At 46.2% G+C, this 71917-nt stretch overlaps 3 protein-coding genes across 3 annotated transcripts; 2 read left to right on the forward strand and 1 right to left on the reverse strand.

Moving 5' to 3' along the window:
- The first annotated feature begins 2485 nt into the window (after positions 1-2485).
- On the forward strand, positions 2486-10738 carry LOC127292330 (DDT domain-containing protein DDR4). Its single transcript, XM_051321699.2, has 12 exons — positions 2486-2906; positions 3026-3136; positions 3500-3586; positions 3678-3715; positions 3832-3913; positions 6957-7063; positions 7159-7330; positions 8108-8200; positions 8291-8414; positions 9255-9297; positions 9389-9583; positions 9677-10738. The coding sequence occupies exons 1-12, from the start codon at positions 2571-2573 to the stop codon at positions 10278-10280; spliced, it is 1992 nt and encodes a 663-aa protein (XP_051177659.1). The 5' UTR covers positions 2486-2570; the 3' UTR covers positions 10281-10738.
- Positions 10739-11470: 732 nt separating this feature from the next.
- Positions 11471-15296, forward strand: LOC127292331 (DEAD-box ATP-dependent RNA helicase 27). Its single transcript, XM_051321700.1, has 12 exons — positions 11471-11852; positions 12103-12288; positions 12691-12876; positions 13202-13285; positions 13396-13437; positions 13536-13625; positions 13708-14007; positions 14090-14128; positions 14214-14318; positions 14394-14462; positions 14548-14673; positions 14956-15296. The coding sequence occupies exons 1-12, from the start codon at positions 11571-11573 to the stop codon at positions 15070-15072; spliced, it is 1626 nt and encodes a 541-aa protein (XP_051177660.1). The 5' UTR covers positions 11471-11570; the 3' UTR covers positions 15073-15296.
- Positions 15297-16160: 864 nt separating this feature from the next.
- Positions 16161-18122, reverse strand: LOC127292332 (AAA-ATPase At3g28580). The gene has a single exon (XM_051321701.2). The coding sequence runs from the start codon at positions 17941-17943 to the stop codon at positions 16414-16416; it is 1530 nt and encodes a 509-aa protein (XP_051177661.1). The 5' UTR covers positions 17944-18122; the 3' UTR covers positions 16161-16413.
- Between the last annotated feature and the right edge of the window lie 53795 nt (positions 18123-71917).

The following is a 71917-nucleotide window of genomic DNA, read 5'->3' on the forward strand; positions in this document are numbered from 1 at the left end:
GTTGCATACAGTTTGGTGCAATACCATTCTTTGTCATGTGGACATTCTCTGGAAAATTAATTAAGCAACTCCGAAAGAATAATTCGGATGGATGCCATCCTAATTGCCTATTACATGCTCGCCTTGAGTACTTGGTTTCATGTCGGTTATGATGTGTGCATGAAAAAATAAAAAATAAAAATTATCGATGTGGTTTGCCCGGTACTAGGAGAATTTTGATTGAGACGAGTCATTAAGTGTAGTAAAAAAACACATGAATAATATGACATCCAGAGTGCACCATCAACAAATTATGGAAATCTATAACGTGTGCACTAATTATAGGCGTCCAAGGAAAAAAGAAGGCAACAAAGAGAAAATAGTCTTGGATCTTGGAATTTTTTCATTTCATGGATTTTCTATCGCCGGCTTCTTTTGTGCCAAATAGTTAACTCTAGGTTTCTTTCTCTTTTCCTTTTATACCTTCTGTTTCAAATCAACATATCATGTATCTGAATCATTCAGAGGTTCGAATTTTAATATAAAACAATCAAAACTACCATATATATGACGGTCCTGGTTTAATGCCACGCCATAATAACAAATATAAATGCGGCGGGCAGAGGTGGCGACGGCGTCTGAATGCAATACATTTTTTAATCTCCCGTTGCAACGCATGGGCATTTATGTGCTAGACTATACCTATACCTAATAATAAAGGGAGGATTGTTTCCGTCGTCCAACACTTTTTTGGACCGTTCTACCCTCCCACCAAATTACATATTACCACTAATGCCATATAATGAGTGAAAAAACGTTTTGATATTTTATCCGTCCATCGTTTGGGTTGGTCCGTCCGTCCGTCGTGCACAAGTTTCCTACATCTGATGCTGAACCGTGCTGAGTACAGAGTCCCGCAAAGTTCGGCTCGAAGACGATTGATCGAGCGTCCTTAGATAAATAAAAAAGTAGCTGACCATGGCATGGTATCCGCGCCAGACCCCGCAGAGTCCGGCTGGAAGCCAATCGATCTACCGTACTTAAATAGCTAACCATGGTATCGTATCTTATCCCACGTACACAAGCGTGAGATGTGAAACTTCTTTAAACTCTGCCGTCTCGCCAATCCGTCGATTCCACTACTATGACAAAGACGATGGACGAGGAGGGGTTCGGGCTGGGCGGATCGCCTTGACTGGGTGCAAGGTTCTTTACATCGAGATGTGGGAGGTTTCCTTCAGCCAGCGAGGAGCACATTGGCCGTGTGCGCTAGCGTCGCCGTGAAGGGGACGTCCACCAACCGGTGTTTGCTGCGCGCCAGCTCCACCAACTTGCTCTCCTGAGCATGCACAAGCCGATAGGAAGGACTTTTTTTTGGAGATTGATCTGAAGGACTTTAGCGCTCTCGGTTTGTTTCGAGTCGAGGGGGTACGTGCACGGCAGCGAGAGGCTGAATCGTGGAAAGCTAATGAGGTATTTGTTCAATAATTTTTTTCTCACCTGGAGCTGAGTACTGCAGTACTGGTACTGCATCGCCACCTGTGGTTGGCCACCGATCGAGAGCGTGCATCATATAGGTACAGGCAAACCTTCAGGTGAATTTGCGTATCAGATCATGCGCCTTCTCCACTAATCGTTGGTTTTATTGTACACTTACACTTATATATATACATCATTGTTACATGCAGAATTCCGCAAGCCAATTTTTGTAGTCACCTATCACCCGTCACATTTGGCATGTGTAAGATTATAGTCTGGTTTCCTGCAATAAGTTCGCACGTTTGCTTACCCTATTTCTTGCTGGTCGCTTTATTTTTTATTTTTTTTCAAGCATTTCATTGTAGGCAGATATATGTACTAAAACTCCACATTAGAAAGTTTTGTCACACAAAAGAAAATTTTGTGTTTTGATTTCAGCCTTCACATCCTCAGCCGACAGGATTTAGCACACATATAGTTAGATGTGGAGCCCACTGAAAAACAAAGAGAAAGCACCAAGATAGAGTGAAGTCTTATAATTGTTGTCATGGTGTATATCAAGACAATGTAAAGTGGAGAGGCGATGTCCTTGAAAAGGATCCCGACACCGAGAGATGTTAGAGATAGATGGAAGGACACATATAACTTTTATATTATGGTAATACTATTTAAAATCCGCCGCAACGCGCGGGCATTGTCCTAGTGTCTACTAACCAGTCATAAATTTATGGTGAGAGAAATTGTGCTAGAAGATTATCATTTAATTAAGAGAAGACACATCTTTCTTTCAGCTTTCTTTTTCGCCCACCTTATCCTAAATAGTACCGCTAAGATATCACTATTGTACATTCCATTGCCCTGGCGAATGAGTTGACCGGTCAAGCAAAACCCAGCCGAAAACCCTTGGCCAGAAAATGCGTCAGCGCTCTGTTTGTTCTGTTCCCCTTTCGCCCGCCCGGCTCGCTCGCGGATCCGTTACCTTCCGCCCAGCGCGAAATCTCTTTTCTACCCTCCTCAATCGTTTCCTTCCCCCGTGACCCCCTCCTCCCCACCCCCGAGTCGCCCCCGTCCCTCGCCGCCGATCCGACCCTCCGCCGCCCACCTCGCCGGAGATGGCCGCCGCCTCGCCGCCGGGCGACCAGGCGCCTCCTCCGGACCCGTCCCCCACACCGAGGCGGACGCGCCCCCCGCGCGCGTGCAACAGCCGCCCCAAGGTGCTGCCCCCCGCGCCCGCGCCCCCGCCCTTGAAGCGCCGGCCGGGGCCGGGCCGGCCGCCGCGCAGGGACGCGTCGGAGGAGGACGCGGACGCGGACGCGGCGGAGGACGCGGCGCCGCCGCAATGCCGCGTGGTGACGCCGCTCGCGGAGGCGCCCGCGGCGCCCGCCGAGCTGCCGCGCTGGCGGCTGCGGGGCATGTGGGAGCTCGCCTCCGTCCTCAACTTCCTCCACGTGAGTCGCCGCTCCCCCCGCCCTCCACCTACCGCCCCGCTAGGGTTTTAGGGTTTACCGTTTCGAGTTCAGCCTATGGAGTGATTGTTTTGCTCTGCTTAATTCGGGGCTGCGCGCAGGTGTTCTGGCCCTTGCTCAACGTCGCGGCGGAGTTCACGGCGGAGGAGCTGGAGAACGCCATCGTGGCGCCCAACCGCGTATTGGAGGACCTGCATATCCCGCTGTTGAGGGTGAGCTTATACCTGCTTCCTCCTAAAATGTGTCTTCAGTTGAATGCTAGCATAATGGCCAACGACATTCTAGTTACTGGTTTCTGCAGACAGATTAGACACTTCCGCTCATCGCCAGTGTTTAGTTGATGCAAATGCACATTCTCCTGTTGTTTTCCAGGAGTAAAATGAGCAATGCAATTTCGGGGGTTTTGTGTCAATAGTCACGCGTTTAGTATCAGTATGTATCCTCCATATAGAAAGGCAAAATTAGAACTAAAATACTCATGTCGGGAACACCACCGCAATGCCACACGTTCCTCGTACTTAAGCTTGCCAAACAGTATGCATGACATCTGAATGCTTCCTATCTGCATTTTGCAGTCAATCCCCCCCGTAGCTCGAATGGGCATGGCGGACGGAAAATGGGTGACCGTGCTATGTAGGAAACTCAAGGACTGGTGGCATCTGGTATGTGATCTGTTCATTGCCAGGGATTCTTTTTTATACTAGGGGTATTATTGCATTTGGTTGATGATCTAAAAAAAGGCCTGATCTTCAGGTTGCGGAAGGTGATCTACCAATCGTTACCTCACAGGGGTGAGTTCTGTGTCCAAGCAATTCATCGGCTGGATGCCTTGCTGCAATTGAACTTTTTTTTTCTTGAAGCATGCTGCACTTTAATATTGGGTGACTTATTGGGTTTCCTTTCTCAGAACGGAAATTGAGATGTACAAGAAACTTGAGCCAGCGACTCGGCTGTTGATCCTGAAAGCAATATGCGACATACGCTGTGAGGTGCGTGCCCCTGTTATTCCTCTGGATCATTTTTGCAGTGATAGAGGTGGACCTCATATTGTAAAGTTATCATGTGATATAAAAGCCACATTCTAGGTTGTTTGTCTAGCATAACGGGTGAATTTTGGTGATTCATTTACATTAAATTTTAATTCGCGAAAGGTTACTTGCTCTTGGCCTCCTGCTAAACAGTTAGTCACATGTGCTGTCAAGTTACCTAGGAATGTCTCTATATGTTACTGAAATCTGCTCAATGTACTGACAAAGGTCCAGAGTTGATAATGCATATCTTTGCAGCATAGCAATAGGTCTAGGCATGCAGTTTACACTTATCTAAAACATATGATCATTTTTTTAGATAACAGTCATATAGCCCTGCTTTTCATTAAGCAGAAGGAGAGAACAGAGTTTCATTACAATATGGGGTTAGCAGCTAAAACGATATACAGCCTGAAAAGCAACGGCACCTAGAGTTCACCAGAACACCCCCCCCCCCCCCCCCCTCCCTAATTCATACAGAACAAAGTTCCACCAACTGGCTCTCAAGACAGAAAGAGGAAAACTAGGTAAAAAAGCAAGTTCTGCTTAACAAACCAATAAAAGACAGAAGAAACTTTCAGAAACTCCCACAAGCAGCAGACTCCCAGCAAGATAACTCCAAGTTGATCGAAGATAGGACACCAGCATCCACTGGCTGACAAAGGAAACTTCACACTTGATTCATTTGACGCCGATTCCTCCTGCAACGAGCTATGACCCAATCTAGCACCACCACTAATCTGTTCATCCACAGTAGTCGCCAGGATTGCAGAAAAGAGAAAATCATGAAGAAAGCATCAGTAGTCTATTTAAGAATTTTACCTTCAAAGATCAACTTGTTGCCAATGGTCCAAAGGGACCACATCACAGCAGAAGCTCCCACCCATACACAGTCAAATGTAGCCAGGGGACATTGAAAGAGAAGATGATCAACAGACTCCAGCTCATCACAGAAAGGACATCTCCCAGAAGTATTACCATGCCTAATCAGGATCTGCTCCCTAGTAGGCAAACAATCATGAATCACTTGCCACAGATTTTTTATTTTATTTTGGAAGGAACTTTGATTTTTCAAACTTTCTTGAGCATGGGATCAGAAATCCCCAAAAAGCCAGCCATCTACACATTGACTTAGTTGATTATTGCCCATTTTTTTTCAAAAGCCCATTTGACAGTATCTCTCTGATCAGATAAAAATACAGGGTCAAGCAACAAAAGCAATTGCTCCCAACACATCCTGTGTGTACTTCCAAAGTTTCTCCTGAACTTAACATCCCATGAATGAGACTCCACAATATAATTAACAAGCAACTGAAGAATCAGAATTAGCAGCTGCCCAGAACAAATAAGGGAAAGCAACGACAGGGTCACGTGACCTCAGGGAACCTGACCCACCCAAACATCATACCAAAATCTGGGGGTTGCAAGCCATTCCAGAACTGAGATCCTTCAGTATTATTCATCAGTATGGACTCTGCATGCTTCAAGTACTTATTTTTAATGAGTAGCCAGGGCACATCTTGACGGCCATAAAAAAGCTTCCATATCCATTTCAAGAGCAAGGAAATGTTCATATATCTAGTGTTAATAATGCCCAGACCACCATAACTCTTAGGTCTGCATACATTCTCCCACTTCATCATGTGGTATTTGAAGGACTGAGCACAACCCTCCCAACAGAACCTGCCTCTTACTTTATCAAGCTCACCATGTATTCCCTCACCAAGCAAATAGAAACCCATTTGGAACATAGGAAGATTTTAGCAAGGCAAGCATTAGAGAGAGTTAGCCTAGCAGCTGAAGACATCAGCTTCCCTTGCCAAGGGTCCATCTTTTTGGTGGTCTTAGCTGCTAGAGGAATGAATTGATCACTATTAAGCTTGTACTCCATAGGCAGATGCCCCAACTTGCAGTTGAATAGAGGTTAGCAACCCTTTCTTGCTCTGCCAACTCACGACCAAGGACAAACACCTCACTTTTGTGGTAGTTAATCTTCATACCTGACATGCTTTTAAAGCAGTGGAGAAGGAATTTGAGGTGAAGAATATTAGAATCAGAATGCCCCAGAAGGATGACAGTGCCATCAGCATACTGTAACAAGTTCACTCCCCCTTCAACCAACTCAGGATCCAAACCTGTAAGATGACCAGTCCTTCTAGCAGAATCAATCATTGCAGGCAGAGCTTGAACCACAAAGTCAAACATCAAAGGGGACACAGGGTCCCCGTGTCTGACTCCCCTATAAGAACGAAAGAAAGGCCCTTGCTTCCCATTGATATTGATAGCAAGGTGTCCGTTTCAATTGACCGCTTAACCCACTTGATCCATACAGGATGAAAACCTTTCTTCATCAGAACCTCTTCCAGAAACTCCCAATCTATCCTGTCGTAGGCCTTCTCAAAGTAACTTTAGAATGATGCCAGGAGCTTTTTTCACTCTCAACATATGATCAATGATGTGAGCAGTGCTCTACAATCTGCATATGTTGCAGCCACATGTGTGCTCACTTGAAGTATCCATTACTCACTTGCATATTAAGCCAGCTAATCAGCATAAGCAATTAATGATTGGCCGAATGTTCACTAACCTCTGTTTAGAACAATAACACATGTTGCCTGCTATTTCAGACATCTCTTTCTGGACAAATTTCATTTCCACATGTAAAACTGTGAGTGTCAACAGATATAGTTGCCCATTTTAAAATAAGATGCCTTTTTTTTCCATGTAGCCCTGTGCGAATAGAATGTGGGTTCTTAGCAAGTCTCAGGGAAGTTTTTGTTAAATGTCCCATTGTCCCATTTTTACAACGCTTCTCCTGAACCTGTAAATGCTCTCAATATCCCCAAAGTTTGTAAGAAACTAAACCATAATTACAAGGTTGGTAATTGTTAAGAGATGTCTACAAGTCGCTGCAAATGCGATTGTTAAGTTCTCTGGTCATGAATGCTTTATGCAGTGCTTTAAGATTGATAACTTAAACTGATCCGCTACAGTTATTTTGCAGCAAGAGGATGTTCGGAACTTCGTAGATAGTTGCTTAAAGAAGGGTTGTCAGCTCTCTGCTTTCTGCAAAAAAAGAATTGGGGGAGATTCCCATGGAATCTCATACTGGTGGGCAAAAGACAACTTCGAAAATGAATTATTAATTTAATTTTAAGCAACCTTGTTGTGGCCAAGGGCATTTGTAATCAACCATTGCACTACAGGTATGAAGAAGATCCAATGCTTGGGCATCGACTGTATCGCGAAATTAGACAAGTGGAGTATGTGAAGGAGCAAACAAGAAAATCTAAAGGAAGGGGAGTCATAAGTGTTCCAGTCGTATCCTATCAGTGGGAGACTGTCGCAACCAATTTTGCTGAATTTGAAGCAGCAGCAGTAAGTTTGAATTTTCTATTTTTTCATATGCATCTTTAGGTCTTCTGTTACTGAACGGAGTCCTGGAACTATTCCTCATTTGTCCACGCACATGCACACAGTAGAACCCACAGGACAAATTAGCGAGGATCATTTAAAATCTTCACTACTACAGATACATGATACTGGCAAGATCTTTTCTGCAAAACATGTTGAGCATGCACAGAAACAAGATTCAATAGATTTGTCAATTTATGTACATCACACTTGGGCTTGCTTATCTTAGACATCACTAGTTTTGATTCTTGGGTGACATATGTTTGGGACAAGATTAATTGTATGCTTGCATTAGATGGTTGCAGGGTTCTGACCATTACATAGTGCATTGTGAGGTGGCCATCTGACAATTCTAACTTCTAAAACACACTTGTGCACGTGGTCTTGTCCTCTTGCTCTATCTGTTACGTTGCACAAGAATTAAATGATACTATTACATGCTAATATAGATCGATCTAAGTTGATAAAAGTGTATCCTCTTTTGGGGGTTGCTGTGGACAAAATGTGTATCCTTTTTCACCCATTTCTTAAAGTGTCCACAGATTTTCCACTTCTGAGTATATCTGTAGAAAAATTACACAAACTTTAGTCAGAGGCGCATATGAAGATCTTATCCAAATAAAATTGCAAACCTTTGTCATCAAATTGCATCAAGATTTGAGCAAAGCAATTTTGATCTTTTATTCTTATGAAACTATAGAAGTTTGATGATATTAGTTACTTTCGGTCTATCTTATGTAGGAAAAGCTCTTTTCAAGTAGCAACAGGACGGAGATCTCAGTTGGAAAGAAGTTGAAGATCGATTATCTTCCAGAGATAGAAAAGATTCACAAGGTATCCAGCTAAACTTCTCAAGGAGTTAAATTTGTATACTACAGAGTAGAATAGTCAGCTATTCTCAAATTCTGGTAAACCCTCTTGCAGAGCAAGGAGAGGCTTCTAAAAAAGCAACAAAGAGAAGCCCTCCTCCTTAACAGCTACTTGACATTTGATCGATTCACATCTGGCCGCTCCCAGCGCGAAAGAAAGCGTGTCACTTATACTTTTGGTAAGCTTAAGGCTAAAGTTAAACTGTTATTAATTAGTTGTCCTCACCATGGTAGCATTTCCCCCAATAAATGCTGGTCGCTGTTACAGTTTCTTGTCCGTTTAGCCATTCCTTCACATTAGATGTTTCACTGGCATTTAGTGCTTTAGTATTGTCGTAATGGTTGAGGCATGGCAGGGCTGCACAGTTTTTTTGGGGAGAGAAGAGACTAAGAATGCGAATTAACTTGTTTATTATTTCTTGTTTAACTTCAGATATCATGTGGCAGTTCTTTAGATGGATGGAATACCCTTAACAAACACAAACCAACCTTAATCACATCCCTATCAGATAGAAACTACTAGTAATTGCTAACTTCCTAGCATATGATTCTTCTTCATTTGATTTGGTGCCTGAACTGGGGCTAGCTTCTACATAGGTTTTCTTCCGCACCTTCTTATACTGTGCACATAACAAGTGGCACTTGTCAACTTGCTAAGCTATTTGTAAATCTGTTGCCTCTCTCATGTGCAGAAGAATAGTTAAGTTCAGATGCACTTGTGTAGCTGACTAGCTGTTCTTTCTGTAATTTCGTATTCCAACACTTGATGAATACTAAATGTTACAGTAGCAAACTATCCAGTAACTTGTATAAACCTTTCTACTGAAGTTATGACACGAGTGCAATTGTTGATCAAAATCTTGTAGACTAAACGATATGTACATGCCATGTTTGTTAATATGGAGATGATATTCTGAAGTCTTATCACCCATCTACTTGCTGCATTGAGCTGTTCCCATTGGAACAGGACTAGATTTACTGTTCTCCTAATGCAAAACTTTTTTTTTCTTATCATGCAGATGATTATGACCGTTCAATAAATGAGGCCATCAAAGCAATAAAGTAGGTGGATCATCTATGTTCCATAGTGTCACTAAGGGATTTGTTAGAAACAAAAATCATAACACAGGTTTCTGCGCTCTTGTACTGACAGGAAAAGCGAGAACTCCGTTCAGGATGTTACCACTATCAACAGAAGAGTAGTGGACCCAACACGAGAAGCATTAAATAATGGTACAGTATCTGGTCCCTTGCCTGTATGTAATGGATTCAGTGGAGAATCTCCGCTGAAGTCATATAGCGACCAAGCGAACGATGATGAGGAAAAGGCTGAGCCTCTTGATCGTAGGTAACTCCTATAACTCCTGTTGTTGCGCTGACTCTCTGCCAAAAAAGCTTATTGCTATCAGCATATAAACATGTTGAGCTGATTCCGTTCTAGGCGCCGTGAAAGAAAAAGATCTCAAAGGTACCTGCTGGACTTTGTTGAGGATGTCCCGGACATCGATGCGAACTTGGACAGCGAAGACGACATCATGGGCGAAGCTGTCTATGACGAGGAGTATCTGAGAAGTCGAAAACAACCCAAGGCAAGTACTTCAGAAGACGATGGAGAGTTCCGATCGGACCAGGAGTATTCTTTGAGCAGCGAAGCTGAAGAGGGGACTCGACGGTCCAAAAGATTGCCAGCTCGCAGTCCTCAAGTGACAAGGCTGATCGCTGCGGATGAAATCCAAATAGGCATCAAGCGCAATAAGCGTTCTGCCCGGCCCCATACGAATCATCAGCAGCAGCATCTACCTGGTACCGGATCAGGAATGCCAGGTAAACCGAATGCATCAGATCCAGATGCTGGTTCTGAGGCAGCAGTAAAGGGCGTGGATATCTCAGCAAGAAGTCAAGACCAAGAGCAGCGCCTACTGCGTATAGTGAAGATGCATAACCCAGGCAGGGAGAGCAACGGGGTTGGGGGAAGATTCCTCCATCTCAACGAGCTTGCACCTGTCATCAGTGGTTTCGATGGTGCGCCAGCAGTCCAGTCTTGACGGCGAAACCTGACCATGGCACACAAATAATAGTAGCTAATAAGCATGTTCTGCAGCATATTCAGGTGCCCAGAGCTCCTCTGTTTTCTCGAGGGTACCGGCATCGGGTGGAATTGCTGACTGGGACAGAGATGGACGGGCAAACATCTGTGAGCTGGTGAAGCTGATTGCTGGTTCTTTTGGTGGAACCCATCGATCGGGAGATGGTTCGTGTGTGGCACTCGGAGGCTGCCGCGGCCATTGATGATGTGTGCCGGCCTGGTCGTTTCTTTTTTGATCTGGCAGTATGTGTGGCTCCCCTCCATGTAATCATGTACTCTATTCATTAGGAGCGACGATGTTGATGTGCGAGGACGCTGCCATGGTGCATGCGGCAATTCTGAACTGTTACATCGCTTGTAAGCTGGGGCTTTCTTCATACCTGCAATTCTCCAGGCAAAAATGTTGGAGAATATTCATTTGGTGTTCTCTGTGAATCGCCAGATTTGAGATGCTGCAAACGCACCTGCCCTTTTGTTAACAACCGTCTGGTTTTGGAGTAACAATGTGTTTTTTTCAGTGGTATACTGGTATTCGACTGTTAAATATGTGTATGGCTAGGAGGCCGTGAGTCGCCTGCAGAGACGTTATGCGAATAGTAAGGCGCAAGCGCGCACCATAGAGTGAGTTCGTTCTGCATTTTTAAACCCGATAGCATATATCATGGCTTGTTTGGTTCAAAGGAATATGATTTTCTATGGTGCCACACTATTCATCATTTGGTTCAAAGATATTGAGCAAAAGACAAAAACGCATGGGATTTCTTTTCACCTCAGTTCCAAAGGAAAAACGCAGGAACTTTACAATCCACTCGAACCTCCTTTTCAAACTCCTATGCACAAAGATGTTTCTAGCGGCATTTGGTTTGACTTTGATTTTACAATGTTTATTAGGAATCCTGTGTTTTCGTATTCTGATGAACCACACATGCACAGGCCAACTTTACACTTTTTTTTTCGTGTTTTTCAATCATGTGATTAATGTATGTATTCATATCTTTATGTTGTGTGTTTTTAAAAATCAGCCAAACATGCCCTCCATTGCTCCGAAGCTGCTCATGCGCGATTCCTCTCAATTTTTTCCCGATTCCTGCCACAATTTGAACAATTCCTGCAAAATTCTTACGAAATAAAAAAGGTGAAATAAATACTGCAGACTTCCTGTTTCCGCGCGAGAGCCGCGCCGCCAGGTACGCCTAGCAGAGAGATCAGCGAGCCCTAGAGCAGAGCTCTTCCTGCCGTCGGCACCGCAATGTCCGCTGCGGCCGCGCCCATGGGCTCCGCGGGGCGGCCAAAGAAGCGCAAGCTCCCCTACCCCACCTCACCGGAGCCGGAAGAGGAAACGGCCCACGTCAACATCGCCGTCGACGACGAGGAGAAGGAGCAGGTGGAGAGCGGCAAGGACGAGACGGGGAAGGCGAAGGAGAGGAAGGAAGGGTCGGGGATCCTCACGAGCAGGCTCTTCTCGGAGCTCCCCATCTCCGACCTCACCGCCAGGGCCATCACGGAGATGGACTACACCCGCCTCACCCATGTGCGTCCCCTGCCTCCTTCGATATTCTTTTTACCGAATGTTAACTGCACTAGTACGTGTTTCTGTGATACATTGTGATTGTGTCATGTTCGCAATGTTAACTCCATCTGATCATTACAGTTCCACAAGCATGCGTTCAGCATACTTTTGTTCAGTTTAGTTGGTATTGATGTGGTCAATGGAATTGTTGTTCAGTCAAGTATATAAATGTGCCCACATGACGCATGGAACTGTTTATGCCGCTTTGCAGATTCAAGCTCGATCGATACCGCCTCTGTTGGAAGGAAGGGATGTGATGGGGGCTGCCAAGACGGGCTCGGGGAAGACCCTCGCGTTCCTCATACCGGCGATCGAGATGCTCTATAACCTGCGGTTCTCACCACGTAATGGGACCGGAGTTGTGGTGGTTTGTCCCACAAGGGAGCTTGCCATCCAGGTATGATTGTGGTTACCTGGAGAAATCATGCTGCAAATTTTTTAACAATTCAGTTTGGGTATATGTTATGGGACTGTTAAGTTAAGAACCTGCTTTGAGTGAAAACGGGTCAAGTCTGATCTGTTAACTGAGATAAGAATTACTTTGTTGAGCCAATTGGTGTTGTGCAAATTTAGTGGTCAGAGTTGTTCACTCTGAAAACTTTCTTGACCGCTATGCTTTTTGGTGGTAAAGGAGGCTACCTTTTGTTTTCCTTTTCAGAAAAAGTGGATTAGTCTTATCTTGGAAAATTAGTATGTTATAGACTTATAGTTGAAAAGCATAATCAAACTGTTGAAAGCTTAGTAGTTCTGTATTTTTTTTTGCTCCTAATCATGTTTTTTTTTTATTTGGTTGCTCCAGACACACAATGTTGCCCAGAAATTAATGAAGTACCACTCACAAACTCTTGGATATGTAATTGGTGGCAACAGCCGGAGAGGTGAAGCTGATCAGCTTGTGAAGGGTGTCAACTTATTAGTTGCTACACCAGGAAGACTTTTGGATCATCTGCAGAACACCAAGGGTTTCATATATAAGAGCCTAAAGGTAAGGAATGCGTGTGTTTGATTTCTTCCTATCAAAGGATGAAGGAGGTTTTGTTTGCGGAAACAATATGGATATGTTAGATCGTCATCAAATTAAAGAACCAATGAGCAAATTTCATACTAGTGGTATAGTGTATACGTGGAGCCATACTTGATTCATAATATAGAACTATGGTTAAGATTACTCTGTGGCTTGGATCATACAATATATTTGTAAGACATCATTTTCTTGATTGTTATCTTTAGCTCATCAAAATTTATGTATTTGTTCATGATCTCCTTCCTCTTAATTTATCTGTAGAACATACCTCATTCTGTTTTTGTAGTGCCTTATAATTGATGAAGCTGATCGCATACTCGAGCAAAACTTCGAGGAAGATATGAAGCAGATATTTAGGCACCTTCCTCGGGTATATGGTCATCTGCCTATCTTGAATTCTCACTTGATATGCATACATTAGTTTGTATTTTTTTATTAGTGGAATTAACATTTTTTTCAAATTATTCTGCGTGATAACAGAGTAGGCAGACTGTTCTGTTTTCTGCTACACAAACTTCAGAGGTTGGTGCATTTGTTATTCAGCCTGTTTCAACTTTTAAGTCCATCTGTTCCGTTTCTCTCTCTGAGTGAATCTGCTATTTTTTCGGTGCACTCCACAGGTTGTAGATTTTGCCAAGCTCTCATTTGAGAAAAACGAAGAACAAAAAGGAACCCCTGTTTATATCTCAGTTCATGATGTTAAATCAAAAGTAAGGAACTGTTTTGACAAGCTGTTTTACCCTCTCTTTATTAATAATTTCTGCAAGAAAAATGAGGATGATGCCCCTACAGGCTACTGTTGCAGGTTTACAGCAGGGCTACTGTGTTATTCCAAGCAACGACAAGTTTCCGATTCTATATTCTTTCCTAAAAAAGAAAAAGTCTAAGAAGGTCATGGTGTTCTTTTCGTCATGTAGCTCAGTCAACTTCCACGCGGAGCTTCTAAATTTTCTCCATATAGAGTGTTCTGAGATCCATGGGAAACAAAAGCAGCAGAAACGAACTACAACATTCTTTAACTTTTGCAAGGCAGAAAGTGGCATTTTATTATGCACTAATGTTGCTGCACGCGGTCTTGATATTCCCGATGTGGTGAGATTTTTACTAGTGATTTGTCTTAAGCTAGACCAATTTCTTTCCCTTGCTAACATGAGGTGTTTTTGCACTTGTTTAGGATTATATTGTGCAATATGACCCCCCGGATGAACCAAAGGTGGTGATCTGGACTGTACCAGTTAATTTTCTATTTTTCTCGGGGTTTCTTTTACAGCACTGAGCAATTCGAATTTGATTTTCAGGAATACATTCACAGAGTTGGCCGTACTGCACGTGGTGAGAAGGGCAAAGGAAGTGCTTTATTGTTCTTACTGCCACAAGAATTAAAGTTTCTTATTTACCTGAAGGTAATAATTCTATGCACACATAACTGTGTGTTTTCTGAAGGTAAAGAGATTTTACATATTTAGTGGTGTCTGCAGGAAGCCAATATTTCTCCCACAGAATACGTGCTAAATAAAAAGCAAGTGCCAAACTTGCAGCCATACCTTGTAAGCGTGTCTTTCAGTATTATTATGTTTGTTCCCGTCATGCATTTTAATAAGTGTAAAGTTCTTAACTGAATTTGTTGGGCAGGAGAAAATCGTTGGTGAGAATGACATCCTCAAACAGTCAGCTAAAGAAGCCTATAGATCCTACATTTTGGCATACAACTCACACTCCATGAAAGACATTTTCAATGTTCATGGGCTTGATTTAAAGGTAAAACGCTTTTGGAAGGCTCTCTATGCATTTGGTTCCTGTGCAGGACTCGCACATTCTTATCCGCTCCATAAATTGTTTTTTGCTTGGCACCACATTCACGTTTCACAGTGAATTTACTGTCTGGTGGCATATTCGTCTACTCCGCATTAGAGTGTGTTCCATATATTTTTCTCGCTGTTTTGCTCGAAAAGGAACCAGATTTATTGTGCCCAGATTGGACTCTGAGACTGCACAGAAAAATAAAAATGCTCTTATGTATAGTTTCCTACTATCTGGCAGGGCGTAGCAGCATCATTCTGTCTCAGCAACCCTCCAAAACTGAACCTCAACCTGGCGAGCAGCGCCTCTAAACACAGGAAGAAGATGAGAAAAATCGATCTTGGGAGGAGGCGGTGATGTTTAAAGGTAGTGCTCCGTAATATCGTAGAGAGGGTCCCATTTCTAGTGGTTTAAGAGGTTTCTCCACATGGCGGTATGTTGATATCAGAGCTTTCGCAGTCACCCTGCTCTACAGAATTTTGATACTACATAACTTACCAAGGAACAAATGTGTTGTCCATTTTCCTGTTGGATGGATTTACATACTACCAACTCTATAAGCTTGATTATTGAGGTGTGAATAGGCCAGATATTTTTTTCCTTTTTCAAGAAACTCATTTTGCTTTCATAAATCTTAATCACCTAAAACTGGTCGTCAGTTAGAAATTGTAACATTTAAAATATGCAATTTCAGCAAAAGAAACCTACTGCAGGTTATAAGTGGAGATATGGTCGGATGGTGATCTAAAGACTATTTCTTCTATTGTTGATTGTTGAAAGGGATGTATTTGAAACCCCTTGCTCCGTGCTGGTAGCATGTTGCAATCACCTAGCCGTGGTAACGCTGATTACAAACCCGACTGTGATGGAAACAGAGCATCACTATATTCGTTTGTTGTCCGATTCATTTTTTTTTCGACAAAGTTGTTGTCTGATGGACTGTACGGTTACTCTGCTCTCCAAAGTAAGTCAATATACTCCTGCAGAAACTAAACACACTTCGAACCCCTTATCGAAATTCCCCAACAAGAGAACTAAGGCATAGCCTAGTGGTCGGACACGCAGTGGCACTCCCGGCCGGTCAGGGTTCGATTCTTGTCTAAAGATGAATTTTGATTGCCTCACCACTCTTCTATCAAAAAAACCATGGGCTCTCTCCATGAGATATCATCAAATTCCCCAACAAGCATCCCCAGTTGGTGCACCTCATTAGACATTTGGTACACATGGCATGATCCAAAAGGCTTAGTTAAGTGGCTCTGATTTAAATAAACCGCAAGTTAGAATGAGAATTCCCCATAAGAAAAGCTTAATATAGTACTCCCTCCGTTCCTAAAAAAGCTTCTCAACTTTATCTAGATACGGAGGTACATAGACATGTTTTAGCTATAGTTACATCCAAATCTAGAAAAAGTTGAGAAACTTTTTTTTTGAACGGAGGGGTATATCAAATGAGTATATCTTGACAATGTGTTCGTCAATACGCTCGTCAGCTCAGTTACACTGGCGTACAACATTCATCATAGCTGGCATGAACATTTTCGTTTCTGAACATCAGTAACTAGCATTTCCTGCCAAACTGAACTCCATCAGGAAAATCTGCTTATTCTACCACCCATCTCCACTTGCTAGAAGTAGAGAGAAGGTGACAAATCATGGATTCATGGATCACATCAATGGATCCTGAGCTACTGTCACTCACTCCTGGTCCTGGGCAATCACCACTTGCCCTTCATCTTCATCCGGCTGCTTGTCCTTGCCTCGTCCGTTGGCCTTGTCCTCCTTGGCCTTCTCCAGTGCCGCCACCAGCCCCCGGAGGCACGAGTCGGCGTCGTCGTCAGCGCTCTTGGGCGTCAGGTTCTCGGCGACGTCGGCCGGCGTCATGTCCACCTCCTGTAGCAGAGCACCGACGTCGGCGAACAGCTCGTGATCCTCCACGCCGAGGTAGGTCCTGGCGAGGAACTCGAAGGCGGGGGCGCCGCAGTAGGACATCTCTATGTGCTTGTCCATCCGGCCCCTTCGGATGAGTGCCGGGTCCAGCTTCTCGAGGTAGTTGGTGGTGAACACGATGATCCGCTCGCCGCCGCACGCCGACCAGAGCCCGTCGATGAAGTTGAGCAGGCCGGACAGCGTCACCTTGCTGCTGGTGTCGGCTGCGGCCCCCTTCCTGCCATCACCGTCCACCTTGGGCGGCTTGTCGTCGGTTTTCTTGGTGCGGGTGCCGGTGAGGTCGAGGGAGCAGTCGATGTCCTCGATGACGATGATGGACTTGCTGGTGGTCTCGATGAAGAGCCTGCGGAGGTCGGTGTTGGAGCTGACGGACGTGAGCTCGATGTCGTAGATGTCGTAGTCGAGGTGGTTGGCCATGGCGGCGATCATGGCGGACTTGCCCGTGCCCGGAGGGCCGTGGAGGAGGTACCCGCGCTTCCACGCCTTGCCGACGCGCGCGTAGTAATCTTTCCCGTTCTTGAAGGTGTCGAGGTCGTCGACGATCTCCTTCTTCCTGGCCGGGTCCATGGCGAGCGTGGCGAAGGTCTTGGGGTGCTCGAACGGCACGTGCGTCCAGGCGGTGCGCATGAAGCCGGCGTCGGTGAACTGGTGAGTGGAGATGTTGGTGGAGAGCTTCCTGCGGCGGTTCTTGACCATGACGGCGCGTCCCTCGCGGCGGACGCGCGGGAGGTAGGTGTTGAGGACGACGTCGCGGTGGCGGTCGAGGAAGAAGAGCCGGTAGAACCGGTGGTTGTCCTGGTCGCCACCGCCGCCGCCGCCTCCCCACCGCCGGTCCTGCTGCTGTCCGGGCGGCGGCTTGGAGTAGGCCCACCAGAACACGGTGCCGCCGCCCTCCTCGGGGAGGAGGACGTCGGCGACCTCCTCGCCGTCGACCATGCTGAGCACGAGGCGGTCGGCGTCCTTGGCGCCCTCGGCGCGGAGGTGGCGCGCGTCGCGGGAGGTGGTGTCGGCGAGGTAGGCCTTGACCTCCTCGTAGGCCTCGGCGCGGCGCATCCGGCCCCCGCCGTCGTACTCGGCGACGGTGACGGAGAGGTAGGGGTCGACGAGGGCGGAGAGGCGGCGCGCGTGCCGGCCGATGTGGCGCTTGAAGAAGTGCTGCAGCTGGAGGTGCTGCAGGTTCTGCCACACCACCGTCCACAGCACCGCGATCAGGCTCAGCACCACGCCGGAGTTGAGGCCGCCCAAGAGTCCCCCCACCGACGACTCCATCGCCCGCATCTGTCTGGAGCAAGCTTGGGTCTTCTAGTCAGCGGTTGAAATTGAATGAAGTGTGTAGCTAGCTGAATCCTTCTTCTCCGTGATTGGAATGAAATGAAATGAAATCTCTAGCTGAGGCCTCTCTACTTATGGAGCGATTAGTTGCTTAGAGGCCAAGGTGACCGGACAGGCAGCCGCCACGTAAATTCGTCGTTTTGCTCTGTTCATATGGGTTGGGGTTTGCCTCCGCCTGATCGAAGGACCAAACGCAGGCAGCCACGTAACCCTAGTTCATCAGCGACGAGCGCAATGGCGTCATCCGCGGTTTAGTTTCTGCGACGTCGCGGACGGCTGGAGGCGGGCGGTGCGCGGGCGATGGATGGATTGGCTGCCAAGGCGTCGACGACCTACTGGGAAAAGATTCCGGCGAGACAGCGACGCTTTTGGAGCGTTGGTCGTCGTCTCGTCGCGCTGTTTTGGAGCCAGCGCGTGTCTCGGGTCGGCGCCAAGGACAGCCGTGAGATGGCGGTGACGAAGACCCTGCAGAAGCAACAGTGTGCGATGCGATGTCTCTACATGGATGTGATGAGGCAGGATACCGGACTAGTCCATTCGTCTGACCATGTGCGTCCTCCTTTTTATTTTTAATTTCAGCATAAAATAGACTTATCTTGAAATCAATTTAGAGTGTATTCCAGTTTATACCCTCTCAGTTGCGCATTAGTGACACATATTACCTCATTTACTGAAATTGTACTAAATATACCATCTAGAAAAATTTGAACACGGTTTTACACTAGTTTAGCACTCTGTTTGTTTTTCTTACATAGAACCGGCTTGTAGTGTCGATGTGACACGAAAAATATTTTATGTAAAGATCCGAGGGTATCATCGATGATTGTGCCCATACTTCTCTTATCCATCTATTCCATTCCTCGTCGATGTCTTAATACTTTTGAACCTTGTTCATCGCCTAACAACCTTGGCCAGTGGACAACATCAGAAGCGGGTGTCCAAACCTTCTAAAAGGTGTAATGTAGACATTTCTTACTCCTCAGGGTAATTGTTGTTACATATGCATAAATAGGACGCAGAAAGTAAACCTTTTTCATGATGTCTTGTGCTAGGGTGTGCATGTTCTATAGCATGACTCCTTGGCCGAGGGCATTATGCTATGTAACACCAATGTCGATGCGGCACGAAACACACTGAAAATGTCCAGAAGAATATGTAATATCTAACACCAATTTCTGTTATATTGTGATCCAAATTCCAAGAAGAGGCTAACTTCTGACGAGCGGAGCGAGGCCCGTCGGGGGGCGAAGCCCCCCGTGGTACGGATCGTTGCCACCATCTATATATATTCCCTGTAAGCCGCCGCTAGGGTTTTGTCGCATCATTGTACACCCACGACGTTTGTAAACACCACCGAAATAGTGAAGTTTTGCTGGCTGGCGCCCGTGGTTTTTCCCTTGTGTGTTGCAAGGGTTTTCCACGTTAAAATCTCGTGTCCCCTGCAGTGTTTTACTTTTCGTTATTCGTTTATTGTGCATCTCGATTATAACAAGTGGTATCAGAGCCCGTGTTCTTTGGATCTAGGGTTTACAAGATGTCGTCACTGAAGTTCGATCTACCGCAGCTGGACTACACCACGAGATTTGCTTTGTGGCAAGTGAAGATGAGGGCGATTCTCGCCCAATCTTCAGATCTGGATGAAGCGATCAATGCTTTCCGCGAGAAAGCGAAGGATACCTGGACCGATGCGGAGAAGCGGAAAGACCGTAAGGCTTTATAGTTGATTCAACTCCATCTGTCCAATAATATTCTGCAGGAAGTGCTGCAGGAGAAAACCACCGCCGAGTTATGGGTCAAACTAGAGGAGATCTGTTTATCCAAGGATCTCACGGGCAGATTGCACGTGAAGATGAAGTTGTTCTCGCATAAGTTGCAAGAGGGAGGTTCGGCAATGAATCACCTATCTTCCTGGAAAGAGATTGTTTCTGATTTGCAGTCTATAGAAGTTAAGTATGAGGATGAGGATTTAAGTCTTCTTCTTTTATGCTCGCTGCCTAATTCTTTCAGTAATTTTCGTGACACCATATTATTGAGCCGCGACAAACTAACTCTCGCGGAAGTTTATGATGCTCTCCAACAAAAGGAGAAAATGAAATCTATGGTGCAGGCTGAAAGTTCGTCCTCCAAGGCGGAGCCATTAGAGGTCCGTGGCAGGCCTGAGCAGCGAGATAACTACTACCACAACAACAGAGATAAGAGCAAGGGCGACAGAGGTCGCTCAAAGTCCAAAGGACGTGACAAGTTCTGCAGGTACTGTAAGAAATCTAACCACAATATTGATGATTGTTGGAAGCTGCAGAACAAGGAGAAAAGGAACGGAACTTACCAACCGAAAAATAATGATGGTAATGGTAAGGCTGCCGTTGTCACCGGTAAGGGTGAGGCTGCTGTTGTTGCTGGTAATGATGGTAGTGATAGTTCTGATGGAGATTGCTTAGCTGTCTTGGCTGCATGTGTTTCACGTGATGATGAATGGATTCTTGATACTGCATGCTCGTTTCATATTTGCTGTAACAAAGATTGGTTCAGTTCTTATGAGTCTGTGCAGAGTGGAGATTTTGTGCGTGTGGGGAATGACAACCAGTGCAGCATTGTTGGTATTGGTTCTGTTCAGATCAAGACCCATGATGGGATGACACGCACGTTGACAGGAGTGAAACACATACCCTCCATGGCGAGGAATTTGATCTCTTTGAGTACCCTTGATTGTGACGGGTACAAGTACAAAGGTGGGAAACTTTTGAAGGTATCATCAGGTTCTCTCATTATTATGATTGGTGATATGAATTCTGCGAAATTATATGTCCTTAGAGGTAGCACTTTGCCTGGTATTGCTGCTGCTGTTAGTTCTGATGAATCTAGTAAGACTAACCTTTGGCATAAGCGTCTTGGACATATGAGTGAGCTTGGCATGGAAGAATTGACAAAGAGAGAGCTAATTGATGGCTGCGATTTAGGTAAGCTTGAGTTATGTGAGCACTGCATCTTTGGTAAGCATAAAAGAGTAAAATTTAATGCTTCCGTTCATACCACCAAAGGCATTTTAGATTATGTACACGCTGATGTTTGGGGTCCGTCCCGTAGAATTTCTAATGGTGGTGCTAATTACATGCTTACTATTATTGATGATTACTCAAGGAAAGTGTGGCCATATTTCCTGAAACATAAATCTGATGTTTTTAATGCTTTTAAGAAGTGGAAAGTTATGGTAGAAACCCAAACTGAAAAGAAGGTTAAGATACTCCGTACTGACAATGGTATGTAATTTTTTTCAAATGAATTTGATGAGTTTTGCAGCAATGATGGGATGGTAAGACATCATACCATTCCATACACCCCTCAACAGAATGGCGTGGCTGAACGCATGAACAGGACCATTATTTCGAGGGCTCGCTACATGTTGTCTAATGCAAAGATGCATAGAAGTTTTTGGGCTGAAGCAGCCTCCACCGCATGTTATCTCATCAACAGGTCACCTTCTGTTCCACTTGATAAGAAAACTCCAATTGAGGTATGGTCTGGTTCGCCTGCTGATTATTCAGATTTGAGAGTTTTTGGTTGCACTGCTTACGTTCATGTTGATAATGGAAAGTTGGAGCCAAGGGCTGTTAAGTGCATCTTCCTTGGTTATGGTTCAGGAGTTAAGGCATATAGATTATGGAATCCTGAAACTAAGAAAATTGTGTTGAGCAGGAATGTCGTTTTAAATGAGGCGGTTATGTTTAATGATAGTCCGTCTACTGATATTTCTGGTGCTATTGATTCTCCTGATGTTTCTGATGATGAGCAACACAGAATTGGCGTGCAGATGGAGCACACAAAGGAGAATGAAAATGTGGTTCCTGAAACCAACAATGATGATAATGATGTTCCACCTTCACCACCTATTGTTCAGCGACAAGGACGATCTATTGCTGCTGACCGCCCTAAGAGAAATATTGCACCTCCTACCCGATTAATTCAAGAATGTGATATTGTTGATGATGCTTTGAGTTGTGCTGAACAGGTGGAGCATGATATTGAACCAGCTACATATACTGAAGCCATTGCTTCGGTTGATAAAGAGAAGTGGGTAGGTGCGGTGCAAGAAGAGATGCAATCGCTTGAGAAGAATGGCACATGGGATGTTGTGCACTTGCCTAAACAAAAGAAGGCTGTCTGCTGCAAGTGGATATTTAAAAGAAAGGAAGGTTTGTCTCCTAATGAGCCTCCACGGTTAAAGGCAAAGTTAGTAGCAAAAGGTTTCAGTCAAATTCCAGGTGTTGATTATAATGATGTATTCTCCCCGGTTGTGAAGCATAGTTCTATTCGTGCTTTCTTTGGTATTGTTGCTATGCATGATCTTGAGCTTGAGCAGCTAGATGTAAAGACTGCTTTTCTGCATGGTGAGTTGGAGGAGGAGATATATATGGACCAACCTGAAGGTTATGTTGTGCCTGGTAAGGAGGATCTTGTTTGCAAATTAAAGAGGCCCCTTTATGGTCTGAAACAGTCGCCACGAAAGTGGTATAAAAGGTTTGATTCATTTATGCTTACACATGGTCTTGAGAGATCTCAGTATGATAGTTGTGTGTATATCAAGTTTGTTAATGGATCACCTATTTATTTGCTGCTATATGTTGATGATATGTTGATTGCTGCCAAGAACATGAAAGAGATCACTATTTTAAAGAATCAATTAAGTAGTGAGTTTGAGATGAAGGATCTTGGTCCTGCTAAGAAAATACTAGGCATGGAAATTAAAAGGGACAGAAAGTCTAATTTGTTGTTTCTTAGTCAGGAAAAGTACATTGAGAAAGTTCTTCATCGTTTTAATATGCATGATGCAAAGTCAGTTACTACTCCTATTGCTTCTCATTTCAAGTTGTCAGCTTTGCAATGTCCTAGCTTTGAAGATGATATTGAGTACATGTCTCGAGTTCTCTATTCTAGTGATGTTGGTTCCTTGATGTATGCCATGGTTTGTTCACGTCCTGATCTGTCATATGCTATGAGTTTGGTCAGTCGATACATGGCTAATCCTGGTAAAGAACATTGGAAAGCTGTTCAGTGGATTTTCAGGTACCTTCGCGGCACATCAAAAGCTTGCTTGAGGTTTGGCAGGATTGGTGAGGGGCTCGCCGGATATGTGGATTCAGATTATGCTGGCGATTTGGATAAGAGAAGGTCCCTCACATGTTATGTGTTTACTGTTGGTGGATGTGCTGTTAGCTGGAAGGCTACTTTGCAGGATGCTGTTGCACAATCTACTACTAAGGCTGAGTACATGGCTATTGCTGAGGCAGGTAAAGAGGATGTTTGGCTGAAAGGTTTATATGCTGAGCTTGGTGGAGATAATTCTTGCATTAAGTTGTTCAGTGACAGTCAAAGTGCTATTTATCTTACTAAAGATCAGATGTTCCATGAGAGGACAAAGCACATTGATATTAAGTACCACACAATCAGAGATGTGGTTGCAAAAGGTAAGGTGAAGGTACGCAAGATTAGTACTCATGGTAATCCTGCTGATATGATGACTAAGCCTGTCCCTGTGTCCAAGTTTGAGCTTTGCTCAAGCTTGGTTGGTATAACTGTTTAGCCCAAGTGGCTATTGGCGCCAGCAAGTGTTTTCTTTGTTGATTCAGGTGATTTGTTGCAGTTCATGCTACAAGGAATTTGTCTCAAGGTGGAGTTTGTTATATTGTGATCCAAATTCCAAGAAGAGACTAACTTCTGACGAGCGGAGCGAGGCCCGTCGCGGTACGGATCGTTGCCACCGTCTATATATATTCCCTGTAAGCCGCCGCTAGGGTTTTGTCGCATCATTGTACACCCACGGCGTTTGTAAACACCACTGAAATAGTGAAGTTTTGCTGGCTGGCGCCCGTGGTTTTTCCCTTGTGTGTTGCAAGGGTTTTCCACGTTAAAATCTCGTGTCCCCTGCAGTGTTTTACTTTTCGTTCTTCGTTTATTGTGCATCTCGATTATAACAATTTCGATGTGGCATGGAACACAATAAAAAAGTCATATATCATGGCTAAAAGGAGGGCGTTAAGTCGATGTGGCACGAAAGAATATGTAAAGATCAGAGGGTATCATCGATGATCATGTCCGGATGTCCCTAATCCATATTATTGAATCCTTGTTGTCATCTTAATATTTTTTTAACCCAGTCATCACCTTGACCAATAGATACACATCATAAAACAATGCCCAAACCTTCTAAAAGGTGTTATGTAGTCAAAGTTTTACTCGATGGGGGTAAGCAGTGTCACAAATGCATACCCAAGACGTAAAATAAGGAATTTCGCTCTTAACTTGAAACTAACCCTTTTTTCATGATGTGGTGTACTAGGGCCTTATGTTCTACAGCACTACTCTGTGGTCTGGTCCAGAGTGTCATGCTCTATAGCATGGATCTGTGGTCCAAGAAGTCATGGTTATGATAACATGGACCACAGAGGCATGGTATAGACCATGACTTCTCATAGGTGGTAGTCATTCAAAAGGTTAAGGCTATTTTGTGTTGAATTTTAAAGAAATTTTTTTGCCCAAAATATCTTGGTCAATAAGCTAGCATCAGGCTGTCGTAGAAACACCACAATGGCATTGTTTTTGTTCATTGTATTTTGAAGTCTTTGCTTAGTGTTTGGGCCTCACCGGTTCGTTGCAAAGGTGTACTAGGACTTTGATAGGAGAATCATGTTCCGTGCGCAACCACTCCAATCTTCATCGTGTGGTCCATCCATTTATAGTTGCGATTCGTGAATTTTTAATTTTCTATGTGAACTTAGTGTGTGGTCAAGACCAGCATGTTACATCGATGTGGCACAAAAAAGATGTATCGGAAGGCATCACTGCTGATCATATCTAGACTTCCCTTATCCACATATTCCATTCCTCCTCCTCATCTTAATATTTTTGAACTTCATTCATCACTCGAAGCCTTGCCCAATGGACACACATCATAAAATGAGGGCCCAAAGCTTCTAAAAGGCGTAATTTGGAAGATTTTTTACTCGATAGGTGTAATTATTGTCACAAATGCATAACTAGGGGGGAGGGGGTAAAAAGTGGAATTCACTATTAATTTTGCAACTAGCCCTTTTTCATGACATGGTGTACTAGGGCTTCATGCTCTATTCATGAGAACTTGGTACAGGGCATGCTGTTCCATTGCATGGCTCCATGGTCCAAGAAGTCATGGTCATGATGCCTTGGAAAATGTTATGTTGTCCAATAAGGATATTTTGTGTTGAATTTTAGCCATCCCCTTCAGACCCGGTAAAAAGTAAAACCTAAATCCAACCCTTGCTCACTTTCAAGGTTGTCCTTTCAACTTGACGAGGGGTCACTATAGTCCATAAATTCTTAGAAGGCTATCATATCATTAAGTTATTATTGTGGTTAATTAATTTGGTCCAAGATTGAACACATATATGTAAAATTTGCGCATAGAACGTGAGGGATAGACTATGCCATTGAAGGCCCCAAAATCTCTATTTTTATGTGTGAAGAGACAATAAATTTTGTTCAATATATTTTAACAAACCATATGCATCGTCCAACAAAAAATGATGGGTTGGTGGCATCGGTAAGCAACAAATGACACAGATACAGTGATAATTGGACCAAGTTTTTTTTCAGTTCTCAATTCTGTGATTTTTGGTCACTATATGGCCACATATTTTGAATATTTAATGTGGCTTGAGATTGCAAATTAAAGTATTTTTCAAATGTGGTGATCTAAATAAGGTACACCCGATGAACTTCCTTGAAATGACCAAAACGTGATGGATATACTTCATAAAGGGAGGGGGTCTGCTCATATAATACAAATGTATCCATGTAACCATTATGGCATTGTTGAACTATATGAAAACATCCATTGGATGGTTGTTACACCACATGGTATCAAAAATAAATGCAATATTGTCGCTATTTAAGCATGATAAGAGAGAAGGAATGTGGTCCTAATTTGAAAAATAAAGCATCATGCATTTCTTGAAGCTAACACAAAAAGATTTATGCCTGATAGTTTCTAGGTTCATATTAGCATGCATAATGCATACATGTCTTTCAATTAGTTGGAATTGATCTTCCAATGCAGCTCAAAGCACAAGCACGCTAGGAATGAGAAGAATGAGGATATGAGGCTTTGTACATGAAGTAACAACACCTTGTTCTTTGATGGTACATGGACTCGTGTTCAAGGTATCCATGAATGTCGGTTGAATATGTATTCTTCTTCAAGCCTCTAGGAGGAATAGCTTATGTCACCATTGGTTTTGAATGCATGGATGTGAGGATAATGCACAAGAATAGTGTACATGAAATCGAGAAGATCCTACATATCCAATGTTGTGGTGTTCCATTTGCATCCCAACTAGTTATTTTATCCACCAAGATGGTACCACAGTCTTATGTATGGTCACTCCATTCAGCTACAACTTCAACTCAAACAACTCACCTCTAAAAGTCCGAATCTTCGCACAAGTATCCAACTATACATCTCGCAAGTGTAGACACTCATATTTATCCCCGAAGCCAAGCCCCGCACACATCACACCCATGTGGTTCAATGTTACATGTAGTATACACTCAATTTTATGACTTTTCTGCTCCCATGGACTGCCCCATGTCTTCATCTGAAGGACTGACACATTTTTTTCACACATGCATGATCCTTGTCCTCTCCCGAGGCCATGCCATTTTCACCATCAGCACACTACTCATGTCAACTCAATAGGTGCAGGTAGGGGGTGATCACATATGAGCATAATCAACACATTGTGAACCGATGGTCCATGAGGATACTGTTAGTGGATCAACACTCACGTACCGACTATGATTACTAGTAATTTTATGTTGAAGCAAACATAATCAAACAAATCTCTTACCAAATAATGATTCTATTGATTTTGTATGAAAAATTATCATAACCTGCGGAAGATTTTGGTTTCTTAGGCTCGATTTTAGTTGATACGTAGAAACTGGATACACAAAATGCAAAGGCTTTCTCAAAATGTGGTGATGCAAAAAAAAACTGCAATGCAAACATCAATTGATATGATCAAAACATGTATTATTGAGCGACATCATTGATGGAGGGGATGTTAACAATAGTACAAAATGCACATGTGTCCTTTATTGCGATACAAAATAGAGTCCATACATCCATCGTACGGTTGTTGCACCACAAGGTACCTAATATATGTTCCTATGTAAGCATGAAAAAAATCATGATCATAATTCACAAAAGAAAATATCATGCACATATGAGGCAAAGAAAGGAGTAGAACCTAGCAGTTGCTAGGTTCATATTAGCATACACCACATACCAATGTACACAAGTTTCCCGAACATGCTTGGAACTGATTTTGCAATGACATTGATATCACACACATCTTAGGAGTTGGAAGCATCTGGATTTCCTATTGTATTGACCCATGTTTCTGCATAAAATAGCAACATCATGGGGGTTAGTTGGATACGAACTCGTGTCCATCCTAGTGGTATTCATGATGAGATGGTCAAATTGGACTCTTTTTGATACGGCTATGCCACCACAACTGTTATTTTTGACATTGTGCTTTCCATAATGTTTACAACAACAAACACTTTAGTCCGCTTATGAAGACGAGCTAGTTTGTAGTATATATAGCCAGTAGTCTTACGATAACTTTTCTCTCTTCTTGGCTTAAGAAGGAACATGCATGCCTTAACTATTCCTATGAAATGTTACTTTTTCTAGGATATCCTATAACTTGCTATTTTTTAGGGGTAAAGGCCACCACTTTATTATCAAAAAGATTCGTAAGAACACAAAATTTGTTTGGTGTTTGGGACAACCAAAGGAGCATAGCAAGTTCATGGTAGGCCGAAGCTCGAGCTAACCCGTGCGCCTCTGTGGTCAATGTCCTTCGCTGATGCACACAATAAATTGCGAAGTCTGGGGATCTGGATTTAATCTATTATACCACACCATTGAACTTTCCAATATACTCCCTTCTAGACTATTTATAACCTCGAGCAATGCAAAGATACTGTCACGTGTGAGAGGTTGAGGTCTAGTGCTAGAGTCAATGCCTCACTGCATGCCATTGCCTGAGCACTGCTGGATCACTAAGGCTGACCATAGTGCAAAGTACTATCATACAGTGGTATCATCCATATGATACCAGTCTATGATACTACCTCTATAGTGGTTAGTATCATCTAGTAGTATCATAATCTCATGATATTTAATTTTGTAGAATCTCAATGCAATTGTGTGTATAGGATGTATTTGACATTAAATTGTCTAGTTTCACGTGCTATGATGATACCACTAGCATATCTCTTCTCATTAATTATAGCGCCACATCAGATTTTTGTCAAGGTGGCATGCATGATACTCCTTATGATACTAGCACTATGGCTAGCCTAATGCCTTCTATAACCACTTTGAGGCATGCCATTGGCTATGTATATCTTGTATTTGTGTCAAAAGAAAAGTATATCTTCTTTGCAAAGGCCGGGTGTAACTCTTTTGCTTACATCGCATTAATGCGACTTGTAAGTTAACAAAAACTTCTATTGAAAAAAATGCAAGCATGAGTGGAGCTATTACATCTCAGAGATCTAAACTTAGATAAACCAAAAGCCGAGGTTTTCTCGAGCTCCCAGTCTCCGCTTCTACTGTCTGCCGAAACTTAAGGCCGGTGGCACTAATCTCGGCACGAACCACACACCAGATGCCGGCTCATCTTCCTACTTAACAGAAGAACAAAGAACGCATGAACCATTTCGATTAGATCGGTTTGGTTCCTTTTTAGTGTACTGTCCACCCTTACAAATGCATTGAATCAGGATCAGTCACCGTTTCGGTGCTAAGCACTGCTAATTTCATCATTTTATTGGAAAAGCACGTGTTGATGTAATACAAAATGAAAAGGGAACACATGGTTCAATGGATCTTATCTGAGGAAGCGGTAGAGTCAAAAGAAGAACACGAGCGAGCCAGCGAGGTACAAATGCAGGATAAAGCAGAACATAATGAAGGAAAACAATGTCGTTGTCAAAAAGTATCATAGGGCGTAGGCCTCCTCACGCACGGTTTTCACAGTTTCGTTCCTTCGCGGCGACCCAAAGCTACCCACGCTCCAACTCCAACACAGCAAGACGAGACGACCAACCGTCCAAAAACGGTGCGGATCGACACCCGCCCGTGCGGAATGGCCGCGACGTGGCCGGATAAAGAAGTAGTGTTGCGTTGCGTGCGTTTGGACCTCCACGCACGGCCAAGCAGTCTAAGACAAAATGACGATTTACGTGTCGGCCGCCTGCCGGTTGGTCGCATTCACCTCCAAGAAAATACATCACTACTCTCTGTATAAGTGGAGAGTCCTTGCTCGATCACCACCTCGTCTCATTCGAATTTAAGCACGGGAAAGAAGGATTCAACTGGTTAGAATTTCATTGCACTCAACTGTATTCTTAGCATAAAACTACCACTTTTCTGCTTAAATTTTAAAACTACCACGTTACATCAAAGCAACAAAATGCTACCACTCTAGTGCACATTGCAAAAACAATTTTCTTTTGCAATGTGCACGAAAACAAAATTTAAGATAGATTGGCATGGAAATGACACCGGGGCCCACCATTAGGATAAAATGGACCCGGCCCAACTTGTCAGCCCTATTAATTTTAAAAAAATGTACAAAAAAAGAAAAGAAAGATATATCAAAAAGAAAAATACCAAAATAAAACAAAAGTGGGAGGTCTTCTTCCTTACACACATGAAGCCACCCCCCACCATCGATCGTCCAATCCCCACCACCGTCACGAACCCCTACCCACAACTCCTTGCTTGCCGCCGGTCCGTGTCCTCCATGTCCCCTACTAGCAGCACCACACCACTGACCGAGTAGCGCCGCGACAACCAGAGGAGGAGGAGACGAGCGTGCGCACAGATGGTGGCTTGACAAACCAGTGTGACGACGAGCTATGGTCTACGGTATAGGTGGGTGGAGGTGCGGGAGAGCTCACCACGTCCATGCCGCTGCATGATGCTACGACCCCGCAACGGGATGCACATGATGCAGGCGGTGATGGGGCGATGCAGGAAGGCGTGTCAGTGATCCTCGTCCGCGAGAAGGAGCGGGACGGTGCTGCTCATCTGCCGACCTTGCCGCTTGGGATAGGGAGGCATCGTTGAGGGTCGGCGAGCCTACCGTTGATTTTGTTTGCGCCGTTGAGGCTTCGAGAAATGGTGGCGGCTGCCTACCTCGCCGACATGCGGCAGTGACCTCCCTTGCCAGAGTATGACGGCGGTGGGAGTGGGCTAGTGGGGCAGGCGATGGTTGTGGTGTGGGTGACGAACCTCCCACTTTTGTTTTAATGCCCACTTTGCCCGTTCTAAAAATATTTACATTTTGTAAATTGGGCTGACATGTGGGGCTTGCTACACCTCAATAAAAGTTGCCCTGACAAGTAGATGCCACTAGTCAGAAATGCTGTCAAATTCAAGTTTAATTAGAGATTAGTGCACATTGCAAAAAACTTGCACCAGCGTAATAACATTTTGTTGCTTCGATGTGAAGTAGTAGCTTTTCAGAATGTAAGCAGCAAAGTGGTAGTTTTATGCTAAGAATTCCGCTCTGCTCTCTGTCGAGATTTCTGTGGGAAGCGAAGCGATGCCCTTGTTCTTGGGCTCGTTTACTTGCTAAATAGGCCAGGGCCTCAACGGTTACAAGGTTTGTTTTGGTAAGGGGTGATACTGGCCCAAATCTCGTTGATCGACTCGATCATACGTGATTGTGCACAGTTAAGTCGTTGCATCCTAATACCGGCTCATACCTTGTATTGATGACACAAGATCTGGTGTACATGATTGTGGCAACGGCTAATTCTAGCATCCCCTTAATCCAAATTTGTATAAGTTTTGATTATGCCTAAAATTAAGAGCATGTACAACGCGGCGCTTAATTTGAGACGCTAGGGACTAAATCCCGTCAGTTTCTGCAGTTACAAAGCAAATCCCAGCCTTTTTTCAGCGTCGACGCAAGGAATGGAGACGAGCGCTTGGTGAAAACGTACGAAAAACTTAGCCTAGCTACCGGCGCTTCAACATGGCCGAGATTTGACTTTTTAAGCGCTTTTGTAAGCGCTTGGCAATGTACATGCCCTAAGAGGCCTTCGTAAATCCATCTCCCACTTGATCATGTGTTGATATGAATTGTATCTCAAGGAGTTTTTGTACCACTCTTTCTCGAAGAAATAAAAATTAATTTCTATATGTTTGGTTTTTGCATGAAAGCTATGATTTGCATATATAAGTATGTTGCGTCCATATTATCACACCATCAGCATGGTATTTTGCTGATTTTAATGCTCATTTCTTTTAGAAGAGTCTCTGTCGGGGGGAAGACCCTGGGTAGGGCAATGGACGTGGAGCAGCCGGCTGGCCACCGGCCGGCTCGCGGCAAAGGCCGGCTGAGGAGCAGCCGGCTGGAGCCGTGGCCGGCTGGTCCGGAAGCCGGCTGGCTCTAGGTCCTAGTCGGCCTGGCTACGGCCGCCAATGCTGTGGCTGGACCGGCTTCTACAAGCCATATCCGACTGGGGGTTTGTACCTCAGACCGACTCGAGGCTGGCGAGTCTTGCACTAGAAGGAACCGGGTAGGTGGTCCGGGTTCGTAAGTCCACGCTGACTTCATCTTCCGTAAAGCGCGGGGCACTGTGGAGCAACAGTGCCACGCGCCGGACAGGCCATCATGGCGTACGTAGATCCGTACTGGCTACAGTGCTTGACGGCGACAGGGACACTTCCTCTCCATACCGCTGACTTCGGCAGCCGGATGGGACAGGCCATGAGGCCTCAACGGCTCCTGACGTCAGTGCCTCGGGAAGGAGCGGAAGCCGGAGCCGGCCAAGCCGGCCAGTAGATTAGAGGGTCTTTTATGTAAAGTGCCGGTGCCTATATAAGCCGCACTACCCCCTCTCGTGCAGGGGATCGATCATTCTCACCCCATTTCCACCCTTAGCGCTGCCCTGTGAGAGAGACTATCGTCTTCCTTAGCCTCCCAGGAGCAGCCGGACACAGCTCTAGGAGCAACCTTGTACTATGTGATCACCTTATACACTCATAGCAGGAGTAGAGGTGTTACCTCCATCGGAGGGCCTCGAACCTGGGTACGTCGCCGTGTCGCTCGTCCCTATACCCGCATCCGGATACCGCCGTGAGATCACCTAGGAACCACCTTCGTTAGCCACCCTATGGCATATGCCGTGACGATACCACGACATTTGGCGCCCACCGTGGGGCCTTCAGCGTCCTCGGCCGATGTCTTCATCCGGACGGGCCTCACCATCACCACCGGCGAGCGAGTCGCTTCAGGCTTGATCTGGAGATTCGGCTCCTCGATCGCGTCCGCCGACAACGCGGGCGGCTTCGCCGACCGGCCCTTCCCTGCCGGCGGCAGCGTCATCTCCTTCGGCGGCCACGACGTCTACGTCGCCACCGTCGCACCGCCGCGCTACCCGCGGCAGGTGCTGCGCTGCGCAAGCCCTCCTCCGCGAGCCGGCGCCAGCAGCGCTCCCGCCAGCCCCGCCGTCGTGCAAGTCATGATGGCTGGCGAGGAGCCCCCCATCAAGAACACGCGCACCCGCGGCCCCAACTTGGAGCGCAACGTCGACCCCAATGCCTCCGGCTCGGGCCCGAAGGCGCCCCCGCCACCGTCCCGGCTGGACGAAGTCCGGGCGAAGCTGAGCCCTCCGCTCACCGCAGGCGCCGACGCCACCACCGTCGAGGCGGACCTGGAGGCGCATCGCCAGCTCCTCCTCCAGCAGGCTGACGAGCTGGCTACCGCCAAGCGCCAGCTGGCCATCACCCAGCGCGAGTACGAGCATGCCCATGGCTTCACGCCAGGCGGCAACAACCCCAGCCGAGCCGGCATGATCCGCCGGCAAGGAGGCGGCCTAGGCGCCGAGATCGAGCGCGACGGCGCGGAAGCGCCGGCTCCGTCCACGGAGCTACCCGTCTACAACACCCCCGACAAGAACATCCTCGCAGCCGAAGCCGCTGCGAAGGAGCTGGCCCTCCTCGAAGGAGAAGAGCTGCGCCGCCAGACGCAGCGCGTAGCTGACCTGTGCCGGGCTGCAGCTGAGCAGACCAAGGACCCCAGGTACGGTGCTCCTAAAGCTCCTCACGTCCGCGCTGCTGCAGGCAACACCAAGGACCCCCACAGGGACACGGCCGAGTCCGCCTCGCCTGCGCCAAGCTGGCACAGAGACTCCCGCGCCACGCACACAGGTTCAAGCCGGACAAGCCGGCTGGACAGCGGCCACAGCGGCCGCAGCCGGCCACCACCAAGCTGGAACCAGGAGCATGACTCCGAGCAGGCGGCACCAAGGCGCCAGCATAGGCCGGCCCCAGATCGAGCCGGCACTCGCCGGCCGGCACGTTCCAGGCTGGGCCCCCGCCTCGAGCCCACCGACGCCAGAGACCGCCTCGATCGGCTGGTCGAATCCCGCATCGCGGAAGAAGAGTTGCCGGCTTGCCCCAAATGCTTCGGGCCCCGCATCGCCAACGAGCCCATGCTCGACGGCTTCCAGCTCCCCCGCGACACGCCCAAGTACGACGGCACCGCCAAGCCGGAGGACTGGCTGCAGGACTACTCCACCGCAGTCGGCATCTCCAGAGGCAACAAGCGCTGGGCGGTGCGTTACTCCCCCCTAATGCTGGTCGGCTCCGCCCGCACCTGGCTCAACAACCTGCCAGCCGGCAGCATCAACGGCTGGCTTGATTTCGAGGAGGCCTTCATCAGCAACTTCACCGGCACCTATCGCCGGCCGGGTCGCCCCCAGCAGCTAGAGATGTGCAAGCAGGGCCCGGACGAGACAGATCACGCGTACCTAACGCGCTGGTGCGAGATGCGCAACTCCTGCGAGGGCGTGCACGAGATCCAGGCCATCAGCTTCTTCATGGGCGGCTGCCGGCCCAACACCATGCTGTGGCACAAGCTGCGCCGCAGCGAGCCCAAGTCCATGGCCTCCCTCATGGCCATCGCCGACAAGTACGCGCTGGCTGAAGAAGCCGGCAAGGCGACGGCTGAACCAACGCCGGCTCCCTCCAGGCGGGACCACCACAAGTCGGCCGAGCACAAGCCGGCAGACGGCGCCTCTCATGGCAGCCGGCGGGACAACTACCGCGGCAAGCGTCACAGCGACCAGCCGGACCGCCGGTACGGCTCCGCCCATGTGGCAGCCGTGGCAGACAATGCGGCAGGCGGCAGCCGCCGCCAGAAGCAAGACCGGCAGTGGAAGCCGAAGTACACCTTCGAGCAGATGCTCGACTCGCCGTGCAAGTACCACAGCGGCAAGAACCCCTCCAACCACACCACCCGCGACTGCCACTTCATGAAGCGGCTGACCAGCGGTGAACCTCTCCCGCCTCCACCCCCGCCCCCTCCAGCCGGCGGGCCGGGTGGCGCAGCCGGCGCAAAGAACGCCAACCTCGAGCACCACGAGGCTAACCAAGTGCACCATGGCCGATATCTGGCCGAAGATGCCACCTACATCATCTTCACCTCCGAGCCCGAGGACAGGACGAGCCAGCAGAGCCGTTCCCTCGAGGTCAACGCGGTCATACCGCCGGTCCCCCAGTACCTAAACTAGTCAGAGCAGGCCATCACCTTTGATCGCCGCGACACACCGGCTGTCCTGCCAAAGCCGGGCAGCTACGCCATGGTCCTCGACCCCACCATTGGCACGACTTGGCGCAGCGTGCGTTTTTCGCGCGTCCTCATCGACGGCGGCAACAGCATCAACATCCTCTACCGCGACACCGCCCGCAAGCTAGGCATCCAAGAAGCCGAGCTGCGCCCCACCCCCACCGTCTTCCATGGCATCGTGCCGGGCCATTGCTGCCAGCCGATCGGCCGGATCACGCTGGAGGTGATGTTCGGGAAGCCGGATCATTTCCGCACCGAGAAGATCGAGTTCGAGGTGGTGGACCTCGTCAGTCCCTACCACGCGCTCCTGGGCAGGCCGGCCCTGACCAAGTTCATGGCGGTGCCCCACTATGGGTACCTGAAGATGAAGCTGCCTGGCCCTAAAGGGGTCATCACCATAGTCGACGACTACCGCCGCTCCATGGAGTGCGCCACACAGAGCTCCAAGATGGCCCAGACGCTGGCCATCGCCACCGAGAAGCAGCTCATCCACGACGCCGTCGCCCTCGCCAAAGCCGCGCAGACGGACATGCCGGCTGCAGGCAACCCGGCTGGGACGACTCACTTCCAGCCGGCCGACAACACCAAGAAGATCCTGCTGGACCCGGCGCAGCCGGACAAGTACGTCACCATCGGTGCCGGCTTGAGCAAGAAATAGGAAAGCGAGCTCACCAGCTTCCTCCGTGAGAATCGGGACATCTTCGCATGGACTCCAAGAGACATGCCGGGTGTGCCGAGGGAGTTGGCTGAGCACCACCTCCACGTCCGACCTGAAGCCAAGCCGGTGAAGCAGCCTCTCAGGCGCTTCGCCGAAGAAAGAAGGAAGGCCATCGGTGAAGAAATCGCCCGGCTGCTAGCAGCCGGCTTCATCATGGAAGTGCTGCACCCGGACTGGTTGGCGAACCCGGTCCTGGTTTTGAAGAAGAACGGCTCCTGGCGCATGTGTATCGACTGCACCAGCCTGAACAAGGCATGCCCGAAGGACCCCTTCCCCCTGCCGCGCATAGATCAAGTCATAGACTCGACTGCCGGCTGTGAACTGTTGTCTTTTCTAGATGCCTATTCAGGCTACCACCAGATTCCTTTGAATCCGGATGATCAAATAAAGACTTCGTTCATTACCCCGTATGGGGCTTATTGCTACACGACTATGCCGTTCGGGTTGAAAAATGCAGGCGCCACCTACCAGAGGTGCATGCAAAAATGCTTGCAGGATCAAATCGGCAGAAACGTTCACGCATATGTGGATGATGTCGTTGTAAAGACCAAGGAGACGACTACCCTCCTTGATGACCTGAGAGAAACCTTCACCAATCTGCGAAGATTCCGGATGAAGCTCAACCCGGCCAAGTGCACATTCGGGTGCCGTCTGGCCAGCTCCTTGGTTACCTTGTCTCTCAGCGAGGGATCGAAGCCAACCCGGAGAAGAGCAGTGCCCTGGAGAAGATGGAACTGCCGCAGTGCCTCAAGGACGTCAAGAAGTTCACTGGCTGCCTGGCCTCCTTGAGTCGCTTCGTCAGCCGGCTGGGGGAGAAGGCACTGCCCTTGTACCAATTGCTGAAGAAGTCGGACAAGTTCACCTGGTCATCGCAGGCGGACGAAGCCTTCCGTGACTTGAAGCGCGTGCTCTCAACCGCGCCAATCCTCGCAACGCCGGCTTCAATGGAGCCGATGCTGTTGTACATCGCAGCCACCAATCGAGTGGTTAGCGTTGTCCTGGTGGTGGAGCACAAAGAAGCCGGCAGGGAGCAGCTGGTTCAGCGCCCAGTCTACTACCTCAGCGAAGTGCTCTCCCAGTCGAAGCAAAACTACCCCCACTACCAGAAGGTCACCTACGGCGTGTACATGGCGGCCAAGAATCTCAAGCACTACTTCCAAGAGCACCCCATCAAGGTGGTTGCCACAGCGCCCTTGGCGGAAATCATTGGCAGCAAGGACGCCAACGGCCGGGTTGCCAAGTGGGCTCTGGAGCTAGCCGCCCATACCATCCTCTACGAGGCACGCACGGCCATCAAGTCGCAGATCCTCGCGGACTTCTTCGTCGACTGGGCCGAGATGCAATACCTGCCGCCTGTGCCGGATTCCACACATTGGAAGCTGCACTTTGACGGCTCGAAGATGCGCAACGGCTTGGGAGCCGGCATCGTCATCACCTCTCCAAAGGGAGACCGGCTGGACTATGTCCTGCAGATCCACTTCGCCGCATCCAACAATGTGGCGGAGTATGAAGCGCTCATTCATGGGCTGAAGCTGGCTAAGGAGATCGGCGTGCGTCGCATACTTTGCTTCGGCGACTCCGACTTGGTTATACAGCAAGCATCTGGCGACTGGGATGCGAAGGACGCCAATATGGCCTCGTACCGCTTCCACGTCCAGCAGCTATCCGGCTTCTTCGACGGCTGCGAATTCCACCATGTGCCACGAGCAAACAATGAGGCGGCTGACGCCTTGTCCAAGATTGGCTCAACCCGGCAAGCCATTCCGCCGGGTGTCGCCTTGGCGGTTCTCAAGAAGCCGTCTATCACACCGTCACCAGACTCGGATTCAATATTCGTGCCGGCTGACCCGGGGGCTGCTCAGCCGAACCCGGGGGCTTCATCGCCCAAGTCGGGGGCTAACAAGCCAAACCCGCCGGCTACCATGCCAAACCCGGGGACTTCTCAGTCCAACCCGGGGGCTTCATCGCCAAACTCGGGGGCTAGCAAGCCGAACCCGCCGGCTAGCAAGCCGAACCCGGCGACCATGCAGTCGAATCCGGAAGCTCCCACGCAGGAGGCCTTGTTGGTTAGCGTATTCGAGATAAGATACGTACCTTCATGGGCACAAGAATTCCTTTCCTACCTCACCGACGGTGTGCTGCCTGATGATAGAATCAAGGCCAGGCAGATTGAGAGAAGGGCCAAGGCCTATACAATCATCAACCACCAGCTGTACAAACGCAGCGTAGGTGGGGTGTTCCAGCAGTGCGTTGAGCCGGCTGAAGGGATTGAACTCCTACGGGAAATCCATCAAGGAGAGTGCGGACATCACGCCTCATCCAGAGCCATAGTGGCCAAAGCTTTCCGGCACGATTTTTACTGGCCGACTGCGCTCAGAGACGCAGAAGAGTTGGTGAAGAAGTGCAACGGCTGCCAGCGCTTCGCAAAGAAGAGGCACTTGCCGGCTTCCGCCTTGAAAACCATCCCCATCACATGGCCGTTTGCCGTATGGGGCTTGGACATGGTGGGCCCGTTCAGAACGGCGCGAGGCGGCATGACACATCTCTTGGTGATGATTGACAAGTTCACCAAGTGGATCGAAGCCAAGCCAATCAAGAAGCTAGACGGCTCCATAGCCGTCACATTCCTCAAGGAAATCATCGTGAGATACGGCTACCCCCACAGCATCATCACCGACAACGGCAGCAACTTCTCCCAAGGCATCTTCTCTCGCTATTGCGGGGAAATGGGGATCCGGATGGCCCTATCCTCTGTGGCGCACCCGGAGTCTAACGGACAAGTGGAAAAGGCTAACGGCCTGGTCCTAGCCGGCATCCGGCCCCGGCTGGTGGAGCCGCTCGAGCGAGCAGCCGGTTGCTGGATTGAAGAGCTGCCCAACGTACTGTGGAGCTTGCGGACAACTACAAACCGCTCAGTCGGCTTCACACCATTCTTCCTCGTATATGGGGCCGAAGCCGTCCTGCCGACTGATATCGAGCACGACGCGCCAAGGATCAAGCTCTACACAGAAGCTGAAGCCAAAGAAGCTCGCGAAGATGGAGTCGATTTGGTCGAAGAGGCCCGGCTGCTGGCCGCGTCTAGATCTACTATTTACCAGCAGAGCCTCCGACGCTATCACAGCCGGAAGGTCCAGCCCTTAGCATTCCGAGAAGGAGACCTAGTGCTCCAGCTGATCCAGCGGACAGCCGGACAGCATAAACTGTCATCCCCGTGGAAGGGTCCCTTCATCGTGAGCAAGGCAGTAGGCAATGATTCCTACTATCTCATAGATGCCCAAGAGGCTAGAGAAAACAAGCCGGACAAGGCTAACGAGGAGACTAAACGTCCCTGAAATGTTAACTTGCTCCGCCCATTTTACACTTGAGAGCAGGAATGTATGTATCCCTTGTACCCCTTTTGTAAGCTATGAAAAAGCATGCGCCAGGAGTGCCGTTTCCGACAAGTTTTTCGCATACTCTACTTTGTTTTGCCAGTTGGCTTACACCCTCTCACGCGGCCGGCTAAGTAACGTGATCCGGTTTGCAGGATCCGGCTTCCGATCCAGCTACAGACCGCAACCCGGCTGTCCGGCTGGTGGGAGTAAGGCCTAGGGAGTCGGCACACGAAAGACGACTAAGGGAAAGAGTGAAAGCGAATTGACTTGTAACTTTTCATAAAAGTGCCGGATTGCCGAACTCGGCTCGTTCGACTGAAATACTGTCGGCCTCACCCAGCGGCCCGCTCTTGATCCGGCGACGGATCGCAAGTCGGACGTACGATCGGCAAGAGCAAAGCCAAAGAAGGGGGCGGATGGGAAAAAGCGAACAAGTCGAAAGAAAGCAAGTCGGCACACAAATGATTAACAAACACATTTAAAGTGTGACATAATAAAAGGATAATAATATTCATACATATGCACCCGGCATTCCGGGGATTTAACGGATTGTCTTGGCAAAAGCAACACCTAAAGACAGGTAAACTAAGCACCGGCTGGAGGAGGACCAGCCGGAGGAGCATCAGCGGAGCCGGCTGCCGGGTCATCCTCAGGCACGTCTTCCGCCTCCTCGTCTTCCATCTCCTCGTCCTCGTCTTCAGACGGCGGGTTCGGGTCCGGGATGAAGAGGCCCTTGTCGACGAAGTCGGCGATGGCGCAGGCACGGGCAAGCCGGGCTGTCTTGATCTCAGCCGGGAGCTTGTCCTCCACGCCGGCCCGCCGGTACTCGAGCTTCCCAAGGTCCACCTCGTTGTACCAGGAAAGGACGAAGGACAGCGCCATGTCGGCTCCAGCGCGCGTGGTAGATTCCCTCCAGTCGAGGAAGCGATCTGGCGCCCGCTCCAGCCAGGAGATGAGATTGGAGAGATCTTGTGGCAACGTCTCCGCCGGCCACAGCATCTGGATCAGCTCCTCAGCCGCCTTCCGGAGCTCCCAGCCGAGCTTGGTGATGGGCTCGACGTGGGCGGCCATGGATGCCATATAATCTTCCATGGTGAAGTACTCCGCGCTGCCCTCGCCAGTCGCCCGCCTCCTAGCCTCGCGCGCAACACCAACGGCTGCTAGCGCCGCCTCCTGCGCTTCCGGGAAGGCCGCTGCAAAGGAAAAGTGCGTCAGAAATCTGTCAAAAGCCGAAAAAAGCTGAAAAATGCGAATTTTCGAAGTCCTAAAGTAGGCCTGGCGGCAGCCGGCAAGAGCCGACTGTCCCCAGCCCGAAGAAGGAGATTCCGAAGCTCTAAAGTAAGACTGGCGGCAGCCGGCACGAGCCGACTACCCCCAGCCCGAAGATGGAGATTTCAGAGGATAAAAGGAAAAGCCTGGCGGCAGCCGGCAAGAACCGACTGCCCCCAGCCCGAAGATGGAGATAACGAAAAAATCAGAGTTTCTGCTGCCGGCTGCCAACCTAAGCCGGCAGCTGACAGCCGAAAGCCGGCAAAGGGATAGGAAGAAAGAAAAAAGGCACTCACCCGACAAGCCACGGTCGAGCATGCCAATCTCCTCCACCCAGCGCTTGGCGGTGGCCGACAGTTCCGCAGACTTGGCGGTCACCTCCTCCTGAAGCGCGAGCCGCTGCTTCTCAACCTCGGTCAGCCGCTTGCTCAGGTCGTCCACCTTCTCCTTCTCAGCCGTCCTGAGGAGGGCAAGCTCCTTGAGGTGGTTCTCCTCAAGCCGGCGCAGCCGCCCAAGCTCCCCATCAGCCACCTTGAGCTTGGCGGCAGCAGACCGGCCCGCCTCCTCGCTCTCGGCGCACTGAGCGCGAGCAGCCCGAAGGTCCGGCTTCAGCTGTAGGACAGCCGGAAAAGGCGTCAGCCAACCAAGATCAAGAAGAAACCAAGTCAAACGAAGAAAACCTTACCCTTGACGGCCTCCAGCTCGCGAGCCAAGTCGGCCCGGTCAAGCTTGGCCTTGTGGTAGCGGGTCACGACGCGGTTGTACAGCTTAGTACGCCGCTCCGTAACCGCCTAGGGAAAAAGAAAATTAGTCAACCAGACGAAACCCGGACCGGCTCCAAGCAGCCGGCCCACGCCTCGGAGGGCTACCAGGATAATAACCAAGTTGCAAAAAAGACGAAGTGCTTACCTTGCTGGCTTCCTCCACCTTGGCGAGGTTGGCCGCGGTCTCAGCGGCCCTGGCCTTGAGGTTGGCCTGGAAGCTGGAGAAGAACATCTTCACCGACGCCTGGCCTGGGTTCCCCTCCCGGCTGGTCACCTCGTAGGAGTCCGCGCTGAGCCACGCCTGCTCCATAGTGCCAGCCGAGCCAAGGCTGGAGTCAGAGGCGGACGCCACGTGCAGAAGCCGAGCGCCCTTAGCCACATGAAGGCCCTCCATCCTCACCAACGCGCGCGAGCCGGTGTCCCCCGTGCGCGCCGGCTCGTCCCTTGCCGGCCCCTGCCTGGCCGGCTCCTCCCTTGTCGGCTCCGGAGGTGGAGGCGCTCCAGGCGAAGCAGTCGGCCCGGTCGAGGCAGCCGTCTCCGGCGCCTGAGGCGCCCCCTCCGGGCTCTCCTCCAACACCACCACGCTGGGCCCGGCTCCGGCTTCGGTCGCAGGCGGCGCAGCCCCGCTGGCTCCGGCTCCGGTCGCAGGCGGCATGCCCCTGCCAGCTCCAGCCGCTGGGTCCAGAAGACGAGTGCGGCGCGGGAACATGTCGTCCAGTGTCGGCTGGCGCGTCGGCTCGCCCCGTGCGCCGCGGCCAGGCGCTGAAGCCAAAGGCACAACGAAGGAAGGCGCCCCTGCAGGAGGCAGAGTGCCCGCAGGCGGCACAACAACCGATGGCGGCGTGGGCGCGCGCGCCGAAGGCTGCGGCGTCGACTCCCTCCTCTGCCGCGGAGGCGGCGAAACAATACGGGGAGCCTGCCGGGAGCCGCCGCCCTGGGTGAACTTGATGGGAGCCCTAGCCGAACAAATAAAAGAAAGATAAGTATAAAGAGAAAGGAAAGAAAAGGAATCAAACAAGAAGAGAAGAGAACTCACCCGGCCTGCTCCGGAACCTTCTTCGGCTGCTGCCGGCGCTGCTTCTTCACCTTTGCCTCCAAGGCGGCGGTGGAGCGGGGCTCGCCGGCCCGTTTCTTCCCCTTGGGCACCGAAGTCGCCATGGTGCTAGGCGGCCTCGCGCACAAAGGCACTGCGGGGATCGGCCCCGTGGTGGACGTCGCCGGCTCGTCGTCCTCCTGCTGCTCTGGCGAAGGGGGCGGATTATGCTCCCCTTGGCCGCCTTGGTCAGGCGCCTGCGGCAGATCGTCGTTGCCGGCCTGGTCGCCGGCTTGATCAGCCGGATCGGTGTGATCCGGCATCCACCTTCTTGTCGCCAGGTCGCCGTCCTCAATGTTCTGGCGGTCGAAGAGCTAGAAGGCAGAAGAGATATAAGCAAGCCGGAAGTCGGCAAAGAGCAAAGTCGGCCACGTAGCCGCAAGCAGGAAGTCGGCAAAGAGCAAAGTCGGCCACGCAGCCGCAAGCCGGAAGTCGGCCAAAACAACAAACTTACCAACTCAGGCGGCAAGTCCCGGTTGCGGGGCGCCAGCCCGTAGTTCCAGTCCTCCGGCATGTTGGCCTTGGTGACGTTGTTCACCCGGCGGGCCACCTGGGCCTTGTTGAGCCCCACCTTGGACGTCCGGGTCGGATCGAACAAGCCGGACATATGCCCAATCTTGTGGGTGCGCAGCTGAAGCGGCAGCACCCGGCGCTCGGCGACGGTGCAGAGGAGGTCCTCGGCAGTCAGCCCGCCAGCGACGGCGGCCCCCAGGAAGTCCCAGAGCTGGCTCACCTCAGCGTCCGGGTCCGTCGTGCGGGCGTTGTAGCCCCAGTTGATCCGGCCGATTGGAGGAGCCGGATTGTACTCCGGCAGGTTGATCCGGTCGAAGCCCGGATTCTCGTTGCGCACGTAGAAGAACGACATTTGCCAATTCTTCACCGAGTCGACAGTCGGAATCTTGGGGAAGGGCGTACCCGGCCGGGAGTAGATCGAGGCGGCGCCGCAGACCCGCAGATGGCCGTCAGTCGTCTGCGCCTTAATGAAGAAGAGGCGGCTCCAGAAGTCGATGTCCGGCCACAAGCCGGCATACGCCTCCATGAAAGCCACATAGCAGCTGAGGAGGACGCAAGCGTTGGCCGGAAGGTGATGCGGCTGCAGGCCGAAGTACTCGAGGAAGTGGCGGAAGAAGTTGGACGCCGGCAGGCCCAACCCGCGGTCGAAATGCGCGCCGAAGACGACGCGCTCGCCGGGCTCCGGCTTGGGCTCCACCTCCGCGCCGGGCGCCCTCGTGATCACCGTCGTCGGGATCCGGTGGAGGCGCACCAGGCGCTCGATGTCATCCTCCCTCATGTAAGATCCCCTCCAGGACCCGCTCGCGCCGGCCATTGATGAAGAGGAGGAGGAAGAAGACCACGAGAGACGAAACGGAGAAGAAGAACCTCGCGACGGCGGCGATAGCGGCGGCGGAGGACGCACCGTTGAAACGCGGGGCCCCATGGCGCCGGCTCGTCGGAGTAGCGGCGGCGGATCGGCGGAGATGCGTTCGCCGGAGTTCGCCAGTGAGAACTTCCACCGGAGCAGCGAGGAGCTCGAGCGCGAGGAAGAGCGAGCGGAGCGAGAGCGCGAGGAAGAAGAAGTGCGGGGAGTGCCGCCTCGGTACCCTCCCGCGCGGCATTTATAGCCGCCCGCAGTGGACGGTTAGCCTCCAAGTGGCGATCGTGGCCACGTCGCCCGGATTTACTGCGCCATAACACCTCCCACGATCGCTGCGGTTACCAGAAACCGCCACACCACGTCCCCCACGACCGCACCAGATCTGGAGGAGACATTGATGTGACCAGACGAGCCGGCAGCAGCGGCCTGACGTCAGACCGGTCAAGTCGGGCGCAGGACCCGAGGCGGCGGAGACTCCGGCGTGCCGAAGCCGGAGCCGGACATTAAATTCAATCCGGCCCAAAACTTTCCCAGCAGGGCGGAGACATCGCCAAGACTTGAGAAAAAGCAGAAGCTGCAGAAGTGAAAATAGCGGCCGGCTAGAAGCAGCCGGCCAAGACGAGCCGGATGAGGGCGCAGCCGGCTGAATGGAAATTCTCAGTCGGCCCCTCCGAGTGCCGTCAAGTATATTCAAGAGATAAAAAGCCAGGAAAACCTTCCTAGGTCCCTCTAAACGCAGGACCTTGCCAGCTTCGGGGGCTACTGTCGGGGGAAGACCCCGGGTAGGGCAATGGGCGCGGAGCAGCCGGCTGGCCACCGGCCGGCTCGCGGCAAAGGCCGGCTGAGGAGCAGCCGGCTGGAGCCGTGGCCGGCTGGTCTGGAAGCCGGCTGGCTCTAGGTCCTAGTCGGCCTAGCTACGGCCGCCAATGCTGTGGCTGGGCCGGCTTCTACAAGCCATATCCGACTGGGGGTTTGTACCTCAGACCGACTCGAGGCTGGCGAGTCTTGCACTAGAAGGAACCGGGTAGGTGGTCCGGGTTCGTAAGTCCACGCTGACTTCATCTTCCGTAAAGCGCGGGGCACTGTGGAGCAACAGTGCCACGCGCCGGACAGGCCATCATGGCGTACGTCGATCCGTACTGGCTACAGTGCTTGACGGCGACAGGGACACTTCCTCTCCATACCTCTGACTTCGGCAGCCGGATGGGACAGGCCATGAGGCCTCAACGGCTCCTGACGTCAGTGCCTCGGGAAGGAGCGGAAGCCGGAGTCGACCAAGCCGGCCAGTAGATTATAGGGTCTTTTATGTAAAGTGCCGGTGCCTATATAAGCCGCACTACCCCCTCTCGTGCAGGGGATCGATCATTCTCACCCCATTTCCACCCTTAGCGCTGCCCTGTGAGAGAGACTATCGTCTTCCTTAGCCTCCCAGGAGCAGCCGGACACAGCTCTAGGAGCAACCTTGTACTGTGTGATCACCTTATACACTCATAGCAGGAGTAGAGGTGTTACCTCCATCGGAGGGCCTCGAACCTGGGTACGTCGCCGTGTCGCTCGTCCCCATACCCGCATCCGGATACCGCCGTGAGATCACCTAGGAACCACCTTCGTTAGCCACCCTATGGCATATGCCGTGACGATACCACGACAGTCTCCGTTCGTATTGACGTGGGGGTACCACGGAAATGCCATATATTATGGATTTGGGTTTTAGGAAAGAACATGCGCTCGGTGCAAATAGAACAACACACGAGACACGATTTACCCAGTTTTGGGTCCCTGGAGGGAAAACCTTACGTGTTGCTTGTCTGCCTCTTGATTGATGGATATTAGGGTTACAATGTCACTGTGATGGCTCTGTATGACCTAGGTTACGTGGTGTGTATCTTGCCCTCTCGATGACCCCTCCTGGTCCTTTTTTAGGAGTCCAGATCTTAGTATTTCGGGCTGGTTACATGTTCGATCGCCCCTCTATGGGCTTATACTTGCATTGCACGCTAGGTTTCTGGGCTTCCGTTGCACGCTAGGTTTCTGGGCTTCAGTTGTTTATCACGTCATGGGATTCATAGGCCTACAGTTGGACCGCACCCAATATGATAATAGTGGGTACATGATAAGATATGCCCACGTCAGTAGCCCTTAAGTTTCTAGGAAAATCGTAGACTCGCGTAAAGACTTAGCAGTCAAGTGATCAATCCACGTCGAGCAGTATAAAGTGATATAATCAACCTGAAAGAACATCAGGTCAAGGTTATGGTGGCATAGTCGACATGCTCGTCGAGTGGAACTACTGACCCAAAAGTGCATTAGGCTAGCACCACGCAGTCGATTGGTATATAAGACTCAGGCTCAGTTCTTTTGGCAGCTTCTTCGAAAAACTATCCTCCCCCAGCTTCCTGGGGAAGCCGCCCCCAAAATTTAGGAAGGCTTCCGAAATGGTCTAGCCTAGAGTAGTCCGGAAGCCTTCCTAAATTTTGAGGGCGGCTTCTCCAGGAAGCTGGAGGGAGGGCAGCTTCTCGGAGAAGCCGCCAAAAGAACTGAGCCTCAATGTCATACGGATGATAACCGTAACATTCCTAGTTCTCTTGAGGGATCCATCACACGGAGTGTTCTATGCGGACCTCGACCTGGCTAGCACGAACTAGGCGCTTCACAACCCCCACGCGACTGTTCGGGCAGCCCACCGTTTCCCTCTCACTTTTAGTTTTCTTATTTTTTGTTTTTCCCTTTTGTTTTTTGTTTTACGTTTTTGAAAATTTAAAATATTTTTTAATCTAGAAGTTTTAAAATTTGATTTTTTAAAACAAAATTTGAATTTTTTCAATAGTTCAATTTTTTAAATCTAAATATTTTCAAAATAGGAACATTTTATAAACTTGAACATTTTTTGACATTGAATTTTTTTGAATTTTTTGATTATATTTGATTCGAAAGTTCAACATTTTCCGAATATGAACACATTTTAAGTTTGAACATTTTTCGAATACAAACAATTTTAAATTTGAACATTTTTCAAATTTGACGCTTTTCAAATTCAATTTTTTTTCCAGTATAAACTAGTTTCAAATTTAAATTATTTTCAAATTTGGATTTGTTAAATTTAAACAAAAAAAGGAAAAAAGAAACAGAAAAGGAAAGGAAACAAAAAAAACAAAAAGAAAGAAACAAAAAATAGAAACAAAAATATCAAAAAAGGGCTGGCCAAATACACGACTAGGTGTTTGCGGTGCCTCGTAGGCACGGACCTGGTCATTGTGTAGGAGCCACCTAGGCGAGGGGTGTTGTATACCGACCTGGCCGACACGGACCAGGCGCCGCACCCACCCCCCCTCAGCGAGGCGGGTGTTTGGGCCAGCCCACCGTTTCCTTCTTACTTTCTTTCTGTTTTCCATTTTTTCCTGTTCTTTTTTCTTTTTACTTGAGTGGGTGTTTTAAAATCTCGAAGTTTAAACTTTTGATTTTTTAAAACAAAATATGAATTTTTCTTTAAAAAAATTGAATCTAAATGTTTTCAAATCATGAACACTTTTGGAACTTGAATATTTTTCGAGCTTGAACATTTTTTTGAGATTGAACAATTTTTCAAAATTTCGATTTTAATATCTTTTTTGAAACTTGAACATTTTCCGAATATAAGCATTCACAATTTTTTTTGAATTTATTCAAATTTGGACACTTTTTTTAATACTTGAACATTTTTCAAATTTATACCTTTTTGAATTTGAGCAAAAAAGAACTAAAAAAAGGAAATTAAAAAGAAAATAAAACAGATAAATAAACAAAAAGAAAAAAAGCAGAAACATTTGTTCCCCGATTTCATTAAACGAAACAATCACACTATAAAGTATCATCCTTACACATCACAACACAACATCAGCTAGAAACTAAGGTTTGTTCTGATCAACTCCTGATCGGGTAATGAAACTTACCAGTATAAAACAAAGCAACTGCTTCGAAAACGAAATGAAAAGAGAAAGTGAGATTCCAATAGAGTAGCCAGCCAACCCCCTCTCTCATATCATCCCTAGCACCAGTCGCAGTGCTTTTGTTGCTGCCATTTTCCTTCCTTTTATTTTTTTACATCGCCAGCCTTGGCATCCATGACACCCAGCTTCGTCTTGCTTCAAACACCTCCTTCACAACCTTCTCCAACAGCTTTGCATAGAAATCCAGCTGGTCCTTAACGTCCTCCTTCACCTGCAAAAAACTCCAGCAGTTAATATAGTAACAAATCTTAAGTATTACTACATACGGTTCATCAGGCCATTTTCCTTCAAAACATGCCAAATTTCTTGTTTTCCAGATAATAGCAAGAATTTATTTTTTCTTGCCCCAAACCCTTTTAACCAATTTGAAATACAATGATCAGCTGATTCAAAATGGAAATTCCAACCAAAAGTATAGCGAACCACATTCCAAATGTATTTGGCTAGAGGATATTTTAAAAAAAGATGTTCAATAGTCTCATTGCATCCACAAAGAGGCAGCGTTTCTCACATTTCCCTCCTCTCTGTAAAAGTAGATCTCTTGTCACATTACTTTTTTAAGCATTAACCACAATAAGGTTTTAATGTTGAGTGGTATATTAACTTTCCACATGAATTTATAAGGCATAACCTCATTGAATTTCATTGCCAATTAGAAAGATTTAACTGAGAATGTCCTTGAATTTGTTAATTTCCATATTGACCTATCAGGCTCATTATCTAGATTAACTCTCTCTAGCAACTTTTTCAGTTCACCCCATTGTTCTCTAAGTTCTCCAACCATCACTCTCCTAAACCTGAGTCCTTCCTGTTGGAGATATGCCCAAGAGGCAATAATAAAGTGGTTATTATATATCTTTGTGTTTATGATAAATGTTTATATACCATGCTATAATTGTATTAACCGAAACATTGATACATGTGTGTTATGTAAACAACAAGGAGTCCCTAGTAAGCCTCTTGTATAACTATCTTGTTGATTAATAGATGATCATAGTTTCATGATCATGAACATTGGATGTTATTAATAACAAGGTTATATCATTATGTGAATGATGTAATGGTCACACTGATGCGTGTGGTTGGCACGTCCGTTGGGAACCCCAAGAGGAAGGTGTGATGCGCACAGCGGCAAGTTTCCCTCAGTAAGAAACCAAGATTTAATCGGACCAGTAGGAGTCAAGAAGCACGTTGAAGGTTGATGGCGGCGAGATGTAGTGCGGCGCAACACCAGTGATTCCGGCGCCAACGTGGAACCTGCACAACACAACCAAAGTACTTTGCCCCAACGAAACAGTGAGGTTGTCAATCTCACCGGCTTGCTGTAACAAAGAGTTAACCGTATTGTGTGGAAGATGATTGTTTGCAGAAAACAGTAGAACAAGTATTGCAGTAGATTGTATTTCAGTAAAGAGAATTGGACCGGGGTCCACAGTTCACTAGAGGTGTCTCTCCCATAAGACGAACAGCATGTTGGGTGAACAAATTACAGTTGGGCAATTGACAAATAAAGAGAGCATGACCATGCACATACATATCATGATGAGTATAGTGAGATTTAATTGGGCATTACGACAAAGTACATAGACCGTCATCCAACTGCATCTATGCCTAAAAAGTCCACCTTCAGGTTATCATCCGAACCCCCTCCAGTATTAAGTTGCAAACAACAGACAATTGCATTAAGTATGGTGCGTAATGTAACTAGTGACTACATCCTTGAACATAGCACTAATGTTTTATCCCTAGTGGCAACAGCACAACACAACCTTAGAACTTTCATCACTGTCCCGGTGTCAATGCGAGCATGAACCCACTATCGAGCATAAGTACTCCCTCTTGGAGTTAATAGCAAAAACTTGGCCAGAGTATCTACTAGTAACGGAGAGCATGCAAGATCATAAACAACACATAGCATAACTTTGATAATCAACATAACAAGTATTCTCTATTCATCGGATCCCAACAAACGCAACATATAGAATTACAGATAGATGATCTTGATCATGTTAGGCAGCTCACAAGATCCGACAATGATAGCACAATGGGGAGAAGACAACCATCTAGCTACTGCTATGGACCCATAGTCCAGGGGTAGACTACTCACACATCACACCGGAGGCGACCATGGCGGCGTAGAGTCCTCCGGGAGATGATTCCCCTCTCCGGCAGGGTGCCGGAGGCGATCTCCTGGATCCCCCGAGATGGGATCGGCGTTGGCGGCATCTCTGGAAGGTTTTCCGTATCGTGGCTCTCGGTACTGGGGGTTTCATCATGGAGACTTTTTATAGGCGGAAGGGCAGGTCAAGAGGCGGCACGGGGGCCCCACACCACAGGGCCGCGCGGCCAAGGGGGGGGGGGGCCGCGCCGCCCTAGGGTGTGGCCCCTCCGTGGCCCCTCTTCGTCTCTCCTTCGGACTTCTGGAAGCTTCGTGAGAAAATAGGCCCCTGGGCTTTGATTTCGTCCAATTCCGAGAATATTTCCTTACTAGGATTTCTGAAACCAAAAACAGCAGAAAACAAGAATCGGCACTTCGGCATCTTGTTAATAGGTTAGTTCCAGAAAAATGCACGAATATGACATAAAGTGTGCATAAAACATGTAGATAACATCAATAATGTGGCATGGAACATAAGAAATTATCGATACGTCGGAGACGTATCAGCATCCCCAAGCTTAGTTCTGCTCGTCCCGAGCAGGTAAAACGATAACACAGATAATTTCTGGAGTGACATGCCATCATAATCTTGATCATACTATTTGTAAAGCATATGTAGTGAATGCAGCGATCAAAACATTGTATACGACATGAGTAAACAAGTGAATCATATAGCAAAGACTTTTCATGAATAGCACTTCAAGACAAGCATCAATAAGTCTTGCATAAGAGTTAACTCATAAAGCAATAATTCAAAGTAAAGGCATTGAAGCAACACAAAAGAAGATTAAGTTTCAGCGGTTGCTTTCAACTTGTAACATGTATATCTCATGGATATTGTCAACATAGAGTAATATAATAAGTGCAATAAGCAAGTATGTAGGAATCAATGCACAGTTCACACAAGTGTTTGCTTCTTGAGGTGGAGAGAAATAGGTGAACTGACTCAACATTGAAAGTAAAAGAATAGTCCTCCATAGAGGAAAAGCATCGATTGCTATATTTGTGCTAGAGCTTTGATTTTGAAAACATGAAACAATTTTGTCAACGGTAGTAATAAAGCATATGCATCATGTAAATTATATCTTATAAGTTGCAAGCCTCATGCATAGTGTACTAATAGTGCCCGCACCTTGTCCTAATTAGCTTGGACTACCGGATCATCACAATGCATTGTTTTTACCAAGTGTCACAAAGGGGTACCTCTATGCCGCCTGTACAAAGGTCTAAGGAGAAAGCTCGCATTGGATTTCTCGCTATTGATTATTCTTCAACTTAGACATCCATACCGGGACAACATAGACAACAGATAATGGACTCCTCTTTTATGCATAAGCATATACCAACAATTAATAATTTTCTCATTTGAGATTTGAGGATTGTTGTCCAAAACTGAAACTTCCACCATGGAGCATGGCTTTAGTTAGCGGCCCAATGTTCTTCTCTAACATATGCATGCTTAACCATATGGTGGTAGATCTCTCTTACTTCAGACAAGACGGACATGCATAGCAACTCACATGAAATTCAACAATGAAAAGTTGATGGCGTCCCCAGTGAACATGGTTATCGCACAACAAGCAACTTAATAAGAGATAAAGTGCATAATTACATATTCAATACCACAATAGTTTTTAAGCTATTTGTCCCATGAGCTATATATTGAAAAAGTGAATGATGGAATTTTAAAGGTAGCACTCAAGCAATTTACTTTGGAATGGCGGAAAATACCATGTAGTAGGTAGGTATGGTGGACACAAATGGCATAGTGGTTGGCTCAAGTATTTGGATGCATGAGAAGTATTCCCTCTCGATACAAGGTTTAGGCTAGCAAGGCTTATTTGAAACAAACACAAGGATGAACCGGTGCAGCAAAACTCACATAAAAGACATATTGAAAACATTATAAGACTCTACACCATCTTCCTTGTTGTTCAAACTCAATACTAGAAATTATCTAGACCTTAGAGAAACCAAATATGCAAACCAAATTTTAGCATGCTCTATGTATTTCTTCATTAATGGGTGCAAAGCATATGATGCAAGAGCTTAAACATGAGCACAACAATTGCCAAGTATCACATTACCCAAGACATTTATAGCAATTACTACATGTATCATTTTCCAATTCCAACCATATAACAATTTAACGAAGGAGAAACTTCGCCATGAATACTATAAGTAGAAACCAAGGACATACTTGTCCATATGCTACGGCGGAGCGTGTCTCTCTCCCATAAAGTGAATGCTAGGATCCATTTTATTCAAACAAAACAAAAACAAAAACAAACCGACGCTCCAAGAAAAAGCACATAAGATGTGATGGAATAAAAATATAGTTTCAGGGGAGGAACCTGATAATGTTGTCGATGAAGAAGGGGATGCCTTGGGCATCCCCAAGCTTAGACGCTTGAGTCTTCTTGATATATGCAGGGGTGAACCACCGGGTGCATCCCCAAGCTTAGAGCTTTCACTCTCCTTGATCATGTTGCATCATACTCCTCTCTTGATCCTTGAAAACTTCCTCCACACCAAACTCGAAACAACTCATTAGAGGGTTAGTGCACAATATAAATTGACATATTCAGAGGTGACACAATCATTCTTAACACTTCTGGACATTGCATAATGCTACTGGACATTAATGGATCAAAGAAATTCATCCAACATAGCGAAAGAGGCAATGCGAAATAAAAGGCAGAATCTGTCAAAACAGAACAGTTCGTATTGACGAATTTTAAAATGGCACCAGACTTGCTCAAATGAAAATGCTCAAATTGAATGAAAGTTGCGTACATATCTGGGGATCATGCACGTAAATTGGCTGAATTTTCTGAGCTACCTACAGGGAGGTGGACTCAGATTCGTGACAGCAAAGAAATCTGGAACTGTGCAGTAATCCAAATCTAGTACTTACTTTTCTATCAACGGCTTAACTTGGCACAACAAAACACAAAACTAAGATAAGGAGAGGTTGCTACAGTAGTAAACAACTTCCAAGACACAAAATAAAAACAAAGTACTGTAGGTAAAAACATGGGTTGTCTCCCACAAGCGCTTTTCTTTAACGCCTTTCAGCTAGGCGCAGAAAGTGTGTATCAAGTATTATCAAGAGACGAAGTGTCAACATCATAATTTGTTCTCATAATAGAATCAAAAGGTACCTTCATTCTCTTTCTAGGGAAGTGTTCCATACCTTTCTTGAGAGGAAATTGATATTTTATATTACCTTCCTTCATATCAATAACAGCACCAACAGTTCGAAGAAAAGGTCTTCCCAATATAATGGGACAAGATGCATTGCATTCAATATCCAAGACAACAAAATCAACAGGAACAAGGTTATTGTTAACGGTAATGCGAACATTATCAACTTTACCCAAAGGTTTCTTTGTAGAATGATCAGCAAGATTAACATCCAAATAACAATTTTTCAGCGGTGGCAAGTCAAGCATATTATAAATTTTCTTAGGCATAACAGAAATACTTGCACCAAGATCACATAAAGCATTACAATCAAAATCTTTAACCTTCATCTTAATGATGGGCTCCCAACCATCCTCTAGCTTTTTAGGAATAGAGGTTTCGCGCTCTAGTTTCTCTTCTCTAGCTTTTATAAGAGCATTTGTAATATGATGTGTAAAAGCCAAATTTATAGCACTAGCATTAGGACTTTTAGCAAGTTTTTGCAAGAACTTTATAACTTCAGAGATGTGGCAATCATCAAAATTCAAACCATTATAATCTAAAGCAATGGGATCATCATCCCCAATGTTGGAAAAAAATTTCAGCAGCTTTATCAAAGGCAGTTTCAGCAGTTTTAGCAGTTTCAGGCAGTTTTTCGCGCTTTGCATTAGAAGTGGAAACATTGCTAACACCAATTCTTTTATTAGTATGAGTAGGAGGTGCAGAAACATGTGTAGCATTAGCATTACTAGTGGTGGTAATAGTCCAAACTTTAGCTATATTCTTTTCTTTAGCTAGTTTTTCATTTTCTTCTCTATCCCACCTAGCATGATTCAGCCATTAATCTTATATTCTCATTAATTCTAACTTGAATGGCATTTGCTGTAGTAACAATTTTATTATGATGATTCTCATTAGGCAAAACTTTTGATTTCAAAAGATCAACATCAGCTGACAAGACTATCGACTTTAGAAGCAAGTATATCAATTTTCCCAAGCTTTTCTTCAACAGATTTGTTAAAAGCAGTTTGTGTACTAATAAATTCTTTAAGCATGGCTTCAAGTCCAGGGGGTGAACTCCTATTATTGTTGTAAGAATTCCCATAAGAATTACCATAGCCGTTGCCATTATTATAAGGATATGGCCTATAGTTGTTACTAGAATTGTTCCGGTAAGCATTGTTGTTGAAATTATTATTTTTAATGAAGTTTACATCAACATGTTCTTCTTATGCAACCAATGAAGCTAACGGAACATTATTAGGATCAATATTAGTCCTATCATTCACAAGCATAGACATAATAGCATCAATCTTATCACTCAAGGAAGAGGTTTCTTCGACAGAATTTACCTTCTTACCTTGTGGAGCTCTTTCCGTGTGCCATTCAGAGTAGTTGATCATCATATTATCAAGAAGCTTTGTTGCTTCACCAAGAGTGATGGACATAAAGGTACCTCCAGCAGCTGAATCCAATAAATTCCGTGAAGAAAAATTTAGTCCTGCATAGAAGGTTTGGATGATCATCCAAGTAGTCAGTCCATGGGTTGGGCAATTTTTAACCAAAGATTTCATTCTTTCCCAAGCTTGAGCAACATGTTCAGTATCTAATTGTTTAAAATTCATTATGCTACTCCTCAAAGATATAATTTTAGCAGGGGGATAATATCTACCAATAAAAGCATCCTTGCATTTAGTCCATGAATCAATACTATTCTTAGGCGAGATCGCAACCAATTTTTAGCTCTTCCTCGTAATGAGAAATGGAACAATTTTAGTTTAATAATATCACCATCTACATCTTTATATTTTTGCATTTCCCATAATTCAACAAAATTATTAAGATGGGCAGCAGCATCATCAGAACTAACACTAAAAATTGCTCTCGCATAACAAGATTCAAGAAAGCAGGTTTAATTTCAAAGAATTCTGCTGTAGTAGCAGGTGGAGCAATAGGTGTGCATAAGAAATCATTATTATTTGTGGTTGTGAAGTCACACAACTTAGTGTTTTCAGCGTTGGCCATTTTAGCAACAGTAAATAAAACAAACTAGATAAAGTAACTGCAAGTAAACTAATTTTTTTGTGTTTTAGATATAGCAAACAAGATAGCAAATAAAGTAAAACTAGCAACTAATTTTTTTGTATTTTGATTTAGTGCAGCAAACAAAGTAGTAAATAAAACTAAGCAAGACAAAAACAAAGTAAAGAGATTGAGAAGTGGAGACTCCCCTTGCAGCGTGTCTTGATCTCCCCGGCAACGGCGCCAGAAATTTGCTGCTGGCGTGAAGTTGGCGTGGGAGATAGAAATCTTTGTGGTGTAACTTTTCTTCAGGTCCCCGGCAACGGCGCCAGAAATTTGCTTGATGCGTGTGGTTGGCACGTCCGTTGGGAACCCCAAGAGGAAGGTGTGATGCGCACAGCGGCAAGTTTCCCTCAGTAAGAAACCAAGGTTTAATCGGACCAGTAGGAGTCAAGAAGCACGTTGAAGGTTGATGGCGGCGAGATGTAGTGCGGCGCAACACCAGTGATTCCGGCGCCAACGTGGAACCTGCACAACACAACCAAAGTACTTTGCCCCAACGAAACAGTGAGGTTGTCAATCTCACCGGCTTGCTGTAACAAAGAGTTAACCGTATTGTGTGGAAGATGATTGTTTGCAGAAAACAGTAGAACAAGTATTGCAGTAGATTGTATTTCAGTAAAGAGAATTGGACCGGGGTCCACAGTTCACTAGAGGCGTCTCTCCCATAAGACGAACAGCATGTTGGGTGAACAAATTACAGTTGGGCAATTAACAAATAAAGAGAGCATGACCATGCACATACATATCATGATGAGTATAGTGAGATTTAATTGGGCATTACGACAAAGTACATAGACCGTCATCCAACTGCATCTATGCCTAAAAAGTCCACCTTCCGGTTATCATCCGAACCCCCTCCCGTATTAAGTTGCAAACAACAGACAATTGCATTAAGTATGGTGCGTAATGTAACTAGTGACTACATCCTTGAACATAGCACTAATGTTTTATCCCTAGTGGCAACAGCACAACACAACCTTAGAACTTTCTGTCACTGTCCCAGGTGTCAATGCAGGCATGAACCCACTATCGAGCATAAGTACTCCCTCTTGGAGTTAATAGCAAAAACTTGGCCAGAGTATCTACTAGTAACGGAGAGCATGCAAGATCATAAACAACACATAGCATAACTTTGATAATCAACATAACAAGTATTCTCTATTCATCGGATCCCAACAAACGCAACATATAGAATTACAGATAGATGATCTTGATCATGTTAGGCAGCTCACAAGATCCGACAATGATAGCACAATGGGGAGAAGACAACCATCTAGCTACTGCTATGGACCCATAGTCCAGGGGTAGACTACTCACACATCACACAGGAGGCGACCATGGCGGCGTAGAGTCCTCCGGGAGATGATTCCCCTCTCCGGCAGGGTGCCGGAGGCGATCTCCTGGATCCCCCGAGATGGGATCGGCGTTGGCGGCGTCTCTGGAAGGTTTTCCGTATCGTGGCTCTCGGTACTGGGGGTTTCGTCACGGAGACTTTTTATAGGCGGAAGGGCAGGTCAAGAGGCGGCACGGGGGCCCCACACCACAGGGCCACGCGGCCAAGGGGGGGGCCGCGCTGCCCTAGGGTGTGGCCCCTCCGTGGCCCCTCTTCGTCTCTCCTTCGGACTTCTGGAAGCTTCGTGAGAAAATAGGCCCCTGGGCTTTGATTTCGTCCAATTCCGAGAATATTTCCTTACTAGGATTTCTGAAACCAAAAACAGCAGAAACAAAGAATCGGCACTTCGGCATCTTGTTAATAGGTTAGTTCCAGAAAATGCACGAATATGACATAAAGTGTGCATAAAACATGTAGATAACATCAATAATGTGGCATGGAACATAAGAAATTATCGATACATCGGAGACGTATCACACACCCAATTAAGCGTAGCATAAGATCACGTCATTAAGTTATTTGCTATAAGTTTTCGATACATAGTTACCTACTCCTTCGACCATGAGATCATGTAAATCACTTATACCGAAAGGGTACTTTGATTACATCAAACGCCACTGCGTAAATGGGTGGTTATAAAGGTGGGATTCAGTATCCGGAAAGTATGAGTTGAGGCATATGGATCAACAGTGGGATTTGTCCATCCCGATGACGGATAGATATACTCTGGGCCCTCTCGGTTGAATGTCGTCTAATTAGCTTGCAAGCATATGAATGGTTCATAAGAGACAACATACCACGGTACGAGTAAAGAGTACTTGTCAGGAGACGAGGTTGAACAAGGTATAGAGATACCGATGATCAAACCTCGGACAAGTAAAATATCGCGTGACAAAGGGAATCGGTATCATATGTGAATGGTTCATTTGATCACTAAGTCATCGTTGAATATGTGGGAGCCATTATGGATCTCCAGATCCCTCTATTGGTTATTGGTCGGAGAGAGGTATCAACCATGTCTACATAGTTCGCGAACCGTAGGGTGACACACTTAAGGTTTGATATCGTTTAAGTAGATATGGAATATGGAATGGAGTTCGAAGTTTTGTTCGGAGTCTCGGATGGGATCCAGGACGTCACGAGGAGTTCCGGAATGGTCCGGAGAATAAGATTCATATATAGGAAGTCATTTTATAAGTTTGAAAATGATCCGGTGCATTTATGGAAGGTTCTAGAAGGTTCTAGAAAAGTCCGGAAGAAATCACTATGGAAGGCGGAGTCCCGGAGGGACTCCACCTAGCATGCCGGCCAACCCTAAGGGGTGGAGTCCCAGGTGGACTCCACCATAGGTGGCTGGCCACCCCCTTCCAAGGGAAGGTGGGAATCCCACCTTGAGTGGGAGTCCCTCCTTGGGTAGGTTTCCCACCATATGGAAGTTTTTGGGTTGGGGTCTTATTCGAAGACTTGTAGTCCAACACTTGGGGGTTCCACCTATATAATGAGGAGCAAGGGGAGGGGGCCGGCCACACCAAAGCGTTGGCCGCCCCCTATAGTGGCCGGCGCCTGATGTCTACGCCCCCTCCTTTTCCTGTAGACAGTGTTGGGCCTCCAAGAGCAGAGGTTTGTAGAACAGCAGCAAGTTTCCCTTAAGTGGATCACCCAAGGTTTATCGAACTCAGGGAGGAAGAGGTCAAAGATATCCCTCTCATGCAACCCTGCAACCACAAAGCAAGAAGTCTCTTGTGTCCCGAACACACCTAATAGGTGCACTAGTTCGGCGAAGAGATAGTAAAATACAGGTGGTATGAATATATAGTAGCAGTAGCAACGGCACCAGAAAAGTGCTTTGCCCAGGACAGTAAACAAGCAGTAGTAACGCAGCAGTAGTAACGCAGTAAAACAGTAAACAAGCAGCGATAGCAGTATTTAGGGACAAGGCCTAGGGATCAGACTTTCACTAGTGGACACTCTCAACATTGATCACATAACAGAATAGATAAATGCATACTCTACACTCTTGTTGGATGATGAACACCATTGCGTAGGATTACACGAACCCTCAATGCCGGAGTTAACAAGCTCCACAATTCAATGTTCATATTTAAATAACCTTAGAGTGTAAGATAGATCAACGCAACTAAACCAAGTACTAACATAGCGTGCACACCGTAACCTTCACACTATGAAAGGAGGAATAGATCGCATCAATACCATCATAGTAATAGTTAACTTCATAATCTACAAGAGATCACAATCATAGCATAAACCAAGTACTTCATGATGCACACACTGCCAACATTACATCATGGAGGAGGAATAGACTACTTTAATAACATCACTAGAGTAGCACATAGATGAATTGTGATACAAAACTCATATGAATCTCAATCATGTAAAGCAGCTCATGAGATTATTGTATTGAGGTACATGGGAGAGAGATGAACCACATAGCTACAGCGGAGCCCTCAGCCTCGGGGGTGGATTACTCCCTCCTCATCATGGAGGCAGCGATGGCGGTGAAGATGGCGGTGAAGACGGCGGTGGAGATGGCTCCGGGGGCAATTCCCCGTCCCGGCAGGGTGCCGGAACAGAGTTCTGTCCCCCGAATTGGAGTTTCGCGACGGTGGCGGCGCCCCTGGAGTCTTTCTGGAGTTTCGTCAATTGGTACTGCGTTTTTAGGTCGAAAGGGGTTTTATAGGCGAAGAGGCGGCGCAGGAGGGCTGACAGGGTGGCCTCACCCTAGGCCGGCGCGGCCAGACCCTGGCCCGCGCGGCCCTGTGGTGTGGGGCCCCTGGCTCTCCTCCGACTCTCCTTCGGTGTTCTGGAGCCTTCCGGGAAAAATAGGAGGTTTGGCGTTGATTTCGTCCAATTCCGAGAATATTGCCCGAACAGCCTTTCTGGAACCAAAAACAGCAGAAAACAACAACTGGCCTTTCGGCATCTCGTCAATAGGTTAGTTCCGGAAAACGCATAAATATGACATAAAATGTGAACAAAACATGTCGGTATTGTCATAAAATAAGCATGGAACATCAAAAATTATAGATACGTTGGAGACGTATCAGCATCCCCAAGCTTAGTTCCTACTCGTCCTCGAGTAGGTAAACGATAAAAGATAATTTCTGAGGTGACATGCTACCAACATAATCTTAATCATACTATTGTAAAGCATATGAGATGAATGCAACGATTAGAAACAACGTAAATGCAATGAGTAAACAATTGAATCATATAGCAAAGACTTTTCATGAATAGTACTTTCAAGACAAGCATCAATAAGTCTTGCATAAGGGTTAACTCATAAAGCAATAAATTCATAGTAGAGACATTGAAGCAACACAATGGAAGATTAAGTTTCAGCGGTTGCTTTCAACTTGTAACATGTATATCTCATGGATAGTTGTCAATGCAAAGCAATATAACAAATGCAATAAGCAAGTATGTAAGAATCAATGCACAGTTCACACAAATGTTTGCTTCTTGAGGTAGAGAGAGATAGGTGAACTGACTCAACAATAAAAGTAAAAGAATGGTCCTTCAAAGAGGAAAGCATCGATTGCAATATTTGTGCTAGAGCTTTTATTTTGAAAACATAAAGAGAGCATAAAAATAAAGTTTTGAGAGGTGTATGTTGTTGTCAACGAATGGTAGCGGGTACTCTAACCCCCTTGCCAGACAAACCTTCAAAGAGCGGCTCCCATTTTATTTTATTTTTGGATGGCACTCCTTCCAACCTTTCTTTCACAAACCATGGCTAACCGAATCCTCGGGTGCCTGCCAACAATCTCATACCATGAAGGAGTGCCTTTTTATTTTAGTTTTATTATGATGACACTCCTCCCAACCTTTGCTTACACAAGCCATGGCTAACCGAATCCTTCGGGTGCCGTCCAACAATCACATACCATGGAGGAGTGTCTATTTTTGTTAATTAATTTGGGACTGGGAATCCCATTGCCAGCTCTTTTTGCAAAATTATTGGATAAGCGGATGAAGCCACTAGTCCATTGGTGAAAGTTGCCCAACAAGATTGAAAGATAAACACCACATACTTCCTCATGAGCTATAAAACATTGACACAAATCAGAGGTGATAAATTTTGAATTGTTTAAAGGTAGCACTCAAGCAATTTACTTTGGAATGGCAGGAAATACCATGTAGTAGGTAGGTATGGTGGACACAAATGGCATAGTGTTGTTTGGCTCAAGGATTTGGATGCATGAGAAGTATTCCCTCTCGATACAAGGCTTAGGCTAGCAAGGTTGTTTGAAGCAAACACAAGCATGAACTAGTACATCAAAACTTACATAAAAGACACATTACAAGCATTATAAGACTATACATCGTCTTCCTTGTTGTTCAAACACCTTACTAGAAATTATCTAGACCTTAGAGAGACCAATTATGCAAACCAAATTTTAGCAAGCTCTATGTATTTCTTCATTAATGGGTGCAAAGTATATGATGCAAGAGCTTAAACATGAGCACAACAATTGCCAAGTATCAAATTATTCGAGACATTTATAGCAATTACTACATGTAGCATTTTCCGTTTCCAACCATATAATAATTAACGAAGCAGTTTCAACCTTCGCCATGAAAATTAAAAGCTAAGAGCACATGTGTTCATACGAACCAGCGGAGCGTGTCTCTCTCCCACAGAAGCATTTATTCAAACAAAAACAAAAATAGAAACAAACAAACAGACGCTCCAAGTAAAGTACATAAGATGTGATGGAATAAAAATATAGTTTCAGGGGAGGAACCTGGTAATGTTGTCGATGAAGAAGGGGATGCCTTGGGCATCCCCAAGCTTAGACGCTTGAGTCTTCTTAGAATATGCAGGGGTGAACCACCGGGGCATCCCCAAGCTTAGAGATTTTCACTCTCCTTGATCATATTGTATCATCTCCCTCTCTTGATCCTTGAAAACTTCCTCCACACCAAACTTAGAACAACTCATTAGAGGGTTAGTGCACAATCAAAATATACATGTTCAGAGGTGACATAATCATTCTTAACACTTCTGGACATTGCACAAAGCTACTGGAAGTTAATGGAACAAAGAAATCCATCCCACATAGCAAAAGAGGCAATGCGAAATAAAAGGCAGAATCTGTCAAAACAGAACAGTCCGTAAAGACGAATTTTATTGAGGCACCAGACTTGCTCAAATGAAAATGCCCAAATTGAATGAAAGTTGCGTACATATCTGAGGATCACTCACGTAAATTGGCATAATTTTATGAGTTACCTACAGAGAATTTTGCCCAGATTCGTGACAGCAAAGAAATCTGTTTCTGCGCAGTAATCCAAATCTAGTATGAACTTTTCTATCAACGACTTTACTTGGCACAACAAAACACAAAACTAAGATAAGGAGAGGTTGCTACAGTAGTAAACAACTTCCAAGACACAAATATAAAGCAAAGTACTGTAGCAAAATAACACATGGGTTATCTCCCAAGAAGTTCTTTCTTTATAGCCATTAAGATGGGCTCAGCAGTTTTGGTGATGCACTCGCAAGAAATAGTATTTGAAGCAAAAGAGAGCTTCAAGAGGCAAATTCAAAACACATTTAAGCCTAACATGCTTCCTATGGAGAGGAATCTTGTACACAAATGAATTCATGAAGAACAAAGTGACAAGCATAAGAGGATAAAACACGAGTAACTTCAAGATTCTCAACATAAAGAGGGGAAACTTAATATTATTAAGATGCATATAACCATATTTCCCTCTCTCATAATAACTTTCAGTAGCATCATTGATGAAATCCACAATATACCCATCACTTAAAACATTCTTATCATGGTTCATATGCATAGAAGTATCATTAATTTTGGCATAAGGAGAGTTCTTTTCATTAATAGTAATTGGAGCAGGATTATTATCAAGAATTTGAACATGGTAAACAAGTTGCATATTAAAGGAATTGTTTTTGGTAACCCAATCATGACTATGACAAGTTTCATAAGGGTAGTTAGAACCTATATCATAGCATTCTTTATAATAATCTTTAGAGATCGGAGGCACAGTGTCATCATAAGAAATAGAATAGTTATCTTTCACAATCGGTTTATCTGTGTCCACACCATTATTGTTATTAGAAGGAGATGTATCAAGAACATAATGACCAGTAGCTAAAGGATTTTCAAACACCTCTTCCCCAAGCTTAGAGCTTTCTATATCATTATGGGAGGAAGCATGGATAGCACTGACACTATGGCAATTATTATCATCATCATTTTCAGAATTAATTTCCCAGAGATTTGCAATATCAAAAGTAGTGTGCTCATTCAAATCATGATTGCTAATGTATGTAAAGGGCATAGGAAGATCATCGTATTCAGATTCATTATCACAATAATCATTAGGAGCAACATACTTACGGTTACCTATCGTTATCTCATATACGCGGGGATATGCTGTTACCTCTTTCTTTTTATTCTCCTTCTTCTTCTTCTTCTTCTTCTTCTTCTTCGTTCCCTTCTTCTTCTTCTTCTCTTCCTTCTCCTCGTTCCCTTCTTTAGGAGGAAGAGGCTTGAAGGGTGGCTTGTCCGCATAACCTGATTTACTTTCAGAAACAATAGAAGAAACTTGGGAGGATCCCTCCTTTTCATTAATTAGTTGAAAACACACAGCGGTCCTATCATATTTTGGCAAGGTGTCATCTTCTAAAATATTTTGTATGTAATTATTTGTATGGCTATTATCAATGCAATAAGAAAAACACCCATGCAGGACATCATCAATATCAAGATCACTCATATGTAACAAAGAGATTTTTCTTGACAGTTCTTCACACCCCAAAAATAAAGTAAGTTCATCATGCTGATTAGGAGTAATTTCATCATCACAATACAAATTTGTAGCACTCATTGGGTTCAAATTATCATTGCAGGAGCATTGAAAATTAAAATGACCCACTTCATGGCAAACTTCACAAATAAAAGGATAGAGGGCACAAACTTTTTTACCAAGATCATCTAGAGCCCTAAACCACTTTCTAGTTTTTTCATTAGCATGATGGATACAATATTCATCTTTGATTTGATTAATTCCACAAGGTCTATGTATTCCACAAAAATTAACTTGCTTATAGGAAATAGCATTCTTAGGAGTTTGAGCATGCTTATTGCAATAATTAACAACAATTTCATTCTTCATGCAAGCCTCTTTAAAAGGTTCATGATACTTATCAAAATTCTTTTTAGGCAATTCAAAATGAGAAGCAAAGGCTTTATAAAGATTTGCAGCAACTTGAGAGTCAAGACCATAAGTAGCACTCATATTTCGAAATTTACCACTATCCATAAAAGTTTCAATGCATTCATAATCATAATTTATACCTGACTCTTTACCTTTGTCGTTCTCCCAATCTTCAGCGTTCTCCTTAATCCGATCAGAACAAGTAGTATCCATCAAGGTCTTATCTTAAAAAGAAAGTCTTGCATAGAAATTATCAATGATGATATTACCTGGAAGCTCATGATTGGGGCATTTGACCATTAAAGACTTCAATCTCTCCCATGCTTGGGCAATACTCTCTCCATCATGAGGCCAGAAATTATATATTCGGTTTCGGTCTTTGTGAATTTCACTTGGAGGATAGAATTTAGAATAAAATAGAGGCACAATATCCTTCCAATCAAGAGAATGCTCATCCTTCAGCAGTTTATACCAATGCGCCGCTTTACCAGACAACGACATAGAGAATAATTTCTTCTTCACTTCATCCATAGAGATACCTGCACACTTGAATAACCCGCATAATTCATGCAAAAACAGTAAATGATCTCCAGGATGGACAGTTCCATCCCCTTCATAGCGGTTATCCATAACATGTTCAATAATTTTCATAGGTATTTTATATGGAATACTTTCAGTAGGTGCATTTAAAATATCACAAGCATCATTAGAGTTATCGCATACGGGAGATAAAGTATTATCAGAGCAAATTTTCTCCCCTAAAGATGGGAAGCTAAAAATATCACAAAAACTAGTTTCCCCAAGCTTAGACTTCTCCATAGCATTAGCAGTAATTGCATTCATACTAATAACATCGCTACTAGCATGCAAATAAGGTTCCATAGGTTTTTTAATTTTCGCATCAAAAAATTCTAAATCAGGAAAAAGATTAAAAAGCTCACCAATTTTTTTGTTGTTTTCCATTATGCCTAACTAGTGAAAATAAAAACAAGAAACAAAAAGATGCAATTGCAGAATCTAAAGGAGATAGCTTCGAGCACTCACACACCGGCAACAGTGCTAGGAAATAGCTTAGTAGTCGGAGGATGTGAATACCTTTTACCTTACCTCCCCGGCAACGGCGCCAGAAAATAGCTTGATGTCTACGCCCTCCTTTTCCTCAGAGAGACGGTGTTGGGCCTCCAAGAGCAGAGGTTTGTAGAACAGCAGCAAGTTTCCCTTAAGTGGATCACCCAAGGTTTATCAAACTCAGGGAGGAAGAGGTCAAAGATATCCCTCTCATGCAACCCTGCAACCACAAAGCAAGAAGTCTCTTGTGTCCCCAACACACCTAATAGGTGCACTAGTTCGGCGAAGAGATAGTAAAATACAGGTGGTATGAATATATAGTAGCAGTAGCAACGGCACCAGAAAAGTGCTTTGCCCAGGACAGTAAACAAGCAGTAGTAACGCAGCAGTAGTAACGCAGTAAAACAGTAAACAAGCAGCGATAGCAGTATTTAGGGACAAGGCCTAGGGATCAGACTTTCACTAGTGGACACTCTCAACATTGATCACATAACAGAATAGATAAATGCATACTCTACACTCTTGTTGGATGATGAACACCATTGCGTAGGATTACACGAACCCTCAATGCCGGAGTTAACAAGCTCCACAATTCAATGTTCATATTTAAATAACCTTAGAGTGTAAGATAGATCAACGCAACTAAACCAAGTACTAACATAGCGTGCACACCGTAACCTTCACACTATGAAAGGAGGAATAGATCGCATCAATACCATCATAGTAATAGTTAACTTCATAATCTACAAGAGATCACAATCATAGCATAAACCAAGTACTTCATGATGCACACACTGCCAACATTACATCATGGAGGAGGAATAGACTACTTTAATAACATCACTAGAGTAGCACATAGATGAATTGTGATACAAAACTCATATGAATCTCAATCATGTAAAGCAGCTCATGAGATTATTGGATTGAGGTAGATGGGAGAGAGATGAACCACATAGCTACAGCGGAGCCCTCAACCTTGGGGTGGATTACTCCCTCCTCATCATGGAGGCAGCGATGGCGGTGAAGATGGCGGTGAAGACGGCGGTGGAGATGGCTCCGGGGGCAATTCCCCGTCCCGGCAGGGTGCCGGAACAGAGTTCTGTCCCCCGAATTGGAGTTTCGCGACGGTGGCGGCGCCCCTGGAGTCTTTCTGGAGTTTCGTCAATTGGTACTGCGTTTTTAGGTCGAAAGGGGTTTTATAGGCGAAGAGGCGGCGCAGGAGGGCTGACAGGGTGGCCTCACCCTAGGCCGGCGCGGCCAGACCCTGGCTCGCGCGGCCCTATGGTGTGGGGCCCCCTGGCTCTCCTCCGACTCTCCTTCGGTGTTCTGGAGCCTTCCGGGAAAAATAGGAGGTTTGGTGTTGATTTCGTCCACTTCCGAGAATATTGCCCGAACAGCCTTTCTGGAACCAAAAACAGCAGAAAACAGCAACTGGCCTTTCGGCATCTCGTCAATAGGTTCGTTCCGGAAAACGCATAAATATGACATAAAATGTGAACAAAACATGTCGGTATTGTCATAAAACAAGCATGGAACATCAGAAATTATAGATACGTTGGAGACGTATCAGCGCCCCCCTCTCCCCAAACCCTAGCCGCCCTCCTCCACCACCTCTCCCGCATACGCTTAGCGAAGCTCCGCCGGAGATCTCCACCACCACCGCCACCACGCCGTCGTGCTGCCGGAATTCCGAGGAGGATCTACTACTTCTGCTGCCCGCTGGAACGGGGAGAAGGACGTCTTCATCAACACCGAACGTGTGACCGAGTACGGAGGTGCTGCCCGATTGTGGCACCGTCAAGATCTTCTACGCGCTTTTGAAAGCGGCAAGTGATCATCTTATGCAACAACGAGATCTAATCTCGTAGGCTTTGGAAATCTTCAAGGGTTAGTCTCGTTATCCCCTCGTTGCTACCGTCTACTAGATTGCATCTTGGCTTGGTTGTCGTTCTCGCGGTAGGAATTTTTTTGTTTTCTATGCTATGAATCCCATCAGTTGTATCAGAGCCGTGTCTATGCATAGATTGGTTGCACGAGTAGAACACAATTGTTTTGTGGGCGTTGATGCTTTGTTGTCTTTAGTTTGAGTACTTTGCATCTTTGTGGTATAGTGGGATGAAGCGGCTCGGGCTAACTTTACATGACCGCGTTCATGAGATTTGCTCCACGCTCGACATGCAACTTGTATTGCATAAGTGGCTTTGCGGGTGTCTGTCTCTCCTACTATAGTGAAGATTCAATTTACTCTTCTATTGACAACACTAGTATCACCGTTGTGGTTCATGTTCGTAGGTAGATTGGATCTTACTCGAAAACCCTAAACCAAGTAAAATATGCAAACCAAATTAGAGACGTCTAACTTGTTTTTGCAGGGTTTGGTGATGTGATATGGCCATAATGTGATGATGAATATGTATGAGATGATCATTATTGTATTGTGGCAACCGGCAGGAGCCTTATGGTTGTCTTTAAATTTCCTGTTGAGTAGTATTTCAAAGAAGTTGTAATAGTTGCTACATGGGAGAACAATCATGAAGACGGCGCCATTGACCTTGACGCTACGCCGAAAATGATGGAGATCATGTCCGTGCTTTGGAGATGAAGATCAAAGGCGCAAAGACAAAGGGGCCATATCATATCACATATGAATTGCATGTGATGTTAATCCTTTTATGCATCTTATTTTGCTTAGATCGCGACGGTAGCATTATAAGATGATCCCTCTCACTAAAATATCAAGATAATAAAGTGTTCATCCTTAGTAGCACCGTTGCCAAGACTTGTCGTTTCGAAGCATCTCGTGATGATCAGATGTGATAGATTCAACATGTGCATACAACGGGTGCAAGCCAGATTTGCACACGCGGATACTAAGGTTGCCTTGACGAGACTAGCATGTACAGACATGGTCTCAGAACACGGGATACCGAAAGGTAGAGCATGAATCATATGATTGATATGATGAACACTTTGAGTGTTCGCCATTGAAGTTACATCTTGTCTCGTGATGATCGGTCTTGGTGTAGTGGATTTGGTTCATGTGATCACTAAGACAATCCGAGGGATATTGTTTTGAGTGGGAGTTCACCTAGTTTTTAATTTTGTTGAATTAAAATTTGAACTCAGTTTGTCATAAACTTAGTATAAACTATTGCAAATATATGTTGTAGATCATGGCGTCCCCATCAATCAATTTTAACCAGTTCCTAGAGAAAGAAAAGCTTAAGAGCAACGGTAGCAACTTCACCGACTGGTTCCGTCATGTGAGGATTTTCCTCGCTGGTGGAAACCTGCAATATGTGCTCGATGCACCGCTAGGTGACCCACCTGCAGAAACTGAAAACGATGAAGTAAAGAATGTTTACGAGACTCGGAAAACTCGGTACTCTCAAGTTCAGTGTGCCATCCTATGCAGTCTGGAAGCCGATCTTCAAAAACGTTTTAAGCACCATGATCCACATGAGTTGGTCAATGAGCTGAAAGCTATCTTTGAAACTCATGCGGCCGTGGAATGCTATGAAGCATCGAAACACTTCTTCAGTTGCATGATGGAAGAGGGCAGCTCCGTTAGTGAGCACATGCTCGCCATGACCGGGCATGCGAAGAAACTCAGTGACTTGGGAATAGTGATTCCTAACAGATTGGGGATTAATCGTGTCCTTTAATCACTGCCACCTAGTTACAAGAACTTTGTGATGAACTACAATATGCAGAACATGAACAAAGAGTTACCTGAACTCTTCGCCATGCTAAAATCTGCTGAGGTTGAGATAAAGAAAGAGCACCAAGTGTTGATGGTCAACAAGACCACCAGTTTCAAGAAACAGGGTAAGTCTAAAGGCAACTTCAAGAAGGGCGGCAAGAAAGCTGTCGTGCCTCCTGTGAAGCCTAAGACTGGCCCTAAGCCTGATGCTGAGTGCTATTACTGCAAGGAGAAGGGACACTGGAAGCGCAATTGCTCCAAGTACTTGGCTGATATGAAGAGCGGCCTTGTCAAGAAGAAGAAAGGTATATCTGATATACATGTTATAGATGTTTATCTTACTGGTTCTCGTTCTAGTGCCTGGGTATTTGATACTGGTTCGGTTGCTCACATTTGTAACTCGAAACAGGAACTACGGAATAAACGAAGCCTATCGAGGGATGAAGTGACGATGCGCGTTGGAAATGGATCCAAGGTCGATGTGATCGTTGTCGGCACACTCCCTCTACATCTACCTTCGGGATTAGTTTTAACCTCAATAATTGTTATTTAGTGCCTGCGTTGAGCATGAACATTATATCTGGATCTTGTTTAATGCAAGATGGTTATTCATTCAAGTCTGAGAATAATGGTTGTTTTATTTTTATGAATAATATCTTTTATGGTCACGCGCTTGAGAAGAATGGTTTATTTCTATTAAGTCTCGATAGTAGTGATACACATGTTCATAACACTGATGCTAAGCGAATTAAATTGAATGATAATTCTACTTATATGTGGCACTGTCGTCTTGGTCATATTGGAGTGAAACGCGTGAAGAAACTCCATTCTGATGGATTACTTGAGTCACTTGACTTTGAGTCACTTGATAAATGCAAAGCATGTCTAATGGGAAAAATGACTAAGACTCCATTCTCTGGTATTATGGAGCGAGCTACAGACTTATTGGAAATCATACATACCGATGTGTGCGGACCAATGGGTGTAGCCTCGCGCGGTGGTTATCGTTATGTTCTAACCTTCATAAATGATTTGAGTAGATATGGGTATATCTATTTCATGCAACAAAAATCCGAAACTTTCGAGAAGTTTAAGGAATTCCAAAGTGAATTAGAAAATCAACGTAACAAGAAGATTAAATTTCTACGATCTGATCGCGGAGGCGAATATCTGAGTTATTAGTTTGGCATGCATTTAAAGAAATGCGGAATACTTTCACAGTTGACACCGCCGGGAACACCACAATGAAATGGTGTGTCCAAACGTCGTAATCGAACTCTCTTAGATATGGTTCGTTCTATGATGTTTCTTACTGATTTGCCGTTATCATTTTGGGGTTATGCATTAGAGACAGCTGCATTCACTTTAAATAGGGCACCATCTAAATCCGTTGAAACGACACCGTATGATTTATAGTTTAATAAGAAACCTAAGTTGTCGTTCCTTAAAGTTTGGGGTTGCGAAGCCTATGTAAAAAAGTTACAATCGGACAAGCTAGAGTCCAAAGCGGAGAAATGCGTCTTCATAGGATACCCTAAGGAAACTATAGGGTATACTTTCTATCACAGATCCGAAGGCAAAATCTTTGTTGCTAAGAACGAAACCTTTCTTGAGAAAGAATTTCTCACTAAAGAAGTGACTGGAAGAAAAGTAGAACTCGACGAGATTACTGAATCTTCTCTCGTTGATCAGAGTAGCGCAGTACCGGAAGATGTTCCTGTGCCGCCTGCATCGGTAACAGAGGAAGCTAATGATAATGATCATGAAACTTCGAGCGAGATAGGTACTGAACCTCGTAGATCGACAAGGGAATGTGCCACTCCTGACTGGTATGATCCTTGTCTAAATGTCATGATTTTGGACAACAATGATGAAGACCCTGCGATGTATGAAGAAGCGATGGTGAGCCCAGATTCCAACAAATGGCAAGAAACCATGAAATCCGAAATGGGATCTGATGACCCACAAGTATAGGGGGTGTATCGTAGTATCTTCGATAAGTAAGAATGTCGATCCCAACGAGGAGCAGAAGGTGTTGACAAGCAGTTTCGATGAAGGATTCACTGTAAATGATCACAGACAAGTATTCAGGGGTTTTGATGTAGCAGATGAATTAAGTACGAGTAAGTAAAGTGCGAGAGTAATAATTGCAGCGAGTGGCCCAATCCTTTTTAGCACAAAGGACAAGCCGGTTTGTTTACTTATAATGACCAAACGTTCTCGATGACACACGGGATTTTAGTCTAGTGCTTTCGCTACATACGGCTAATTAATCTTCATTGTTTTGATAAGTGTTGTGTGGGTGAACCTATGCTAATGTACCGCCCTTCCTAGGACTAATACATACTTGTGATTATACCCCTTGCAAGCATCCACAACTACAAGAAAGTAATTAAGATAAATCTAACCACAGCCTTAAACTCTGAGATCCTGCTATCCCTCCTGCATCGATATACCAACGGGGGTTCAGGTTTCTGTCACTCCGGCAACCCCGCAATTGGCAAATGAGTACAAGATGCATTCCCCTAGGCCCATAAAGGTGAAGTGTCGTGTAGTCGACGTTCACACGACACCACTAGAAGAATAACACCACAACTTAAATATCATAACATTGAATATTACTCAACCATACTTCACTACTAACATTTAGACTTCACCCATGTCCTCAAGAACTAAATGAACTACTCACGAGACATCATATGGAACATGATAAGAGGTGATATGATGATGAATAACAATCTGAACATAAACCTTGGTCCAACAGTTTCACTCAATAGCATCAATAACAATTAGAAATCAACACCGGGAGAGTTTCCCCTATCAAACAATCAAGATCAAACCCAAATTGTTACAGCGGTGACGATGTGCAGCGGTGGAGACGGCGGTGATGATGATGGAGATGATGATGATGGTGATGGAGATGATGTCCAGCTCGATGGCGGTGACGATGGCGTCGATTTCCCCCTCTGGGAGGGAATTTCCCCGGCGGATCTCAGCCTGCCGGAGAGCTCTTTTCTCTCTGGTGTTCTCCGCCCCGCAGAGGCGGCTGTGACTCTTCGCGACTTACTCCCTGGAGCTTAGGTTTTCGGGACGAAGAAATACGCGAAGGAGAGGAGGCCAGAGGGGGCTGTGGGCCCCCTCCCCACAAGGCGGCGCGGCCAGGGCAGGGCCCGCGCCGGCCTGTGAGGGGGGCCCATGGTGGCCCTCCTCGGCTCCTCCTTCTGGCTCTCGTCATCTTCTGGAAAAATAGGATTTTTCATATAACTTTCGTCAATTGTTGATCTTCCGAAATATTGCATTCTGACGGTGCTTTTTCCAGCAGAATCCTGACTCCGGTGCGCGATCCTCCAATAATCATGAATCATGCAAAATAGATGAAATAACATAAGTATCATCTCCAAATATGAAATATATCGATGAATAACAGCAAATTATGATATAAAATAGTGATGCAAATTGGACGTATCAACTCCCCCCAAGCTTAGACTTCGCTTGTCCCCAAGCGAAACTGAACTCGGTAAAAAGGACCACATGTTTATGGAGTGAAGAGTCGATAAATAAAATACGGACAAGAAGCATCATATTCATTCACACAAGACATTCTAGTAAACAACTTCCTCATATAATCGAACTTGAAACAAGTATAAGGTAATCACAAATAAAGGTGCATAAGAAATCATAGTTGGTGATGGCAAACTTCATTCTTGGTCAAAGAACAGTTAACAGGTTATACTTATCTATCGAGCAGCGCTCTTATGTTAAAGTTTATATGGCACAACTTGCATACTCAATCATAATAATCTCCTCATAATCATTGATAACTTCCAAAGCTATATTCATTC

The sequence above is a fragment of the Lolium perenne genome, chromosome 4 (genome assembly GCF_019359855.2).
Source record: "Lolium perenne isolate Kyuss_39 chromosome 4, Kyuss_2.0, whole genome shotgun sequence".
In the NCBI taxonomy this organism is placed as follows: domain Eukaryota; kingdom Viridiplantae; phylum Streptophyta; class Magnoliopsida; order Poales; family Poaceae; genus Lolium; species Lolium perenne.

Bases quoted from the DNA above. Each gene is read 5' to 3' on its own strand.
- LOC127292330 (XM_051321699.2), top strand. From the start codon at position 2,571: ATGGCCGCCGCCTCGCCGCCGGGCGACCAGGCGCCTCCTCCGGACCCG. The intron at 3,137-3,499 runs GTGAGCTTATAC...TGCATTTTGCAG, and splicing joins TGCATATCCCGCTGTTGAGG to TCAATCCCCCCCGTAGCTCG. The intron at 3,587-3,677 runs GTATGTGATCTG...CCTGATCTTCAG, and splicing joins TCAAGGACTGGTGGCATCTG to GTTGCGGAAGGTGATCTACC.
- LOC127292331 (XM_051321700.1), top strand. From the start codon at position 11,571: ATGTCCGCTGCGGCCGCGCCCATGGGCTCCGCGGGGCGGCCAAAGAAG. The intron at 12,877-13,201 runs GTAAGGAATGCG...CTGTTTTTGTAG, and splicing joins TCATATATAAGAGCCTAAAG to TGCCTTATAATTGATGAAGC. The intron at 14,008-14,089 runs GTGAGATTTTTA...GCACTTGTTTAG, and splicing joins GTCTTGATATTCCCGATGTG to GATTATATTGTGCAATATGA.
- LOC127292332 (XM_051321701.2), bottom strand. From the start codon at position 17,943: ATGCGGGCGATGGAGTCGTCGGTGGGGGGACTCTTGGGCGGCCTCAAC.